Genomic DNA, 72,089 nt, shown 5'->3' on the forward strand with positions numbered 1-72,089 from the left:
CTACTGTATAGCATGGTGGCTAAGTGTGGACTCGGTTTGAGTCAGTTCTACTTCCTAGCTGTGTAACAATGTCTTTGTGTCTCAGTTATCTTATCTGTTACATCGTGGCAATAACAGTACTTACTTCATAGTGTTGTTATGAGGATTGAGTTACTATAGCAAGCACTTGGAACAGAAGCTGGGACATAGTAAACTACATGTAAGTGTTTACTAATCTTGTTGCTCTTGTCAGCACTGGGATTGGAGTATCAGATTGCTTAATTCCCTGTCCAGTGCTCATTTCTTTTCCCTAAATTCTCATCCATCAAGATCTTTGTATCTAGCTGAGCTGCATCCTGCTTTAGTCTGGTCCAGGCCCACCTTCACACATTATGATCATAGGACTCTGAGATCATACATACCTGGGATTGAATTCCAACATTACCACATACAGTTTGCCTCCTTGTACCTCTTTCTTCCTTTCTAGACTGAGGTCATAAGGGAGTACCTACCAAAGCTTCTTTTTGCACAGCAAAGGAAACAATCAACAAACTCAACAAAATAAACAGGCAGCCTATGGAATGGGAGAAAATGTTTGCAAACCACATATTGGATAAGGAGTTACCTAAAATATATAAAATATATAAACTCGTACAACTCAATAGCAAAAAAAAAAAAAATTCAATGTAAAAATGAGCAAAGGAAGAGGTGATTTTCCAAAGACATACAAATGGCCAGTACGAAAAGATGTTCATCACTAATCATCAGGGAAATGCAAATCAAAGCCACAATGTGATATCACCTCACACCTGTTAGGGTAATATATATGCTAAGTGTTGGTGTGGATGTGAAGAAAGGGGAGCTGATGGGAATGTAAATTGGTGCATTTACACAATTTACAACAAATTTGGAAAACAGTATGAAGGTTCTTCAAAAAATTAAAAATAGAAGTACTATTTTGTAACTACCAATTTTTACTTTTTAATCTCGTCACCTTTTCCAAATAGTCATGGGGATGTAAAGTACTGCATAGGGAATATAGTCAATAATCCTATATAATAAAAGCCTAATATGCAAATTGTCCCCTTGACAGAGAGTTCAACTGGGAGTTCGACCACGGGGTGGTCAAGTGAGGGCCCTTTTACTGGATGCAGACTTCATGTTCTGTCTTCACCTGGTGGAAGGGACTACGGCCCTCCGTGGTATCTATTTGATAAGAGCTCTAATAACATTCATGAGGGTTCCACCCTTATGACCTAATCACTCCCCAAAGGTCCCACCTACTAATACCATCACTTTTGGGGGATTAGGATTTGGGGGACACAAACATTCAAACAGTTCTTATAGTTAACAGTAGTGTATTGTACACTTACAAATTTGCTAAAATGGTAGATCATATGTTAAGTATTTTTATCACAGAAATACTAATTTACTATTACAAGGGTGGGAAGAAACGTTTGGAGGTGATGGATATGTTCACGGCATAGATTGTGGTGACGGTTTCACAGGCGTGCACTTATCTCCAAACTCATCAGGTGTATACTGTAAATATGTACAGCTTTTCGCATGTCAGTTATACCTCAATAAAGTGGTTTAAAAAACCCTCTTATTTGGACTGCATATAGAATTAAATGAGCAACTATCAATACAAGCACTTAGCAGAATGTCTAACACTTGTTAAGTATGTACTTAATACATGCCCATACATTATTATTACTATTGTTACAATTTCTTGTGAATTTTTCCAAGTCATAGGAGTATTTTCCTCTTTCAGATGATCTGAATAGGCTGAGCATCAATGAAAAGAGAGGCTGAACATCTCACAAATAGAACACCTGAGAGTATGAAGCCATTGTGATATTCAGGTGAGTTAGATTTATAATCCCCAAGCATCAGTCCTTGGACCAGATATTTCAGCATTCTCTAGGGAGCTTGTTAAAATATGGATTTTGGGGGTCTCATCTCATATCTGTTGAATCAGAATATCCAAAGAAAGTAGGTCCCAGGCATCTAAAACTCGCTAGGTATACTTTATGGGCTGTCAGAGTTGGAAACCATGGGATTAGGTAGCCACCTAAGTAGAATGACTTAAAGAGAGTCAAAATTTTTCTTATAGTATGATTTATTTCTCTCATGACCTTCCATTCATACACCCATTTATCCATCTGTCTATCCATCCATCAACCAAACATGTGTTAGTGTTTGCCTTATGACCTGCTACTGCGTAGTTGGTGCAAAGATGAATGATCAATGTTCTTAAAGACCTGATCATCCAAGGGAATGCATAAAATAAGTAAAATAATATATAATGGGCTATGAAGAGCTATGGGGGTTCAAAAAACATGAACACTTCTTCCAAGTTGTGGTGGAAGAATTGGAAGAAGTTTCATTGTATCTCAGGGCATCAGTGCTCTTGGGATCCTTCTGTGATTCAAGCTTTTCCTGATCCTGACTGCATTAGATACCAATCCTATGGGTCTCTATAGCTTTCTGACTTACTCTTCATGTATTACATGAGTTATGTGTTGCTTACATGCTTTATTTATGAGCTGAGAACTTGATAAAAGTGAAGACTGCATCTTAGTCATCACCTCCATTCCCCCGCCCCCCGCCCCCTGTCCCCCCAGCTAGGTGCCTGGCTCTGGCTGAGCATCTGCAGTACGTGCTCAGTAAACATGAAATGGGTTGGGTTGTTATATAAAGTAGGGGAACAGTGGGAGCAAGACTGAAGGGGCAGGGCTTGGAAAAGATCCTGGAGCACCTGGAATTTGAATCAAATTTGGCCTTTAGCTTTTAAGCAATGAGCCCGAGACCATTTTGGAAGTCATATCTTTTGTCTACAAAGAAGGTAGAAAGGGCAAGAACTAGGGTAGTATACCTCAAAGTGTGGAAAGGCACAGAGATATTTTAAGTATAATCTAGGATGAATTACATTGAATGATGAAGTGAGTCAATTATTCCCTTTTCAGCTCTATTTCAATCCATCTGATTATTTCAAGGAGACATGGGTGCTAGTATTTTAACACCTCTCTACCTCTTTCAAATGTACATTTCTAACAAAGAGAAATCACACTACAGGCTCAGAATCTTGGCAGGTATATTAGTTATCTATTTCCATATTAATGTATATAGCAGACATTCAACAATACCTCGCTGCCTTTCAACAATAAATCTTTATTTAGCTCGGAAGACTGGATTTGTTTTCAAGTTTAGCAATTAGAGTCTCAGCTGACTCTTGGCTGGGGCAACTGGGCTCTGCTTCATGCATTTCTTCTATCCTTCCATCAGGCTAGCCTGAGCACATGCCCATTGCAGAGGAGAAACCCCAGGCAAGAGCTTTTCATTCCTCTGCAAGTACCAAATCTAGTAACACAACATTGGCTAGAGCAAGTTCTGTGGCTGAATTCAGAATCAAGGGATGGAGTCTATGTAGTGAGAGGAACTCAAAGTCATGTGTCAAAGAGGCATGGATACAGGAAGGGATCATGGTCCACTCATGGTATCAGCATATCTACAACAGCAGGCAAGAGTGTTTAGGTAGCCTAGCTAGTGTGTCTCAGCATTTGGAGCATCGACCCAGGAACTAAGAGGTCTTCAGCTCAATCCCCAGAGGGGGCCATGCAGGAGGAAGCCGATCGATGACTTTCCTCTCTCATTGATGTTTCTATCTCTCTATCCCTCTCCCTTCCTCTCTCTCTAAAAATCAATAAAAATATGTATTTTTAAAAAGTGTTTAGCTAGAATTTAATAGCATGTTTTAATTTTATTTTCTTAAACTATCTCTTTGAGGCAAGTGATATAAGTTTTCAATTATGGTAGTAATATAAAATTTTCTTTTAAAATAAATTTATTTGAGACAAAATAAGTGGATGTAATGAAAAAGTCTTTTTATAAAAGTAGCCCATGGGATACACAGACATGGCACAGGTCACCAGATGAAGGAAGTGACACATTTGGAAACCTTTGAACCAAGATGATTGCAACTGGGACTGTGAACAGGGGATGCATATAAGAGAGGCTGCATATTCTGCAAAATGAGCTTAGTAAACATGGGTTCAGTTGAGTTTGATTAAATAGTCATATATCAAGTGTCAACACCTGCTTGACACAGTGACAAAAGCCATAGTCACAAAGATAAAAAAACCCTTGAGGTCCTTGTCCTAAAGCAGTTTATAATCTAGTGAATGAGAGGATGTCACAGCTAACTTGGACACGCTGGGGTAAATAGGATATGTAGTTCATGTGCCCTGGGTGCCTACAGAAAGGGCACTAAATTTCGGCTGGGGAATGGGCCCGGGAGAAGTGCTCCTAGCAAGCTTCTTGGAGGAGGGTAAGAGGCACAGAGGGGCTGAAATGAGTAGGAAGAGTCTAGATGTAAAGACAGAGAAGGGAACTTCTTTGGTTAATGCTAAGAGCTGTAAAAATGTGAATTGTGGTTGTGCCCACTTTAGAGTCCAGACTTACCGCATAAGCAACTCCCAAACCACAGAAATATCTATTTTTCCTTATAATTGGACAAAGCAATGCTGACACCCAGTGGCGGGTTCAGATTACTCACAGCTCCCAGAGGATCCCCAGGGAGTTGGAAGTCAGCGTGGCCAACCTCAGGCGTCACAGCATCCCAGGATCCTCAGCTAAAAGGGCAAGTCTAAATTTGGCTAGAAACGGCTGGCCATGTGACGTGTTTGGCACCACACAAAGGATGGTTCCGAGTGAGTGTAATGCAGACAAAGGAGCTAAATTAAACCTGCAGATGAGAACAGCATTGCATCAAAGTCAGCCCCTTCTGAAGCTGAAGCAAAAGCAATTACCCTCAGCGTTCCCCGGAGAGCTCCTATCCAAAGCACCAATACAGAGATGGGATATTTAAAGGTCAGTTTCTCAGTCAAATCAATAAATACTCTGTTTGTCTGACTGTGTCCCAGACTCACTGCTTTGGATGGAAGCAACTTAGTCCCTATTTGGACAGAGTCAGGACATGTTAGAACAATAAGGAATTTGACAGATCAGATGGGAAAACTGATCCCGGGGGGAGGGGGGTATTGGGTGAGAGGGGGTATGAAGTCTCAGAGCAAACTGATAGCAGAAAAGAAGCATCCGTGTGTTTCCTGTCTGGCCAGACTTAATGGCCGGAGCTCCTGCAGCCACCCTGGGCCATGCGGCAAGGATTGCATTCTAAAAATGGTGGAACAGAAAGATGGAAGTGGTCTGGATCATAGACAAATTCAGGGAGCTGCCATGACTATGCTGGATGGCAGACCTTCAGATTTTTAAGAATCCTCATCCATTTTTGTCTTAGTCCATTTGGGCAGCTATAACAAGAATACCATAGACGGGGTGAGTTACAAAACAAACATCTATTTCTCACAGTTCTGGAGGCTGGGAAGTCCAAGATCAAGGTGCTGGCAGAGTCAGTGTCTGGTGAGAGCCTGTTTTCTGGTTCATGGGTAGCCGTCTTCTTGCTGTGTCCTCCCATGGTGGACAGGGGTGAGAGAGCTCTTTGGGGTTTCTTTTATACGGGCCCTAATCCCATTCGTGACTGCTTATCTATGGTTGTCGACTATTTTAGCAAAAAATGAACTTTATCTGTTTGGTCCGCTATTATATCCCCAGTACTTAGACCAGTGCCTAGTACAAAGTAGATGCTCAGTAAATGCTTATTGAATAAATGAGTGTGCACAGATGTGTGTGCCTAATGGACCTCTAGTTCTTGGGCAGTGGCAGCATTAGGCAGGATACATAGGATTAGCAAGTACCTGGTCATTGCCTAAAACTCAAGTACCTGTACCTTGTAATTTTTGTACTTTACAGCCATGAAAGTCAATGTTGCCTATCTGGCAAGGACTCAAAGAGGTGGTCTGGTCTGATGGAGAAAAAAATCATTTATTTCAAACCTGGCTTCTGAAAAGGGAAGTAGGATACCTGGAGGATGTTGTCTCAGGCTAACCTGGTCTGCTACCTTCACTTTACTGCTACTTTCCTTTAAAGGCAACATTTGCTGATATTGGTTGGTTACTGGCTCATGTCATGGGTTAGCTGGTTCTGGATGGAGTCGACTTATTTACGTAAACAACAATGACCTACTCTGTAAGGTCGCTATGAGGGAAATGGATGGAAGGTTTTCTGCTTCCATTGCAGTTCATTCCTGACTGTGGGTTTGACTTTCTCATGTAACAACAAGAATGCTCTTTTCCCCTCCCTCTCTCCTCCTCCGTTCTCTTCTCTCCCTCTCCTTCCTCCCCTCCATCTCTCACTGGTTTAATACATAAGGTTTATTTTTACCCCACAACAACCCAACATTAGTGTTCCTGGTCAGCCCAAGGATGCCTAGGAGATTATTTGGAGACCCAGACACTTTCTATCTTATAACTCTGAGCTCTTTTAGGGCCTCGGGGACCTTTGGAAATGGGAAAGAATGGGAAGGATCATGCACGGGGCGGTTTTAAAAGTCAAATGCATGCTCCCTTTAGAGTGTGAAGTGTACAACATCTTGTCTTGCCTAAAACCCACTTGCCATAGAATAAATTCCGAACTCTCAGGGTGGCCTACAACACCCTACATGCTTGGACCCTGCCTACCTCTTTGATGTTATCTCTCACTGTTTCTCCCTCCTCACTCCCTCCACTCAAGGCACACAGGCTTCCCCCCCTCACTTCTGAATATACTAAGCTTTGATCTGCCCCAAGACCTCTGTGATCGTTGGCCCCTCTGTGTGGGTGCTCCAGCTCAGCACGGCTGGTTTCTCTCGGTTCAGTAACCCTCAGCCCAGAGAGGTGCTCTCCACCTGCCCTTGTTAATGCTCCCTTACCCCTTCCTCAATGATACTCGATCTTATTGCATCCTTGGTATTCTTTTACTTTCTTCCTAGCACGTATCAATGTCTGAAGTTAGATGTGCTTGTTTATTCATGGGAGCAAGTATCCATGTATTGTACATGATTGTCCATCCCTGTGGCTCAGAAGAGAGTCTAGCACCTGATCAGTACCTAGCACATGTCTATTGAGTACTTACCATGTGGCAACCACCCCTTTAAAGCATGGCACCAGGCATTAACTCACTTAACTCTCATAACACCTCTATAAGGCCACTACTGGTATAATCCTTACTTCACACACACAAAAAAGGAAGCCCATAGAGGTTAGCTAACTAGTATAGGGTTGCAGGGTAATGAATTGAAAAGCTGGCATTCTGATTCTGTGACCTTGACCACTGTATTATTATATCACCCCCGGTCAGAACCCCAGTTTTGGAACAGAATTTGGTGTCATCTGATCACCTGACCACCTTCAGAGGCATAGATAATGCTCTGTGACATCCCTTCTAGGTTTCCTAACTTTTCATGAGCAGCCTGGGGGCAGAGCTCCCACTTCCTCTTGAGTGCACCCACTTTCTATGGAATGTGAATTTCCCCCTCGTATTGAGATGCCTTCTGCTTCCCTATAGCTTCTCACTAAAAATTCATTTCCCACCTGCTCAGCCCCCTGTGCCCTAGGGAAGCTCATCAGCAGTGACAAGGTCTTCCTCCTGACACTTCTCTTCTCCCAGGGCAATAGTGCTGGGATCTCCACAGGAGTGGTTTATCTTCCTCACCTGGCAAGGAAGCACAACGTGTCTGTCCAGGCAATAGATGGGTGAGCCCATTCTTGGTGCCTATGCCTCTTTTGGGAAGCTGGGGATCAGCTATGAGTTAGTGGGGTTTGTAAACCCATCACATCTGATTTCTCTGAATCTCATCTCACAGCTGGGATGGTAACAAAAAACCACACAGCACAGAGGCAACTCCTTCCTCCCCAGGACTGTGAGCTGTTATCTGCTGCTCCTGGGATGATGCTATTAGCATTACTTACAGCTCCCATTCCTCCTTCACAGCTTGAAATCACAAGCATGGGAGAGACTGATAAAGAAACTGGCTTATATATGCTTTCCCTTTCATTGCTGATATGCTTGTCCCTTGTGGGTTTCTTGCCAAATAATGGAATTGTGAAGTGAGGAGAAAAATTATCATTGGGTTAGGGAGTATGGAGATCCATTGTGATGGACTATCTTAAGGTTACTGACTCAGGGCTGGAGGTGGGCAGCATTTATAGATAGAATAAAGCAGTTGGCAAAGAGAGGGAGAGAGGAAGGGAGAGAAAAGGGGAGGAGGGAGAGAGGCGGCAACTTGGTATAGAGGAGACTGGCTGACCTACGTAAATATACCAGCTCCATTTATTTGTTTGTGACTCAGGCAAGTTATGTTACCTCTCTGAGCCTCTTAAAAATAGGGAGACAATGCCTAGCTGACACAGCTGGGACAGGGTTTAATTACACCTTTGCGTTTTGTGTGCCAGAGGTCCTCAATACACATTCATTTAATACAATTCATTCAATTGGACTCAAGTGAGGTTTCTTTTATTTGTTAAAAGTCTATTCCAGGCATGTGCTTATTAACTAGGGTAGCACTGAGGCAAGGGAAAAGAATTTCCAATAATGACAATTTGAATATGCTGAGTGCTTTATACTTTTGCAAAAATGCTTTCCAATGTGCTGTTTCATTTACTCCTCGTGACACCCCTATGAGGTAAGGATAGGCAATGCCCTGTTACACTGTGCAGATGAGGAAACTGGGACACAGAGGCCACTGACCTGGCCCAAGATCACAATTCGTGAGTGACTGGTCACTATTGTGGCCCAGAAGACCTGGACCAGGACCTTGCTTGTGCTCAGGTCTTCTGCCTTCATTGAACATTGAGTCCCTCTCTGGCCTTGCAGAAATTAACCTTGTGCTACACATCTCTGCATCTTCCAGGTTCATGCCTGGCACACAGAAGTCATCAACTAGGTCAGTGGTCGGCAAACTGCGGCTCACGAGCCACATGCGGCTCTTTGGCCCCTTGAGTGTGGCTCTTCCACAAAATACCACGGCCTGGGCGAGTCTATTTTGAAGAAGTGGCATTAGAAGAAGTTTAAGTTTAAAAAATTTGGCTCTCAAAAGAAATTTCAATCGTTGTACTGTTGATATTTGGCTCTGTTGACTAATGAGTTTGCTGACCACTGAACTAGGTGTTTATAGCATTTTAAAAGTTTCATGCAAGTGTGGATAATCAATGAATTTTGCAAGAATGGAGCTTAATGGGCCCAGTGTACTAAATAAGACAACTTATGAATAAGCCCTTCCCCACCCATCTCAGACCCTGCAAAGGTTGTTCCTAACTCCATTTCTTAGCTAATTTGTGTCTTGGACTGGAGCAGTAAAACTACCATAAGAACAATTGTGGGGAAAATTAAAGTGGCTGGTCCACAGAATCTGTGTTTTTATAAATAAAGGGAGAGAAATGCTCTGAGGATCAGACCCTGCTTAGGGGAGCAGCATGGAGTAGTGATATGGGAGTAGGGCTGGGGCAGATTCTGACCCACGCCATATGGATCTTTATGGATTATACAGGGTATCCCAAAAATATACGTACACTTTAACAGCTGAGAGCTCAATTTTGAAAATGAAATGTATTTTAATAAACACTGCTTTTATGATTATTCAAAGTATATATATACATTTTTGGGGACAATATATAAAAATATATATACATACACAAATGTATATTTTCTCCCATGACTCTAAGGCAACCAACCCACCCCCTACACTGCATGGCTAGCACTAATGACTAGACTTCCAGTCACCCCTTAATTATCTTTCCAGACCTGTCTCTTCTTGACCTTCCTGCCCTTTCATCCTTACCTATTCCTAGCCTCCAGAGCTCCTGGCCCCTTGTCTCATCTCCCATTCGTGGTCTCCTCCTGGGGCCTGATCCTTGGTACTACTCTGGTTCTGGCTTCCCTTGTTGATTAGAATGAATTCTGGTGTGTGTGTGTGTGTGTGTTTCTGGCTGCCCTGAGAAATAGACACTCGCATGAGAGTAATGCCCTTCAATTAGCCTCATTTCTTCAAATAAGAATTGAGCCTAGAGAATCTTTAATTTCTAATGTGTAATGATTCTATTCATTTATTCCTGTATCCCTTCATTCCATCTTGGTCTGTTTGGGCTGCTATAACAGAGTACCATAGACTGGGTGGCTTATAAACAACAGAAATTTGTTTCTCACAGTTCTGGAGGCTGGAGGTCTGAGATCAGAATGCCAGGGTGGTGGGGTTCTTGGGGAGAACCCTTTTCTGGGTTGCAGACTGCTATCTTCTCAATATAAGCGTGCAAGAAAGAAGGGGGCGTCTTGGAGGGAAGGTGGGGGTGGTGTGTAGGCAGGAGGTGATCAACCAAAGAACTTGTATGGATATATGCATAACCCATGGACACAGACAATAAGGTAGTGAAGGCCTGGCCCGGGGGGAGGGGGCAGGCTGGAGGGGGTCATTGGTGGAAAAAGGGGACATATGTAATACTTTCAACAATGAATATTTTTAAAAAGGTAAATTTAAAAAATAAAATAAACTAAGAAATTGTTTACTCAGTTAAAAAAAAAAAAAAAGAAGGGGGCATGGGGGCTTTATGGAGCCCCTTTTATAAGGGTGCTAATCCCATCCCAAAGGCCTCACCCTCCTAATACCATCATCTTGGCGATTAGGATTTTCACCTATAAATTTGGGGAAGTCATAAACATTCAGTCTATGGCACTTTCCTTTAATCAACAAATACATATTGAGTATCACCTACTTGCTGGGCACACCAGTGCTAGAATACCATGTAACTAGGACTCAGTCCTTGCCCCATGGAGCCTAGCACATAGCAGGTGATATGATGTGTAGCATAGTGGGTAAGAGCATGGTAGGTAAATAACCTTTGTTACCTTGGTCAAGGTATTTAAACCTCTCTGAGCCTGTTTCTGCATTTGTAAAATGGGTGTATTACCCTGTAGAATTATTTTGCTATCAAATGAAACACATGAACACATATTAAGCTCTCAATCAATGTTGGTTATTGTTTTTATTAGTGAGGGACAGATAAATAAGATGTCCTTAGAAATATATAGTGTGATCAGTGCAGTGATAGGGAAAGTATAGGAGATCCTTCCTTATCTAGGTGTCAGGAAGCTTTCTGGAGGAAGCGACATCCCAGCTAATACCTTAAGAATGAGCATGGGCAGTGATGTTAAGCAAAATGGAACATTCCAGGGGGCAGGAAGAGCATGTGCGAAGGCCCAGAACAGAGAAACAGCATGCAATCTGCATGTAGTTCAGAATGGCATGCAATCTGCATGTAGTTCAGAATGGTTTGAGAAACATTTTGAGAATGAGTGGGGAGAGATGGGGCTGTTATCCTGCCTTATTTCTTTTTCTTGGTTCTCCTCTTCCTCTTGCCCCTTCCCAGTCTATGGCCCCATCTCTTTACCCTACTTTCTCCCCCCTCTTTGCACAGATGTGATTTGCTAGGGGCAAAGTTGTTTCCTCTCAGTGACTTACATACAGAACTGCTGATGCAGGTACCCCATGGAAAACTTGGAGCCATATTCTATTTAGAGACATTTCAGCCTTACACAGCAGATCCAGCCACTGCGGCTTGCTTCATTACCCATCACGGGGACGTTTGGATGGAAATAAATGGGTTCTTCACCTTGTTCCCCAGGCAGATCTGTCCGGCAGTGGGCAGTTTGGGGGAGTGAGCAAGAGATCACTGACATGAGCTTCTACCTGCCCCTGGTAGGGGCACCGAATATTGGGCTGGGGGACACTTTACGGATTATTTCTACTCTATTGTGACATGGAAAACTGAAAACTCCAATCCTAGACCCCAGGAATGATAGGGCGTAGGAAATGAGTGGGACTGGTAGGAAGAGAGTGATGGTGATATTGACCACGGGGAGAGTAGTTGCAAAGCTGTTGCAATTTGACTCTCTGACCTACCATCAATGGCCAATATGTGGCATGACTACCTCTACTCCTCCTTTATGTACCCATGGCAAGAGGCAGCTCTTAGTTTAATAAGTTGTTCCCAAGTGGGATACACAATCTTGGGTGGAAGGAAGTTCCCTGACAGTGGAGAAGTCCAAGCAGAAGTCAGAGTTTGTGGCGGGCATTCAGACATAAGGAAGATGTTTGTACCAGGTTATCTCCCATAGCGGTTAACTTTATGTCGAAAAATGATTTCATATAGGGATCATTATGCTGTTTTATGGCTGGAAAGCATTTTCTTATAAATTATATGATTTAATCTTCACAAAGAAAAGACTTGTACTGTTCCCATTTTACAGATGAGCAAACAGACCTCAGGAGTCCAGTCACATCTGGCTGCACTGGAACTATGATATATGGCTTATGATCTTACAAAGAATGCTCTTCCTACAGGGCTTAAACATGCTTGCAGATTCAACTTACAAATCAGAAATGATGTGTATGTGCCCTATACACCCCTGATTTCAATTTTTTGACAGAGCCACTATTGTACCAACTCTGATTTTCTGTTCTAATGCCTATGTTTCTTGCTACTTTTTGACGTTTTCTTTCGACACTTGAAATATATTACTGTATACATGTTTGTGCATGAGTATTTCCTCTTTACAGGATGCCAGGCACATTAGCTGGTTGATCTAAGAAGTAGTTTCTAAGGGGTCAAAGGTTACAGATTTATTTACATGACGCGTAGAGAATTTTATTGTGGTGATACTTCCCAAGCTGTTTCTCTAGTATCCTCTCTATCTATCCAATTTTAGTCCATTCTTCAAGGTCCAGACTAAATCTCACCTTTTCCTATAAGCCTTAGGTAATCTTCTCAGGGCATGGAGTTTCCTGCCTTAATTGATCACCTATAGCATCTACTGTGTGTTATCTTCATTTTGACTCATGTAAATTCTCCTTTAAAATTGCCTGACATTTGTAAGTCACCTGTTGCTGCTTAGACTATGAAATCCTCAGTTGTATGTGTTCCTCTTCCTTTATAGACCCCAAATCCCTTGCGTTAATGTTGGGCACCAGGAATGTTGAATAACTCCTTGATGATTTTGAATTTACCTCTGTGGACTTAATATGTTAAAACATATTTTCCATTTGCCCTAAAAAAGCAGAAGTAGAATATAGGTTTGGTCCAAGGACTCAATGACCTTGAATTTGAACCTTGGCTATGCCATTTTCTAAAAAGGTGACCTTGAGAAAGCATCTTTACCCCTCCAAGACTTACCTGTAGAGTGGGGGTCATGGCAGTACCTATATTGAAAGGACATCATGAAGGTTAAACGAAGGAGAGAGTGAGAGTTTTGAGCACAGTGCCCGGCACATCATGAAAGCACAGTGAATGCTAGCAGTTGCTGTAAGTGTTGTTCTTCTTACCACAGTATCTGTCAGAGAAAATGCCCTGGATTTGTTGAAATGATTTGGTGCCCTGACTCTAGGGATATATATACTAGTAAATCAAGAGCCCTATTTTAGATATGCATGTATACATTTGTATGCTTGCACTTATTTATTTAAACCTAGCCTTGTCCTAAACAAGGATTTAAGGCAGCTTATTAGCATGCATAGCATATAGCAAAGTAGAGTAAATCTTAAAATAAGAAAAATGATGCACAGGGAAACCCAGGGAAGAAAAGAACAAGGCTTAGAAATGAGGATAGCATATAAAATACATGCCATGAAATATTTTACCCCTGATGGAGGCCAGCTACAAATCTGATTTTACATTCCTGAGGAGCAAAAAGGAAAACAAAATCAGTTACTCAATTCGCAGGGGACAGAAGGGAAGAACAATCAAGCTGCTTATGGAAAGTGTTAGAGTTTTTCCTAGTGGGATTAGAGAAGATTCTCCTATGGCTCAGAGAGAAAGCTATGCAATATAATAAGCAACATCCTTGTGGCGGTTTTTAAGTAAGTCCACAATATTTTTTTTTTGAGACACCTCTCTTCAAAGGAGGTCCTAATTCTTTTCCTCTTAAGTGTGAGACTTCTGATGTTAGGATGTATAAGGCATTGTGGCTTTCTCCTTGCTCTCCCTCTCTCTCTCTGGGATCCCCCACTCTAGGGGAAGCCGCCTGCCATGCTGTGAGGATACTATGGAGAGGTCCTGGTGGTGAGGGATGAAGGCCTCCCGCCAATGGCCATGTGAGTGAGCCATTTTGGAAGCCTTCCATATGTGCATGGGATGACAATAGGAAGTAAAGGAACAGAAGGTCCTTCTAAGCCAGTGGTCGGCAAACTCATTAGTCAACAGAGCCAAATATCAACAGTACAACGATTGAAATTTCTTTTGAGAGCCAACTTTTTTAAACTTAAACTATATAGGTAGGTACATTGTTATTAACTTAATTAGGGTACTCCTAAGCTGGCCTTTGCTAAAAACTCAAGGGGCCAAAGAGCCGCATGTGGCTCGCGAGCCGCAGTTTGCCGACCACTGTTCTAAGCCAAGGACCAGCAATGACATGGAAGTGTTAAAATGTATGGCTTGTTCAGTGACTGGCAAGTAGTATAGATTTATTCATAAACACATTTGATATGTAAAAATCTTTCTGTCTCCCCTGATACGAATAGAGACCCATACCCCTTTAGCCAGGGAAAGGAGAATACATTGGGAGTGATAAACTATGCAGGTAATATTTCCATATGCACACAGAGTCCAACCCCAAGAGACACCACGCTCCCCTAGGAAGCCTGCCTGAAAGATGATGGGCTCAGAGAAGGGAGAGGGCAGGGAGACTCGAGTAGAATGAGGTCTGGCAGGTTTCCTTGCAGCTGGAGCAAGGCTGAATGAGCCAACGATTTTCCCCGAGGCTGTTTCATTGTGACCAAAGGGGCGTGCATTGGCTGTGGCAGCCTGGGCCGTCAGCTCTGAGGCACATGATGACAGAGTGTGGACCTGATGGGAATTTGTGTTGCGCTCTGAAGGATGGCAGCGTTGGTGATTACCAAGGCCGCTGGGAGCGAGGAGTTGTTTGGCATAATCAAAAGGTCATGGTGCCTAGGAAAGAGTACTGGGCAAGAAATCGGGAGGCCTGCTCTAGGCCATTCACCTTGTAGTGAGGTGGACCAATTACCTGAGGAAAAGACAGTCATCTGTGAGAAGACAGCGGCCTGCTCTCAGGAGGACCGCTCCCAGCTCAGTGTCTGGATAGGAGGAGACAGAAGAAGGTGTGCACTGATAAGTGTGGGGGTGTCATACCTCTCAGGAGCAGTGATCAGAGGCCGCCAGGGGAGGACATGCGCACACAACAGGGAAGATTGAGTCTAATTAAGTCACTGACCTGTCAGATAGTTTCTGACCTTGCTAAAGGAGACTTTAACCGTGACATTGACTGTACAGACACAGAGCTAGAAGAAGGGAGCGTCGGGTTATGCCACATTATTTTAAAAAGGTGAAAAAAATAAAGCCTCAGTTTGCTTTTACTTTTTATGATGATATAAAAAGATATTAACAAAGCTAGGACTTGCTCTCAGTCTTCTAACTCTGCCTTCCTTGATTTGGAAATAACTTTTCCCGCCAGGGGCTCAGATAGTACCAAGTTAATTGATACTTCCTGAACAACATGAGAAATGAAAAGGAGAGAGTGAGCTAGGCCAGGGTATAGGCTATAGGAGGTTTTCTGAGGCAGGGAGAAGGTGGAGCATGTCTGTACTTGGAAGATGCAGGTAATTCACCCCAGTAATGAGAGGCAGTGTGATCCAGGGAAAGAACACTGGGCACCATTTCCCAAAGTATTATTTATGTCAAACAAGTCATTTTGGAAATAAGTTTATCTCACTCTGGAAGATTTGCAGGGAACTTTAGCTTATTAAAGGCTCTGAGAAGTCCTGCAGTCAGGACTTAGCTATTTAATCAAGTGTTTAGCTATCAAAACTGCTTAGCTATTTAATCAAGTGTTTCCTAAACATATTTGAATTCCTTTTCCCTTTTTACTTTTCATGCATAATATCTATTAATATGCTGTAGAGAGCACAGCAGGTCCTCGAATAATCTCATTTCATTCAATGTTTTGTTATGCACATTGATGAGATGTCTAGGAACGTAACTCTTGTTTGTATCAGATAGCCTATGGTAAAACTGGTTTTGTTATACATCATGTCACTTAAAATCACAGGACCTATTGACATCAGTAAGTAAGGACTTACTGTACTTTGAAAAATCCTCCAATAGAGAAATTGAATGACTGTGGGAATTCCTCTTTTAACCTCAGTGTTTCTCTGTAAAATTATGTGATTAGATGTTTTCTCTAGTTATCTCAGAACTCCTTTGATGCTAATTATGGCACATTCGTGGGGGAATTAAAACCAAAAGCAAAGAGGCAGGGTGAGCCTCCCCAAGCTACCATCATCCCTTGCCAGACCACTGCTGTAGCCTCCTGTCTGGCCTGCCGCTTCTGATCTTGTCCCTCCCCAAACCATTCATTCCCTCCATTGTCGCCAGAAACTTTCTAAAGTTTCTAAAATGCAAATAAGATCCTATCAGATCTCTGCCTCCCAACCTTTAATGATCCCTCTAAGATTCCAGGCAGAGTCCCTAAGGCTTTGCATTGTACCAGAAAGCCTTTGCTAAATATCTCATTAACCATCAATGCACAGTGAAATCAAACATTTTTTAGGTTAAAACACACACATAACACCTCATTGTTTAATAGAAATGGAGGACGTCAGAAAGAAAGTTTCCTTAGAAAGAATGGATACCCAAAGTGCAGCTTATCGACCACATGGGGACTTTCAGAAGTGCAGGGACTCAGGCCTAGCCCAGACCTCGGAGTCAGAGTTTGCATGTTAACAGGGTGATCTGTGTGAACTCGAGAGGTACCGATAATCCAAGTCACTGTCCAAATCACTGAGGAGGCCTTAGAGGTCAGGGTTAAAGTACAGGCCTGGTTTTGAGTCCAAACTATGTTGCGACCTTGGGCACATTCCTTAGCATCGTGGAGCCTCGGTTTCTCATCTGTAAAATGGGAGGTAGTACCTAGCTCAGAAATATATTTTGAGGATTAAATGCTATAATATTAGCGACAGCCTTTATAAAGTCAGATGCCTATATTGGATTCTGATACTGTGCATGGAGGGCCTGCAGCAGTAGCGGGGGAGATAAGGCAGGAATTAAGGGTAGGATTTATGAACTCATTGTCCAAGGAGTTAGCGAGCACCCAGGATGGGCCAGGCCCTGGAAGGAGCTAGGGTTACCGTGGCGAGCGGGGCCCAGCGCCTCCCTTCACGAAGCACAGGGCCTGGTGTGGCCGGGACCCCATCAGCGGGTCTATTTGCAGCCACTGCAAATAGACGTGGCCACACCCTGTCCTTGTTCTGGCTGCTGCTGAGCTCCCATTCCAGCCGATCCTGCTCCCTGGCTCTTAATTCTCCAAGCATTTCTCCCTGGGGGATTAAAAAGGGTCTCATGTCCCCCTCTTCCTCAAGGTATTCTTTTGTCCATTTGGAAGGAAAAAAACACCCATCAGCTGTTTTAGATGGAGAATACGTGTGTTTTTTCTTATGTAAAAACCATGGCTTTCTGGGTCATGGTCACCCCAGCCTGTTCATTTACCGCTGACTCGTGGGTGACCCTTTCATTTGCCGAGCAATCTGTCCTGTTTGCACAGAGCTTGGCAGCCTCCAGGATGGTTTTTCTAATAAAGACATCTCTCTTTCCCGCTGGCAGAGCCGGAGGCCCTCCGTGGGCAAGGCCTGAGAAGGGGGAGGGAGGCAAACGTGGGGATGATCTGATTGTCCAATCTCCCCACCGCCTGTGCCCTCCAAATTACCCACCTATTGGGGCCAGTTCTGTGACTGCTCAGAAGGCACTTTTGATACAAAGAGACCATCACACTGGTATGAGGAAGGCTCAAAAAAAAATGTTGGCTGGTTTCTGTATTTTGACAAAATTTAAGCAGTAGTATTTATTGGAGTTTTCCAGCAAATAGTTTTGGAAGAATAGGGACTTATTAGTTGAAAATACTGTTTCAGGTGCCAGCTGATTCTGGTGGTTGCAAGAAACAGCTTTCTGAGAGAGCCAGGAGGAATAAAACCATTTGTCTGTGAGAAGAGCCACCCCCAGGCCAGAGAAATGGAATTTCTTAACTAGAATCCGAGGAACTCAGGTGGGGTCTTGTGATCAGGCAACATGTTCTTATTCTGACAAAACAGAAACAAAAGGCTGAGCTGAGACACGGTGGCCACTAGGACCTGGGGAGTTGGATTGCTCACTTTATTGAGATAGAAAACACAAAGTATGTGAGTGTCCTTCGGTTTCTGCCCAAATGTGTTTCTTTTCTTCTCTTCTTCCCTTTAAATGTTTTTCTTCGTTTTTAAAAATCTCTGGTTTGTCTTTTGTTTATAAATGCTAACAACACGAAGTTCTTATTTGTATGATTTGGCTGTGAGATTTGAGAACAAATGCTTAATCTTTTAAGCCTTGGTTTCTCGATCTGTAAAATGATTCATTTGGATCAGATTAAAAGCTTCTTCCAACCTAAATATCCTAGGGATTTCACAACTACTTGCAGCAGCAATTAGCAATTAGCTGGCAGCTAAAACAGAGTGTCAAGTAGAAAACATCTTAGCTGGGATCTTAAAAACGCTCCTTACCTATAGATTGCTCTGGGTATTATGAACATTTTAATGATGTTAATTCTTCCAATCCATGAACACGGTATATGCTCCCACTTATCTGTATCTTTCTCAATTTATTTCTTCAATGTCCTATAGTTTTCCAAATATAGGTCTTTTACCTCCTTGCTTAAATTTATTCCTAGGTCTTTATTATTTTTTGTTGTTGTAATAGTAAATGGGATTATTTTCTTAGTTTTTCTTTCATATATATATATATATTTTTTTTTTTTTTGACAGTATTACAGATGTCACCCAGTTTATCTCCCTTTATCCCCCCTTCCCAGTCCCTACCTCCCTAAGTTAGTTTCTTTTTATGATAGTTCATTATTGGTGTATAAAAATGCCACCGATTTCTGAATATTCATTTTGTATCCTGCTACTTTGCAAAATTTATTTATTAGAGATAATAGTTTTCTGGTGGAGTCATTACGGTTTTCTATGTACAAGTTCACATCATCTTAGAATAATGACAGTTTTACTTTTTCTTTCCAATTTGGATGCCTTTTAGTTCTTCTTGTCTGATTGCTGTGGGTAGGCCAGAGGGAAGGGGGTGGGGGGTGGGTAGAGGTGGGTAAAGGGGAGGATGGGGACATCTGTAAAAATGTCAACAATAAAAATAAAGTAAAACAACACAAAACCATGTCATTGGGCACTGTATTTTTAAAAAATGCTCCTTACCTTAATTTTTTTAAAAAAATTAAATTTGTTGGGGTGACATTGATCAACATGAACATACAGGTTTCAGGTGTGGGTTTCTATGTTATAAGATCTGTAAATTACCTTTTAAAATGATGTGAGCCTTACTGTACTTTTGTCTGGTGTGTGTGTGTGTGTGAGTATATGTATGTGTATAATGGTAGACACTAGCAAAAGTTTACATAGAGTTGGGGATGATTGCAACATGGGCAGGAGTCATTATTCCTGGCATGATGTCATTATTCCTTGTGAGCACTTCTGATGCCCAAAGGCAGACATTGATAATAGATCTTATCACTCATTTTAGTGCTCCAGGGAGCCACTAACAAAGCTGTGCTGGGTTCTATTGGTCTCCCCTAGCACAAAGCATGAAACACAACTCTGGAACTCTTTTTTCTTTATTGATTAAGGTATTACATATGTGTCCTTATCCCCCTTTTGCCCCTCCCCCACCCCTGCTCATGTGCTCCCCCCAGGTGTCTGTGTCCATTGGTTATGCTTATATGCTTGCATACAAGTCCTTTGGTTGATCTCTACCCCTTACCCCTACCCTTCCCTACCTTCCCTCTGATGTTTGATGGTCTGATCAGTGCTTCTCTGTCTCTGGATCTGTTTTGTTCATCAGTTTATGTTGTTAATTATATTCCACAAATGAGTAAGATCTTGTGATATTTATCTTTCTCTGACTGGCTTATTTCGCTCAGCATAATGCTCTCCAGGTCCATCCATGCTGTTGCAAATGGTAGGCATTCTTATCTACACTCTCTAACCATTGAGGTACTGGAGATTCTTCTCTTTTGAATATTCATTCATTCATTCCATATTTTTTAAGTTCCTACTATATGCCAAGCATAGTTGTAGGTGATGGTGATAAGCAATGAATAAAGCAGACAAAATTCCCTGCCCTCATTTAGCTTTTACTCTAGTGGGAGTAAGGAAGGAGACAGACAATACACAAATAAGTAAAACATGTAGTGTTTTATGTACAAGTCTGTTAGGTGTTGGTAAGTGCTATAAAGAATCCAGAGTAGAAAAGGGGTAAATGGAATGAATGTGCATAGACTTGGAATTGGACTACAATATTAAGTAAGATTGTCATGAAAGGCTTCATTGAGGTGGCATTTGAGGAAAGACCTGAAGAAGGTGTGAGAGGTCAGGTGAAGGTGGGAGGTCATCCAAGGCCATGTAATGTTGAGGTTGAACAGACAAGCAAAAACTATCTTATTATGAAAATATTCACTGATGAACTGGTAAAATTAGCCCCACTCGGGCATTCCTCTCTGCTTAACAATCATTTTCCCACCCACTCTACAATGTTTTTGTTGGCAAGTCTGCTGATAATTAGTAGATATTATAAATATCAAGTAATAATTCAAAGCAGTTGTAAAGTAAAATTACAAATTATCATATAGATGATTTTGTGAAGCTGTTGAAAGTTATGTTGGAAAAAAGCAAATAAGGATCTGAATTTTCACAATGAACAATTGAAAAAGAAAGAATCGCCCACCTGGCATGGCTCAGTGGTTGAGCGTCAACCTATGAACCAAGAGGTCATGGTTCGATTCCGGGTGAGGGCATGTGCCCAGGTTGTGGGCTTGATCCCCAGTGTGGAGCGTGCAGGAGGCAGCCGATCAATGATTCCCTCTTGTCATTGATGTTTCTATTTCTCTCTCCCTCTCCCTTCCTCTTTGAAATCAATAAAAATATTTAAAAAAAAGAAAAAGAGAGAATCACTGAGGAATAAATACAATAAGCTCTTTCAAAGAAAATATTTAATTGAAAGATTATGAAAGGCCTTTGGGAAAGCTTTTATTACTCTTAAACATTTTTGAAAACATAACCCTGTTAATGATCATCTGTGAACATCAACATAAAGAAGGTTGTATCTGGCTTTGTAATTCTTTTTGAAAAAGGTGTGCCCCGAACCCCACCATATGATATTTATTCTCTGTTGTTTCTTAGAATTAATATGGAGTTACAACAGTACCCTAAATATAAGCTAGAAATAACTTACTTTAACTATTTTGGTATTATTTTTAAATTGAAGTCCCAATGGTATCCCTCCTACTGTTTAGCATAACATTTTAGGATTTGTTTTAAGTGGATTCACTTTAAACTGTCTGATTTCCATTACCAGTAAAATTCCCTTGACGAGGCAAGTTAAGTTTGGAGGAACGAAGGAACTCACTCACGGTCACATGGCTAGCTGGTGGCAGAGACGAGGCAATGCTTTTCCTGTGCTTCCTGAGGGAGATGAAGTTAGATTGAGATGATCCTCTAGCAGATACATGGCTTGAGTCCACATGGGAAATCAGGGCTTCCAGAGAGTTCATCAGAAAACCAGCATGGTGATTTTTTTTTGAAAGATATTTTGTTTGTTTTTTAGATAAAAGTTTATTGGCCCCAAAGTGTGGACACGATTGTGATTTAGAAGAAATCCTTCTTAGCTTATGGCAGTCTTCAAGGAGGCAGAGTTCTCCTGCAAGGCCTAGAGGAAGAGGATGCAGTGTGCTTCTTTATCTGCAGCATCTTCTATTGAGACTGAACAACTTCTGCCCTTTGGGTATAAGGCCTCTCATTTTAATTAGAAAGCAAAGTATATACTGTATTAAATAATGAACAAGCAATTTTAGGAGTCATTTTCCCTTTTATGCATAGGACTCTTAGAGAAGAAATAGAGTCTTCCTTGAGTTTCTAGACTGTTCACTTTAGAAACACCTCGCGGTTCCTCATTTGACCCACAGCTTGAGATCCCTGTTGTTTGGAGGAGTGCTTGGGGACTTCTGAATTTGCATTTTGCTTCAATCCTCAGAAAGAGATACCTCACTTGCTATTCACTTCTAAAATAGATTGATAGATGAGTAGGTAGGATTCAGTTTCTATAAATACCTAGACACTTATAGAACTGACTTTAGAGATCATCTGATTTCCCTTTTTTATTTTAACTCAATGTTGTGCAGAAAGGCAAAGCAAGGTACGTGGGTCATACAGCAAGGCAGTGACAGACCTCCCAGCAGAATTCACATCGTGGTATCTTCAGTATAATGCTTGGCTGCTCTAATTCATCCCAGTTTGAATGTTGTTCTTATATGCACTTATGCATAAGTAGCCAGCACATTCTGTATTCAACATGTCTGCTAGAACTCTCTTTTTTCTTCAGGAATCTCAGTACCTAAAGAACAACTTAACACATTCTGCCATTGTACTCATGAATCTGATCACATGAGGTTTGGTTAAGAGTAGGTCATCTAGAGCTGTACTGAATTACCTGCCCTGAGGCTTCCGAACCAGTTTTGTGACATTGGGTAAGTTTTTAAAGTTCTCTCTGCCTCAATTTCCTCATTGGCTAAATAAAGGTAATAATACTGCCTTCTTAGGCTTATTTTGAAGATTAAGATAATTGACATAAAGCAATTAAGTACTTGAAAATGCTTGTAATAAGCAGGATAGAGCTGAATAAATGTTAGCCATTGTTGTGATCATCTTCACTGTGAACTATAGCAGCAACAGCATCTTCATCATGATTTTTATTATGTAATTGACAAGCTGAGATCAAACCAATGGATTGTTCTTGGAGAATATCCAGTCCAACCCTCGTCAGATGACTGAATTTTCTTTCTAACATGCCATGAGGCTAGCTAGTCTTTGCTTGAATACCTCCAGTGCCAGGGAACTCATTTTTTCCAAGAGTAGCCCATTCTAGTTCCAGAAAGGATTTGAAATACAACTAAATTGGGCTTTAAAGTCTCTAATGTTTAAAATAAATGGCCTGTCCTGGTATCATTACTCACATCTGAAGTGATTTATATACCAATTATGTAAGGGTTTTGTTTCTACTGTTTCTCATAAAGATTATAGATCAGTTAGGTACTTGTTTTTTCCTTGTCTAAACATGAAGATTCCAGAACAAAATTTGAAAACTGGCTGATCAGAGAAAGAGGCAGAATGCCCTAGCAGTCTCCTTTCACAACCTCACCTTCGTCACCAGTTGTCATTCTGGGTTGAGGAGCTCCTACCGGTCCCGAGGCTACTCCTTCCCTGTGCCTGTCACCTTTCTTATTTCATTTGGCTGACTGATCATTTGTGGGTGTTTGTGAATATACACTATGTGCTGGGGACTGTCTTTGATCCTAAGTATAAAATGATGGCAAGTTATATGGTCTCATAATATTTACCATCTTATAGGGGAAGCACAGCAAACACGTAAAGAAAGATGCTGATTTCAGCCCGAGGCAGTTTGGCTCAGTGGATAGAGCATTGGCCTGTATGTTTTCATACAAAATCATCTGTATGATAATTGGTAATTTTACCTTTCAGCTGCTTTGAAAGTTCCCAGGTTCGATTCCAGTAAAGGGCACATGCCTGGGTTGTGGGCTCAATCCCCAGTGGAGGGTGTGCAGGAGGCAGCCAGTCAATGATTCTCTCTCATCATTGATGTTTCCATCTCTCCCTCTTCCTTCCTCTCTGAAATCAATAAAAATATATATTAAAAAAAAAGAAAGATGATGATTTCAGTGACTGATAAGTGCTACACAAAATTAAAACTGGGCAATATAACAGAATGCCGTGTGGGGGCAGAGAGACATTTAGATTAAGCAGTCAGGTAAGAAGGTGACTGTTAAGTAGACATCTTCATTATAAAGAGGTGCCGGCCATATGGGGATCTGGAAGCACACAGTGTTCCAGGCAGAGGGAGAATCAGGCAGGAATGAACTTGGGGACTTTGATGAGCAGAGTGGGTAGCCTGGAGGGAGCTCCTGGGCACAAATCAGGTAACTAGGCCTGAAGACCAAGGACAGGAGTTAGGTTATGCTCTAATTGCATTGGATTCCAGAGGAAGGCTTTAAGAGGTAGAATGGTACTATGTGATTTACATTTTTAAAAGATCCCTTTGGCCGGTAGATGGATTGTTAAGGGGGCAAGAATAGAAGGAAGCCCGGAGGTCTAGTAGCATCTTGCAATCATCCAGGTTGCAGACAAGGTGGTTTGAAGATCTTAGCGGTGGTGATGGAGGAAGAGGACAGACTCAGAGTACTTAGGAGGTACAGCTGACAGGAGCTGCAGGGGGTGAGGCATCAAGGAGGTTCCAGGTGTTGGATTTGAGCAACTGGATGCCTGGTGGTACCATTTATTGAGCTGGGGAAGCCTGGGGGTAAACATATTTGGAGATGAAAATCAAGAGTTCTGTTATAGATATATTCCATCTGAGCTGGGCATCGGACATCTAAGAGGACAGAGGATGCTAAAGCTCAGCATACAAATCAGGGGTAAAAGTACAAATTTAGAGAGTCATCTGCCTAGGATGGCATTTAAAGCTGTAGAGCTGGGGAGAGTGCTGGCAGTGTGCTGTAGCAAAAATCCACTAAAAATGTTAGCTGCCAGCAGCCACTGGCTTAGCAAATGTGCCGTTCAGATTGTCTTACTCTGTCTTCCTCCAATTGAGAAAACATACCCAGAGGGCCTTGAGGGTACAAGATGCTGATCAGGATCAATTTACAGAGATGCTGTCTTCCTTCAGCTCAGTGAACCTGCAACCAGCGCATGAAAGAGAGAGGCGCAAGTCACTAATTACAAAGCAGAGCAGGTTGGAGTGGGCATGAAGTGAAGGTCTCAGTGGGCCCTGGGCCAGAGCAGAGGGAGGAAGAGTTAGTTTGGTGGGCACATCAGGGAAGACTTCACAGGGAAGATGCTATCTGAAGGGGAATCTGAATAAAAGGCGTTTTAGAGCTTTAAAAAGAAAAAGGCAAAAGACATTCCAGGCAGAGGGAGACTAGGTGGAGAATGGCATTGGGTGGGGAGGGCTAAAGGGGCACAGAGTAGGATTACAGAGTAGGATCACATAGTAGGACCTCAAAACAGATGAGTGGAATGGATGCCCGATATCCCACTGATGCTGTACCTGGAGCTGGCCATGGCCCTCTTGCCTGAGGCCAGCCCCGGAAATGGATTTGTCCCTGTGCTCTGAGGGGCAGATCTCACAGAGCCCGGGGAAACAAGCAGGAGCCTTTCACCTTCTGCCGAGAAACTGAAGGGCAGGGAGGAAACAAACGTCTCCCACGAGGCCAATAGCAGTGACACTAAGATTGTGGATGGCGGGCTCGTTCCAAAGGTACCATCGGTTGTGACCGCCTCGGCGGTAAATCACGCTGGCCCGGGCTTCGCAGCACATAACTGGCTGGCGCGGCGCATTGCCTCCGGGGGAGCAAGGACGGCAGATCCGGGAAGTGAAAGGCAGGTGTGCCGAGAATGCCAGATTATAACCCTGTGCTGCCCAAGCCCCTCCCTCCTGAGATGGGGAAACTGAGGCTCAGAGAGAGCCGTCACCCACCCTGCTGACATGAAATTAGTGGCAGTGCAGATACCAGAACATCACTCCTCTGATTAATTTCCGTGAATGAATTTTCTACGCTGGCTCCCACTTGTTCCCTTTCTTTGAGGTCAGAGTGTTTTGCAGCCTCAACTTGTATTCAGTTTGACTCCAAAAACTGCTATCGTGTGCCAACGTGGTGCCCTCTTCCGTACCCCTCCCCTTGCTCTCCGGAGGCCAGGTTGAACTGAATGCTGGGCAGAAGCTTGAGGGGTTCCCCTCCCTGAGGAGCCACGGCATCTTTGTAATGAAGTTGGTCTTTACAGGGAAGGGACCCTTCAGCTACGGTCATTGTTGAGCTGTCTTTAAAGTCCCTATCACTGGGCAAATCTTCTTCAAGTCAACACTGCAAGGGACTGAAGCTATTCCTGGAACTTGATTTACTTATCTGATGCCTCCCTAGGGCCACAGCATTCTTTTCCTCCCTCCAAGCTGCTGTCTGAATTGCTCCCCTTGTGATTCAGGGACAGACGGTGGCTCTGGCTCCTGCTATTTCCGTCAGCGTCCCTGGAACCTTCTTGTCTTATGGCCGGGTGGTTCTTTCTCTTGGAAATAAAAAAAGGCAGATATTTGGAGACCACAGGGAAGCTGGGGTGGGGGCCTGTGTAGGAGGAATGAAAGGGGTATGGGTGAAGGCATGTGGATAGGACCGTAGGGAGAATGGTGGCGGGGAGCTGGGTAATTAGAATGAGAGACAGGGTGAAGTTGACTGTTATAAATCGATGAGCAGCTTCCAGATGCCTGGCAGGTGATTTCTTCAGTGTAAGTGCTTTTGTAAAATGAGCCTGGATTAGGGATCCTGCAGTCTACGCCAGGAGGCCTTTTGTCTGCAGGCGAGTTACGTGTTGAGGATGAGAAAGAAGGAAAGATTTGCTACTTCTGGGAGCTTCCAGCTCCATGAGAGCTGGGATCCAAGCCATCCTGCTTACTGCTCTCTGCTCACTAAGACACTGTATGGCACATAGTAGGGGCTCCGTAAGCATTTGCTAAATGAAACAAATGACCCTTTAGAAGAAAATCAGTCCCTAAAAACTCCCCACTTTTAGGCTTATCACTAAGAAATTTCTATCAGAAGCTTCACAATAGGAACCCAATAATCATTTATGTTCACACAGCATTTAACAAGGTGTTCCACATTCATTATTCTTCTCATGCTCCTCACTGGATCGATGGCTTCTTTTTTAAATTAAATTTATTGGGGTGACCTTGGTTAATAAGATTATATAGGTTTCAAGTGTACGTTTCTGTGATACATGATCTGTACATTGCATTGTGTGCCCACCACCCAAAGTTAGATCATCTTCTGTCACCTATATTTGGCCCCCTTTACTACCCCTCACCCCCTTTCCCTCTGATAACCACCATACTGTTGTGTGTGTCTATGCGTTTCAGTTTTGTATCCCACATATGAATGAAATCATATAGTTCTTAGCTATTTCTGACTGACTTATTTCACTTAGCATAATATTCTCAAGGTCTATCCATGTCATCACAAATGGCAGTATTTCATCTTTTCTTATGGCTGAGTAGTATTCCATAGTATATATGTACTACATCTTCATTATCCAATCATCTTATCAAAGGACACTTTGGTTGTTTCCATGTCTTGGCCATTGTGAATAATGCTGCAATGAACATAGGGGTGCATATATCTTTGTGAATAAATGTTTTTGAGTCTTTTAGGTAGATACTCAGAAGAGGGATTGGTGGGTCATATGGTAGCTCTATTCTTAATTTTTGAGGAACCTTCATATTGTTTTCCAGTTAACATTCCCACCAGCAGTGATTAAGGGTTCCTTTTTATCCACAACATCTCCAACATTTGTTTTTATTTGCCTTGTTTGTAATGGCTATTCATAAATGATTATTGGGTTCCTATTGTGAATATGAGGTGGTATCTCATTGTAGTTTTGGATTGCATTTCCCTAATAGATAGTGAATTTGAGCATCTTTTCATATATCTGTTGGCCATTTGTATATCTTCTTGGGAGAAGAGTCTGTTGAGGTCCTCTGCCTATTTTTTAACTGGATTGTTTGTTGTTGAGTTGTATAAGTTTTTTATATATTTTGGATATTAACTTCCTATCTTATCCCAATCAGTTGGTTGCATTTTTGTTTTGTCAGTGGTATGTTGTTCTATGCAAAAGCTTTCTAGTTTGATATAGTCCCATTTATTTATTTTTGCTTTTACTTCCCTTGCCTTTGGGGTAAAATTCATAAAATCTTCCCTAATACCAAGGTCCATAAGTTTAGTACCCATGTCTTCTTCTATGTAATTTATTATTTCAGATCTTTTTTAAAAAACATATTTTTATTGATTTAAGAGAGAAAGGGAGAAGGAGAGAGATATAAAAACATCAATGATTAGAGAGAATCATTAATTGGATGCCTCCTGCATATCCTACACTGGGGATTGAATTGAACTGTGATTTTCTGGTTCATAGGTCGACGCTCAACCACTGAGCCATGCTGGTCAAGCTGTTTCAGATCTTTTATTTAGGTCTTTGATCCATTTTGAATTAATTTTTGCACATGGGGACAAACTATGGTCTAGTTTCATTCTTTTGCATGTGGCTTTCCAATTTTCCCAGCACCACTTATTAAAGAGGCTTTCTTTTCTCCATTGTATGTTGTCGGCTTCTTCGTCAATGAGTATTTTCCCATTTACACGTGGTTTTATTTCTGGGCTCTCAATTCTGTTTCATTGGTCTGCGTATCTTTTTTTTTTTTTTTTTTTGCCAATACCTTGCTATTTTGATTGTCATTGCTCTGTAGTACAATTTGAACCTAGGTAGTGTGATACCTCTGGTTTTGTTATTTTTTCCCTCAGGATTGTGTTGGCTGTTCAGGGTCTTTTGTGGTTCCATACAAATCTGATTATTTTTTTTGGTTCTATTTAGAAAATGTCACTGGACCCTGGCCAGTATGGCTCAGTTATTTGGGCGTCATCCTGTGCACCAAAAGGTTGCCAGTTAAATTCCTAGTCAGGGCACATACCTGTACTGTGGACTCAATCCCCAGTGGGAGGTGTGCATGAGGCAGCTGATAGTTGTATTATTTTCACATCAACTTTTTTTTCTCTCTCTCCCTCTCCCTTCCTCTCTCTCTCAAGATAAAATTTAAAAAGTCATTGGGATTTTGATGGGGATTGTATTAAATCTGTATATGGCTTTGGGTGATAGGGACATTTTAGCTATGTTGATTCTTCCAATGTGTGAACATGGAGTATCTTTCCATTTCATTGTGTCTTTTTCCATCTCTTTTAGTAATGCTTTGTAGTTAATATCAGGCATATCATCCATTTCTTATCTGTATCCCTGTATCCCCCATGGCACTAGATTGGTGACTGACATTCATTCAGAACCTGCCAGGTGTCTCAGGTGCTGAGTTATAGTTGTGAGCCAATGTGGACAATAGATACACATAAGATACCCTACCAAATAAATTGTGCCCAGTGCTAGGAAGGAAAAGAGCAGTTCTGAGAGAGAATAACAATGGATCCAGTTTAGATTGAAATGGGGTCAGAGAAGTTCTCTTAGGTCTCTGAAATTTCATTTACCTGAAATGTATATCCTGCACTCCCCTCACTCTCCTGTATTGTGCACAGCGCTGGGAGCTGAGAAGGTACACCTGAAAGGTGTTGCGAAATCGAATGAACATCTCTGATTGGCTACCTGGCTGGTTGTCTTACTTATTCCCTCCCCACCTTTCTTTCTTTTTTATTTCTTACATTTATTTGTTTACTTATTCAATTAATTAATATCTATTCAGCACCTACAACTTTCCGTGAACTGTGTTGGTGCTAGGAATAACTAATGAGCAAAACTGACTGCCCAGCTGGTGTGGCTCAGTGGTTGAGCATTGCCCTATGAACCAGGAGGTCACATTTCAATTCCCAGTCAGGGCACATATCTGGGTTGTGGGCTCGATCCCCAATAGGGGATGTGTAGGAGACAGCTGATCAATGATTCTCTCTCATCATTGATATCTCTATCTCTCTCTCCTTCTCCCTTCCTGTCTAAAATCAATAAAAAACATCTTCTATATATATAAAAGACTAATATGCCAAGTGTCCCCTCGGGAGTTTGACTGGGAGAACGGGAGTTTGACTGGGAGAACGGGAGTTCAATCGCTCGCTATGATGTGCACTGACCACCAGGGGGCAGCGTGGAACATGACAGGTGACCAGCGGGTGGCCAGCAGCGGCAGCAGGGCACTGAGGGAGCGAGGGAAGGAGGAGGTGGGGAAGCTGGGAGGCAGGGGAACCTGATTAGCCCTGATTACCAGCCAGGCCTAGGGACCCTACCCGTGCACGAATTTCATACACCAGGCCTCTAGTATATTAATTTTTAAAAAAAACAACGGACAAAGTCCCCACCTTTGTGAAACTTAGGGTCTCATAGAAGAGGCTCATTAATCAAATTATCCCCAAATGTCTTATTATGATCAGTGAAAAATATTATGAAGGCAGGTTCCATGGTTCAGTGAGTGTTTTAACGTGAAGACTTCATCTGAGCTTGGGAGGGCCTCCCCAAGGAGTGGCAGAGACTGAGGATCTGAAGGGGGATTGGGCATACACTAGACCACTAACAGGGGAGGTGGAGAGCACTGAATGTAGTGGGCCCTGAGGTCATGGTTGGGGAAATCAGTGACCTCCATGCCAGTCCCGTGACTTGGTTATAGCAATATACTTTTCTAGATGAGGAAAAAAACTGTGGTATGAAGCAGGACAGGATTGGGATTTGAGTCAAGGTATATAGGCTGAACGCTTCTCCAGCATTTTCCACACCTTCCTGGGCCACAGTCACCTGGCTATGGTTAAAGCATCTGATGTCCAGGCGACATCACCACAGGGCGAGCTTCAGGCACCTGGAACACACACTAAGTCATGTTAGAAATGATACCTTCAGGCTCCAGTACCTTTTCTCCAAATGAAGATAGAGAAATAACAGTAGTCTTGTAAGTGGGGAGTCTAGCTCCTGTCTGTTTGGTTTTCAAGTCTCTATATTAAGTCTCACGTCCAAGGTCAAAACAACAGTGGCACATTTGAGAGTCTGGGCTGCATAGAAGAACATTTCTTTTACCTGTTCTTATGTCTAGCAAACATTTGGACAAAATATAAAGACCTACTTAGTATCCTCCACTCTATCTCTATCAAGTTGGAATGATTATTTTGGGCAAGAGAAAGCCCAAATTAAATAAAAGTATCTTATTTAGTTCCTTCCATTCCTCACTCTCTCTCTCCTTCCCAGTGTTCTAAAAAGCATCATTATTATCTCCTAAAGGCTAATCTATCATTAGGGATAAACTATAGTACCTCCCAAACATGTGAAATTTTAACCCCCCACCCCACAACATCATTCTATTGGTTCCCATGAGGACCCATGGTCAGGCTGGGGGATGCAGTAGGAGTGAGGGCTTTGAAGTCACGCACAGCACCCCTAGCCTGCCAGCTCTGTGACTACAGCCTTGTCATCCTGGGCTTCGTTCCTCTCCTCTGTGAAGAAAAATGGGATGTGATCAAAGCCGGAAGACTGTGCCGAGCACATAGTTGAGTCCAGCTGGTTCACAGTTGGTCCTCACTAAACTTTGGTTTTCATATCATCATTGTCCCCTTTTACAAATGAAGAAATGCTAGGCTCAGAAAGCAAAGGGGACTGCCCTGAGGTTACACAGCTAGTTGACCCTTTGTCTGGACCGAAGCCCACATCCCTACACCCAAGATGCCCTGTGCCCTGAATTTTTACTCAACCACATATTCTTTGGGCAAAAAACAAATCTAAGATGTCTTTGGGAAAACAGGATTCATCCTGCTTCCTACTTGTGACCTGAATTCCTGGGATCTCAAATCATTATTCCTGTCTCCCCCGGGAGTTCTGCACCCGGGAGTTCTCTGGCCTGCTGCAGTGTGCAGACGTATTACTAGCGAGAACATGCCTGTCACGTTTCCACTCTTTCTCCTCTCCTCTGGGGCAGCCTGTCTTCATGAAAATAGGACAGGGAGGAGGAGGAGGGGGAGTATCGCTACGATCTTTATCATCGTTTATCTGGCACAAACTTGAATTGGTTTCTTTGGGAGGAAAACTTGCTCTGAAGACCGACAAAGCAGCTGAAGATAGTACAGGCACTCCGGCAGCCCAAGGGAGGCAGGAGATTATAAGAACTCCTTACACTACTGCCGGCTTTAAAGCACTCAAAGCTTTTCATTATTATCACCCAGTTTGATCCATTTCAGCAGTCCTGTGAGGCAGGCAGGAGAGGAGTCTTGGTCTTAGCTAGGTAAACTGAGTCACAGGGGAATTGTAAGTCATATAGCAACAAAACCATTTCTGTTTGTTCATTCAGCAAATGTTAATTGATTAGTTACTATGTGCTGAGCCTACCTTAGTCATGGGGCGATATACCAGACACTGATCTGGCCTCAAGAAATGTACGTTAGTGGGAAAGACCAGCACAAGCACATAAATGGGAAATTCCAACATCGCATGGTTAACACAGGAAATAAGCCAGGAAATTCAAGGAAGGAGAAGAGAAATACCCTGTTTAGCCTAATGGGGAGTTGTATCAGGAAGGCTTCCTAGAGGAGGTAACACGTCATATTTGAAGGTGGAAGAGATGGAATCCGGGTGAAGGGTTGGGAAGATAGCACAGGCAAAGCCATGGGCTGGAGAAATGGCTTGAGAATAAAAAACCAGGAGTGGGAAGTCAAGGAGGTTGTAGAATTTTGATTTTGAAGTATCCTGAATGCCTTGCTAAGAACCTTGGCTTTATCCTATAGTCCAGTGGTCGGCAAACTGTGGCTCGCGAGCCACATGCGGCTCTTTGGCCCTTTGAGTGTGGCTCTTCCACAAAATACCACGGCCTGGGCGAGTCTATTTTGAAGAAGTGGCGTTAGAAGAAGTTTAAGTTTAAAAAATTTGGCTCTCAAAAGAAATTTCAATCGTTGTACTGTTGATATTTGGCTCTGTTGACTAATGACTTTGCCGACCACTGCTATAGTCAGCAGGGATGGGGGTGGGGATGGGACACAAGGGCACTGAAGGTTTTAAGTAAGGGGGATACAGGCCTCGTTTCACTTGGATTAGAACTCAAATCTTTGAATTTCTGGTACCTCAATTTCATCTCTTCACAACTAGGGCTACTTGTTCAGTCATCATCACTAGGCTAAGCCTTCCTCAGGCCCCTGGGACCCACCAGCTCTCAGAGAACGTACGCTTAGCTCCTGCAGGTGACAAAGTCCCTAAAGCCATTGATCCTTCTTCTGATTTTGTGTCTTGGTTCTGCTTAGTGAGCTGTTCTCTTCTCAGGACCCACCCCTCACTCTGCTCTCAGCCCTCAACAGAGTTCTCCGGCATATCCAGGCCTCTCCATCATTCTGGCTTTGATTGACAGTTCCCATCACCTGTCCAAGGGAATGGCCCTTCCTGCTAAGAAGTTCTGCTTTGACCTCACCCTTTTCTTTAGCCCCAGGGGTCCAGGGCCTGGAGCAAGGGTGCTTGTGTCTCCCCAGCCTGGACTCTGTACCTTTTGAAGATTCCCACTTACCTAACTTTCTAGTTCATACACAAGCCCCCCACCTCTGAAGCCCCTACATTTGAGACGTGTTGTCTGTGCTCTCTTGTAAAGAATGTGAGCTGCTCATTTGGGTCCTAATGATTGCTAACTGTATGGCCTTAGGAAACCTCTGCAAGCCTCATTTCCTCATCTGTAAATTGAGGATAATATTAATAGATACACTAGGGGACTGCTGTGACATTTAAATGAGATAATGCATGTAAAGCACCTAGCAAAGTACTTAACGTGGTAAACACAATAAATTACTATGGGCTCTTTTTCATTGTTATTGTACTAATTTTATAGGGCATCTTGTTCAGATAGTGGGAAAAAAATGGAGCAGCATAATTAGACTCTCTCTTTGCAAAAAGTACAAACCCTCACCATTTACTTCATCTAACGAGGCTTTTAGGGAGGTGGAAGTGGGGAAAGCTTTGGTCACAGGCATGGAGGGTAGTTGTCAGATAACCTGGGCTCTGGTCCACCTTGGCCACTCACTTCTCTATGACCTGGGGAACGCAAAGCTCTTTCTTCCTCCTCTGTCATTTCTTTCACACATAAGCTGATGGAGTAGTTCTGGCTGAAAACTCTCAGCTCTTCTCATCCATGGCTCCACCACTGCACTCTACACTAGGTCCGTTCTCAGACTCTGCAAAGTCTAGAGACATCCAGCGCTGAGATATCCGACCAGGCCTGGGGTCTGGGCCAGAGACTGGGCTGGGATCTGCAGTGGTCACCTGCCACTTCCTGGGAGAGGAGCTCAGGGATCTATTGCCCATCAGACAGATGCAGCCCTCGCATCCCAGGTTGGCTGGGTTCCAGAGAAGGGAAATGACTGGCTCAGTGGATCAGAACCAGGGGTGGAGCCGGGCTGGAATTCAGATCTCCCACCCCCATCCGTGAGCTTTCTGCCTGCCTAGGCTGCCCCATAATCCTCCTCTGATAATCCTTCTCAAAGCCCCAAACAACTGCTCTGTTAATTAGGGGTCTGCTTGACAAATTCCAAACATCCTAGTTCTTGCATTCAAGGATGAAAAGAATATTATTTGCCTCAAAATTACTTGTCAAAATAGCTGCCTCAGAACTATATCAGCATCAGACATGGTATGAGTGTTGTGGGTTGTCCCTTGACTTTATAGAATAAGTAAATGTTGAAAAAAATGGCATATAAATCAATTTTATACAAATAAAATTCCATTTTTTCATTGACTTACTTTATCCTAAAGGCGTTTCATCTTAATTTTTGAGTTCTTTTCAGTTGGTAATTGCTCTAAGAATTCTTTTTTTTCTTTGTAAAGGAAAGAACACTAGGCTGAGAGCCTGGAACAATGGGTACCATTGTGCCACAAATTCAGTGAGATCTTGAAAAATCTTGAACCTCTTTGCTCCCAGCTTTCCCAAATGAAATGAAAAGTGGCAGAGGAAGAGAATCTCTGTGAGCCTTTTCCTCTACCTTTCATATCAGGGGCTTTGCTGATGTATGTCCTTGATCCCAATGGGCTTTCTCTCCTTTCTAACCTCATCATGGTCAAGAACACATAAATGTTAAACCAGCAATAGGAACAATTTCAACTCAAGTCCATGTCAGGATTAGAAGCCTGGAAGCAGGGAGACATGGAAAGGCTGCAGGATAGCACATGGTGATGCTGTGGACAGCTTTGAACTTGTCTGTTCAGCACCTCTTTGCAAGGAAGTCCCTCTTACTCCAGTCAGAATCATTGCCAAATGATCAATCAGCTATATTCTACTATGATCTCACCCATAAGACCCAATGACTGATTCAGGAGCAGGCAAGCACCGATGCAAAGTTGAGCTAATGGGTGTCCCATGGGGAGTTTGATTCCAGTCCTGAGAAATAGAACCCAGACTCTCTTTGGGTGTCTGTACTGGTAATAAAGTTTAAAGCTGTTAAAAGACACAGGTAGTCAAACAGAGTGGAGTGGCTCTTATATGGATTCCCATGATGGTTCATCTTTAACTACCCAAGTGCCCTTGAGCAGTTTCACACCTGGTCCTGTCTCCTCAATAAAGATAGTGTCCTTATCTAATATGCTTCCCAGAACTGTTGTGCTGAGTAAAGAAAACATACTTATGCCAGGTTTGTGTTCCCCAGGAAGTTGACTTCCAGGTGAGGGTCATGGGCTGGAAGTTCATCAGGGCCTGTTCACGGGAGCCACACCCAGGAAAGGAAAGGAAGGAGGCTACTTGGCAGGGAAGCCAGAGGCCCCGCAGGGAGCTCTGCTGCTGAGAAGTCCCATCTGAGTTGTTCTGAATCGGCCTAAGTGAGGCAGCCTTTATTCCCGTCAGTCACCAGCAGTAAACAAGGCATTTCTCCAGCTGAGGCCTTCATCCCTGGAGGGGGATCTGAGCAGCACACCTCAGTGCTAGTCAACCCCAATGTGTAACACCCTCTACTTGATAAAGGGAACTCCGCCCCCTACCCCTGGACCCTTGTCCACCTCTAGTGTTTCCTATTAGAGTGAGGGCCCCACTGTAGACTTAGGCACTCAACCAGAACCTCTGAGTCCCGTGAAATCATTTGGTTTGGCCCTGCCAAGGCATTAGGGGTAAGTTAATTAAATGTTTGATCAAATATAGCAGGCTAATTTTTAAGTTGGTAACTTTGTATGGCCTGAGAATGATGTTCTAAATATCCAAATGGCCCAGCAGAACTCATCACTGTATGTTGTGTTTGCTTCTTATTGTTAACAATTATAATTCTAATATCTAACATTTGTTGACTGCTGACTTGGTACACTATGCTATATACTTTATTAGGTTATCTCAGTTAATCCTCAGTTAATAACTTTATGGAGTTAGTACTATTATCATCTCTATTATATAGATGAACGTGTTGACCCTTGTTGGAGTAACTGCTTCAAAATCATGCAGTTAGTGCACTTGGGATTTGAAATAAAAACTGATTACAGTATTCTTGTTTCATTAATCTTTTAACTTAACTGTGCAGAATGGTGCCTAGCATGGAGAAAATAGCTTTGGAATTCAACCTGGCACAATGTCTAGGACACAGTTTGTTTTCAACAATTGATTTCCTGCACTTTGTGAAATAACTGTCAACCCACTTTAACATATATTATTATAATAGCAATAACTAGTGTTTGATATAATTTTCACCATTATAAAGGAAAGCAAGTGGAAGTCTTTAATTTGTTAATCCCAGACTCAGAGGCTCCTGGGTTCTGAACCTGGACCAGTAACCACAGAGAGGAGTGAAACCAAGATTTGACCTAAAATTTACTACATTATTTTTTCATCTCAGTAGAGGTGACATAATGTGTGTTTATTTTTCCACATGGTAAACATAGATCCTTACCTTCCTCTTAATTTTCAGATCATGTACAGTAAATATAACTTCTTCCTGAGTTGACAGGGATCCAAGGATTAAAGTAAATAGCAAACGGTTATTAAGTGTCATTTAATTCCCCTCTGTAATGTCTCCCAACTCTACAACAATAGGTTTTACCACCTCAATCATAAATTTTTGGCAACAGAGACTTGGGAAAGTAGAGTGACTTGGTCAAGGTCACACAGCTAATATGTGGAGGAGCCAGGATTCAAACTCAGGTCTGTCCAATTTCAACTCTTCTCTGTTCCACTCCATCACTCTGCAGTCTCGCCCACCCGTGTTCCGGAAAAGCCTGGCTGGTCCCCAGAGATCTGGACAGCCTCTAATGGGCGTTAACGTTCCCAGGCATCTTCAATGGCTGGTGCAATGGCTCCCCTGGGGGAGGCAGCTGACTGTTCACCTGCATCTGTGCCCTTCAATTAGGTAATTAGCAGGTAGCTCCCTGGGGAGCCAGGCAAAAATGCTGTGGCAGAAGCTTGAGCAGAAAGGGAGCTGCTGTTTTCTGAAACAACGATCTTTCAAGGGTCTTGTCCAGGAACATTTTGCAAGAGGGAACTAAGAGTGTTAGCATAAATCTATAGAGACAGAAAGTGGGTTTGTGGTTACCAGGGGCTGGGATGGAGGTACTGGGGGGCGACTGCTTAGTGGGTACTGTGGAGTCTCCTTTGGGGTGATGACAGTGTTCTAGAACCGGGTAATGGTAATAGTTGTACAACATTATAAATGTACTAAACACTGCAGAATTGTACATTTAAAAATGGTTTCATGTGTATGTTACCACAATAGAAAAAGTTTCCACCAGATTTGTGAACCATTTACAAATAGGTGCAGCTCTCCTATCTATCTCTGTGTTTACAATGGTCTCTTACAGCCCATTTGGTAGTAAAACACAACAGTGAACAGCCAGCTGTAAACTCACCTGGGTCTGGTTGCATTTACCCTTCACTCCTGCCCAATACTTATTCCATTAATCCCGGGAGATAGCAGGGCAGAGTAGAAAAAGGCAGGGGTTTTGGAGTTAAGTAGACCCACATCTGAATCCCAGCTTGCTATTTACTTACTGTGCTGTGTGAGATAGTTACTTAACTTACCACTGAGCCTTGGTTTCCTCACCCATGATAATAGCACTTTCTTTATAGAAGTTGGTGATGATCAGAATTACTCTCTGTAGAGCCTGGCATATAGAAGTGATCATAAATTGTAGCTGCTCCTTTTTCTTCTTGTTGTCTTCCTCTTCTTCTTTTTCTTTTTCCTCTAACTCGTTCTCCTCTTCTTGCTCATAATTAAACAAAGAAGAATTATTATGGCTAGGAGAAGAGAAAAGAGGACAAAAGAAAGGCTTGGAAAAAACAGAATATTTTGTAAATCATGAAATGACAGTAACAGTAACAATATTGATGGTTCTGATGCTTATAGATAGTACTGTGAACTCTTCGAATCCCTTTCTGCCCACTATCTCCTTCATTACTCACTATTCTAGAAATACTCCAAATAGACTCATTATCCCCACTTGTCAGATGGGGACACTGGGACTGAGGCTGGTCAAGTCAGTGGCTCCAGATCACACTAGAAACGGCACAGCCAGAATGGAAACAAGAGCAAGGACTTGTTCACTTATAGCTTTCGCTTTTTATAGCCACCTCTGTAGTCAGAGCTGTTGAAATAAATGTTCATAACACCTTTTGTCAAAAAGAGTCACTGAGTTGTGTCATGCCAGAAGTCTGTCTTCACGGGGTACCAAGAGATTCTGTGGGAATACCTCCCACTGTCCTGATTCCCTTCACCAGGTGGCGTAATCCGAGAAAGATCATTAGCATTGTCATCAGGAATCCCGAGTTCTAATTCTGGCTTGGCCTTGAACCCAGCCTTGTCCTGAAGCCTCCAGGAAAACTGCTTTAGTCATGGTAATGCCATTCACTACCATTCATTCATTCATTCATTCATTTTTTTACTCAACATGCTAGGTGCCAGAAATAAACACAATAATGAATAAGCAAGATATGGTTTTGCATTCTTCCCTATGGAGCTCATACTCTAGTAGCGGACACAAGCAAAAGAAAACTTTTTATGTTATTTTTGGTGGGGAGGAGAGGTGTCTATTTTCATATTGTAAGGCCCTGTCTTCCTAATGGTAACTGTGAGAAAATCACCTTCACACTGTGGCCTTAAGTTTTCTTATTCGAATAGGGAATTTGGATCATTTAGTCTAGTCATTGGGAAAGGACAAGAGGCCTGTCATTGCAGTGGTGTTTTCTGGGGCTCAAATCAATAAGAGACAAATCATAAATCCAATTGAAAGCCATATATGGAAGAGTCAATGTTTGAGAAATGGGAACCCCGAGGCCATTCCTCCTTACCTCATAGGAGTGAAGCAGAAATAGAAACTACTGTTCAAATGAGGAAATATAACTTCTAGCTTTTTGAGATGTTTTTTTTTCTTATGCAATTCAGTTTCTTTATTAAATATAAATAAACCTTAGGAGTAGAAGCATTGGAGAAGATTGAAATATGATTGCATTTTCTCTTCTTCCCCAGCTTTGAAGTTTAAAAATCATATTCAATTTCTCCTTATTTATCAAAAACTATGAACTTCCAAACCCTGTTAAAAGTAACCAGAAGTATGGATTGTGTTTAGCAAAGGGTGAGGTCTCAACACCCCCACACCTCCTTGAGGTTCCTTCCCAGTCTCCAGGCTTCCTCTTTGGGCTGCTGCGTGGGAAAGACCAAGGCAAAAAAATCTCATCCAAGCCCTCAGAACTCTGGGTTTTGCCACATCAGAGCCCAGAATGCATCCTGTCCCTGTATTAGCACAGAGTGCAGACTTCAAAGCCAAACAAACGTGGGTTCAAATTCTACTTTTCTTCTTACCATGTGGCCTTGGACAGCACACTTAGCCTCTTTGAGCCTGGGTTTCCACCTGTACAGAAGGGGTTAATAATCCTGTCTCTCAGAAGTTCAAAAGTCAAGGGCCAAATAGAGGGCTTGGCTCAGGGTAGATGGTCTGAAGGAATTACCCACACAGGCCAATCTGCTCAGACCATGACTCTGATGACCTAACTATTTCAGGCGTGAGAGGATAAACCCTAACCCTTCTCCTTTCCCATTAACTAGTGGACAGAAGCCCACGGTAGCCATGCCTTCTTGGCGGAAGGTGAATTTCTCCAGTGGGTGTCAGGCTACATTTTGTCCATCCCTGGATCACTGCCCTCCTCTCACTCCATGTGGTTTTGGTGGGGTTGCCAATCACAGGACCCTCTGAACCCCAAAAAGATGACAGGTGGCCCAAGACAGGTCAATCAGATTCTGTCTACTTCCTTAGAGATTGAATGTTGATGGAAACACGTAATAGAGGCAAGAAGCTTCTGTTGAGCCACCCTACGGCTGCATAAGCAAAACACAGTTCACGAATTCCATCCATGGAAAACCCTAGACATTTCTTCTTTCCTGACTTTACAAAACCATGACATTTATGAGATTCACTCATTCTCCTTTCATTCTGACTCCTACCCAGTGCTGCTCCACTTAGCTTCCTTTTTCTACGTAAGAGTTAATGCAATGGCTGTTGCTGAAAAATAATCTGGGTGGTCCTTTTTCTTACCAAGAGAGATGGGGGTTTAGTGTGGCCCTATTAACCCAGGGAAGAGAAGCCAAACACTGGTGAATGTATACTGAGCCCTTCCTGTGGGCCAGGCATGGGATTCCACATCATTAAAGACCCACAGTCACCTAGGAAGGAAGTATTCCCATTTTATAGATGAAGAAACAGAGGGTCAGGTCTCATTGCTAGTAAGTAGTGGAGCCATACTTTAAACCAGGGAGATTTTTAATCCTGACACCGATTCAGTATACTTTACAGCTTCCTACTCACCAAAAGAACAAGTCCGTACCACATTTTTGAAGTCTGCTAGACAGTTTCTTCTTTCTGCATATACAAATTGGGATAGAAATTCGACTTTGCAAATTTAATCATTCCTTTTTCCTCCTGAACCAACCTTTTCCAAGTGCTTAGAAAGGGCCACTCAAATCCATAGCCCAAGAAAAATGTATCTTTGTGATTAATATGTGTTAAAATGAGGAGTGACATGGTAATAAAATGGGAAAGGTTTGGGGGCCTTTGGGGAAATCCATCTGACTGTGCACTGTGGTTTCAGTAATGAGGCTGCTATTGCGCAGTCATGGAGGTAATGTTTTCTGATGCAGGTAGAATGATTAACAAGGTGAACATATCTTCCTGGAGGAAAGAGGGGTGAGAGAAATGTGGGAAAATGGCTCAGAATGGGAGGCCACATGCCTTTTCCCCTTTGTTTTCAGGAGTCATGAATATTGTAACTAAGCTCAGATGCCAGGAGTGGTTTGTTATCTCTTCTCTCTGTTGCTCTCTCTCAAATTCATTTAGTGATGTGGGAGGGGAGAGGGGGCACAAAGGATACAAGAAGAGAGGCAAGAACAATAGAGGAATGCATTTCCTTTAACCATCGTCTCCATTGTTTAGAAGTTTAAGTTCAATAATTCTTCCTCCAATTACTGTAGGCCTGGCTTGCCTGGAAAGTAAAGGGATAGCTGTTAGGGGATATTGGGGTGCCATTAAGGGGGGGTTATTGTGATTATACACTGAGTGGCAAGATTATTATTATGATCTCTGAATGCATAATAATCTGGCCACTTAGTGTATATCCTATATAATAAAAGGCTAATATGCAAATTGTCCCCTCAACCAGGAGTTTGACCAGCAGGCAGGCCGGCCAACTGCCCATGTCCCCTCCCCCTGGCCAGGCTGGCCGAACCCCACCCATGCACAAATTCATGCACCGGGCCTCATATATACATATGTGTTCAGAGATCATAATAATCTGGCCACTCAGTATATATAGCCAGAGGACCTAGGAGTACATATATCCTGAAAACATATATGCAAAATAACTCTAATATTAACTGAGCTTTTTTACCTTAAACCCCAAAGTAAGGATGGGCTGGATCAGTTGTTAGCTTCCTCTTGTTGAGGCCAGAGACTTCAGGTGGAGAGTGAAGAGTGAAGAGTGAAGCCCATATGGCCTACTCCCCGCCTCCCCCAAATTTAGGTACCTGCCAGTTCAACACTATGAAAACTAATACCACTAGGACACAGGGAAAAAAGCAGAGAGAGCAAAAAGGTTGGAAGATGGTATCCTGCTCCCACTGTCTCCTTGATAAAGCTAAGGCCTGGCCATTATTCCTGAAGAAGAGAAAACACCTAGAAATGTGTAGACGGGTGAACAGAGGTCCTCCAGGAAGTGGAATCAAGCCTGCTTGTCTCTTTGACAGTGCCACTTTTAGAAAAAGCAGGCCAATCTTTTTTTCTGGACTCTGACCAACAAAATAATCATGACTCATCTTCGTGTATGTTTGGGGGCAAAGTGGGGTCATGAAAACGACGATGGGGTTCATGTCTTATATCCCAATTCATCCTTAGGAGTGAGACAGCAGCTGTGGAGGTACCCAAAAAAGACCAAGAGGAAAAATGTTACTGCTACTCCTGGTGTTCATAGTCTTCTGCCCTAGTTACATCTTTTGGATGAAAGCAATGTTCTTTCCCATCACTCTATTTTATAGTTGTTGTGAGAATGATTCTCTTGAAGCACAGATCTTATCCTGTCTCTAAATGCTCAAAAATTTCCATGGCTCTTGCTGGTTAGAACAGCAATGGACAATTTGGCCCACCTTCTGTTTTTGTAAATAAAGTTTTATTGGAACAGCCACACTCACCATGTACATATTATCAATGGCTGCTTTCATGCTACAATGTCAGTGTTAAGTAGTTGGGACAGAGAGATTATGGCCCACAAACCCTAAAATACTTACCATCTGGCCCTTTATTTAAGAATTTTGCTATATCCTGGTCTAGATAAATGTGCCCAAACATCTATAACTAGAATTTGAGGTCCTTATCAATGTGGTCCCAACAAATTCTTCTTGTTGTATTTACCTCTATTCCTCTTCAAGCACTTCATATCTAATCCAAAGACTTTATGAATCCTGTTTAAGAAAAATTTGCCATCTTGAAAATTGTAGAAATGATTTTATAAATTTTCTTCTATATGCTTTATTATTTCTTTTTCTTCCTTTTTATATTAAATACTAGAGGCCTGGTGCATGAAATTCATGCACGGGAGGGGGTGTGTGTTCCTCAGCCTTGCCTGCACCCTTTCCAATCTGGGACCCCTCAGGGGATATCTGTCAGGTTAGGCCTGATCCTGGTAGTCAGACATCCCTCTTGCAATCCGGGACCACTGGCTCCTAACCGCTCGCCTGCCTGCCTGAACACCCCTAGCCCCTCTGTCTGTCTGCCTGATTGCCCCTAACCACCTCTGCCTGCTGGCCTGATTTCCCCCTAACTGCTCCCCTGCCGGCCTCATTGCCCCTAACTGCTCCACTCGCTGCCTGATCGCCCCTAACCACTTCTGCCTCAGCCTCCGCCATGGCAGCTTTGTGCAGAAGGACACCCAGAATGATGTCTGGAAGGTCGTTCAGCTGTCCAGTCTAATTAGCATATTACGCTTTTATTAGTATAGATACCTGGAAAAGATTGTGTGTATATGGTATGTATGAGTAGGGATCAAGATTTTCCCCCCATATGGATATCAATTGATTTACTTTTTGTTCATTAAGAAATTCTTTACCCACTAAACTGAAGCATCACCATTATCATATGTTTGCAATTTTCTTACATTAACACTATGCAAGGAAATCACTTTATATATTAAAAGAGTATATCATTTATGATAGCATCAAAATTCATCAAATTTATAGGAATAAATGTAACAATATATGTATAACCCTTTACGCTGAAAACTATAAAACAAAAAATAAAAGAAAAATAGAATCACAGTATATGTGTGCACGTGTGTGTGTGTGTGTATGTGTGTGTGTGTGTGTATTCCATAGCTTTAGTAGTTATTCTTGAAATATGATAGTGTATGTGTGAAGCTTTGTTTTTCTTCTTTAAGATTTCCTTGGCTGGTTTTGGCACTTTAAATTCTCATAAAATTCTTAGGATTAGGTAATCAACTGATATTTAAAAATCTGATGAAAAAAATCTGATGAGATTTTGAATGGGATTATGTAGAATTTGTAGGCCAATTTGGGGAGAATTTAAATGTTTACAATATACCAATATGTCTAATTCATGAACATATTTCTCTAATTACTTAGATCTCCTTTTGTCTTTCTCAATAATGTTTTATAGTCTTTAGTGTACAGATTTACACATCTTTTATATTTATTCCTAGAAGTTCAGTGTTTTTGATGATATTGTTAAGTGTTTTGTTCTTCAAATTTTTATTTTTTAAATTTCCAGTGTTATTGATAAGTGAAAATTCAACTAATCTTCATGTTGACATTCTATCCAGTAACCTTGCTTAATTTACTTATTAATTAAAATATTTTACATGTAGATTTTTTACATTTTATATGTATGTTTTTCCTATTTTTATACCTTTTCTTTCCTTGCTTTATTACAATAGCTAGCACCAATATAATGTTGTATAAAAGTGGTCATGATGTCAACCAGTTTCTTTCCAGCTTGGGGCAGTGTCACTCAAACCAACATGACTTCTTATTTTCTTAATTTGATCTCCAGAAATTACCGTAGTGAAAGAAATTAATGGGCTGGTAACTATTTGCAAAGGTCCTTTATGGCTGGGCAGAATTATTTGTTGCTTCCTCTTCCCTTACTCTATTCTTCAACTATATATAGAAGACCAAAATCTACTTATTAGATGTTCTGGGTCAAGTGAGTTTTAAAGCTCTTTTATTGGTGTACAAAACCAAGATATCATCATAACTATTATATGTTGAGTGTTGATAACTTTGTTTGCATTAATTTATTTTGTGGTAATAACAATCCTATAAGATAGCCATGATCATTTCTTTTGTACAGACAAGTAGCAGGGGGATTAGAAATGACAAATGTGACTCAGATCACTTAGTTGGAAATAGTAGAGCTGGGCTTTGAACCTAGGTAGTTGGATTCCAGAGCCCTTAACCATGGTGCAGTACTGATTTGCTCATACTGAGTTGGAATTTGCCTCCATATAATATTTTTGTGGCCATACAGAACAAGTGTGTCTTCTCTTTCCCATGAATCCCTTTTGGTTGCTTGATGGTAGCTCTTATCAGTCTTCTGAGTGTTCTTCAGATTCAACAGTCCTAGTTTTTGTCATTCCTTGCATGACAAGGTTTACAAATCTCCTTTGCTTTTCTCATTAGCAAATTCCTTCTCAAAATTCCTTTACAAGCATGGTGCTCAGAGTGGGAGTCATTGCTGTGTTTGGATGATTTGCACTGTACAGAGAAGACTTGATCCTTCTTCACTGTGAACTCTATACTCCTTGTAATGCATCATGAGATTGAAGCAACTCCGTACAGATTTCAGAGTTCAAAAATTCCATTCCAATTTTGGCAAAGCTCTTCACTAGGTGTGTGATGTTGTGCAAGTCTCTAGATCTCCCCAAGCCTCAGTTCTCTTGTCTATAAAATATGGGACCATAAATGCTACCCTGGTTACCTCCCGGAGATGGTGGGAGACTCATTTGAGATAATGAATGGGAATGTTGTTTGCAAACTGTGAAGAGCTCCATCAATGTCAGTTATTTTTAGCAGACACATCATGCTGTTGACACATACTGAGTGAGTATTTGTATAGAGTAGAGCTGAATTCAGCCATAAAGAGAGTGAACAAAAGGGAACGTAATGGCATTCAGCCAACACACAAAAAAAGCTAGTTGGGCTGTGTATGGGAGAGAAGAGGGGAGGTTGGCGTTAGCCCCAGAGAAGGAGGACAGATACAAACCAGAATATTCAGCTGAGATTCTGAAGAGGTGCCAAGGTCCACAAGGTCAGTGGGGACCAGGACATCATAATCAGATCTGGTGACCTGAGATGCTGAATTGTGTTTTTTTCCCTCCAGTGAAACTGTGAGGCAGAGCCATTCCCTGCCTCCCTTCCCCCCATCCCACCAGGCTAATTATTATAAAAATTCTCTGTCATTGCTTTGCAACGGTCCACAGCCTAACTCATTTAAAAATGCAAATGAATGCTAAATTACAGTGAGGTTCAGAGCTCGTTTCCTGCCTGTGCACCTAGCGATGGTAGCGTCATTTCTGCAGCTGGAAATCAATCTTGGGCACCCTGGGTGATTTGATAATGGCCAGTGGCATCGCTGCTGATGTCACAAGATGCTCAGTGGATGGTAGGTTTCCGCAGCACTGTGGACTATCAATCTTAGGCCTGTCTCTGCCTCCGCAGTGGCACACTGCAGCAGCATGTCCTTCCTCCTGCAAACCCAGGGGCCCTCCCCTGCCATCTGTCAACCCCACGCCAGGCCACGAGATGAGCCTGGTTCTGGTGGATGGACAGCTCTGCCTTACCACTGTCCCTCCTGGCTGTGAGCTCTGGGACTGAATGCCTATGCAATGATTATGACAATGATGACAGAAGGAGTGCACCTGTCAGCGAGTCCTGACATAGCTGTGTCTCACAGTGCATTCCTGGGACCTGGGGTGCTGTAAATGCAGATTCCGGGGCCTTACCTCAAACTCACACCGTTGAAATTTCTACAGATGGACCTCAGCAATGTATTTTTTTTTAAAAAATCAGGCTTTTTAGGTGATTCTTCTGCATATTAAAATTTGAGAATTCTGTCCCATCACTATAAAATTATGAAATGTTGGGGCTGCAAGAAGCCCTCAGGACTGCTTAGCCCAGTGATTTCCCTGCTTGGTGGCTGCACATTAGAATTATTTGGGGAGATTTAAATCTCTCAGTGCCGAGCGGGGGGGGGGAGGGGGGCGGGTTGCTCCGCACGAATGCCATCAGAATCTCTGGGGTGGTGACCAGGCCATCAGTGGGTTGTTTTTTTAATTCCTCAGGTGATTCCAACATAGAACCAAGGCTGAGAATCTCTGCTAGAGTCCTGCCCTTTGAATTTACAATGGGGGACAGTGGCCACCCACAGAGATACTGTCTCTGAGAAATAATAGGGACTCAAGAGAGTCAGTGGCCCAGACAGGATAGGAGCTCAGATTTCCTGACTCCTAATTGGTGCTGTCTCCTCCCTTGTTGCACCAATGGCAACCCTGCTCCCCTGTGTTCTATTGCATCCCCTACAGAGTAAAATAACACCTGATGGTCTGATTTCTTTCTAAGCCAGAGAGTGTTCCTATTCTCATAAGGTGAACCTCTGACTTCAGCCAGAATGATCCCTGGTTGGAACTACGACCTAAAGGTCAGCCCCAGCTGGAAACGTGCCCTCACTTCACTGTAAGTACCCAGAGGCCCCTCTGCCAACTGGAGAGCTTGTCAGGAAAACACACTTCCTGTTCTGACGTTAGCCCTGCACATCTGACTTTTGAGCAAGTAACTAAACCTCGTTGGTGCTCATTTTCTTGCTTTTTACAGAGTACACATAACCAACTAAAGTGCTTTGCTGAGAAAGGGATTGTGTTTCAATAACACAGCCTCATGCTAGACATCCAGGAACTACTTGATGAATTAAGTAATTAATTCAGCAAAGCAAGTATAAACATCACACAGTCATTTTCCCCCGCTTATCTTCTCCCCAGATGGTTTACATATTAAAGCTTATTTCAAAAGATGAGGTTGCAATGAAATTTATGTATAGTGCATCTATTCCCAGCCTTACTGAATGGTTTAATGCTACCTCATATATATCTTCCCCAGCAAAATGTTGGTGAACAAAGTAATTTGAACTATCTCTTCGAATTTTATATAATGGAATTTCCTTTAGATAGGTAGTAATCATATCTTTAAGTCCTTTTGACATTGTGTAAGAAGAATGGGAAAGAAATTTCAAGGATGAGAAATATGCCAAACAAATGAAAACATTTCTTATATTTCATTAGTACATGAGTTGACCTTCTAGATTTTTTAACTTAATAGTAATGTGTTAACTTTCATTTAGAAAGGTCATTTAATATCAATAGGACCTACACCTTGAGTTATTCTTTTGTAAGTTCTTACCTTTCACTCAATTATACCAATAAGCTTACTTGATAACTTTGAATCATATGAGCTTTCAGTTCATGACCAAGGTTAGTGGCCTGTAGCTGTGATTAGGACATGGTCTAGACATTAACTGACAAATGTTTATTGACACGAGCCAGGTGCTAAGAACACTGAGGATACATTGTGGTTCTGAAAGAGACGCACTCCCCGCCATTCTGGAACAGATGGTCTGGCAGGGGAGCCAGGCATCAATGGCTGAATTTATAGGTGGAGATAAAGGCTGTGAAAGATAAGAGATGTGGATCTGTAAGGAAGTTTAATAAAGAAACCTGGCCCAGACCGGAAGTTCAGGAAGCATCCCCAAATGATGACCAAACTGATGCTTATATGAGGACACAGGAACAGGTTCAGACAGAAGGCACAGCATGTGCAAAGGCCCTGTGGGAGGAATAAACTGAAGTTTGAGGAGCTAAAGGATTTGCAGCTAGGCAGTGCACAGGCTAAGGTGCACATAGGGTGGTAAAGAATCAACCTCTGACTGGAATCAGGAGGTCAGTGTATAATAATCTGATGAGGAGGGTCAGTCTAAAGCTGATTTGGGGGTTAAGTATGTGATCTGGATTAGGGCTTAATCAGTGCATAATGGTCAGACGATGGCCAACATCAGGAGTAAGTTCCAGACCATTCAATCATTCATTTCTTTAAAACACACACACACACACACACACACACACACACACACACACACGTATTATTTCAGAGAGGAAGGAAGAGAGAGAGAGAGTTAGAAACATCAATGATGAGAGAAAATCATTGATCGACTGTCTCCTGCAAGTCCCACTCTGGGGATGTGCCCTGACTGGGAATCGAACTGTGACCTCCTGGAACATAGGTTGATGTTCAACCATGGAGCCATTCTGGCTGGGCTATTTATTTATTTATTTACTAGAGGTCCAGTGCACAAATTCATGCATGGGTGGGGTCCCTCAGCCTGGCCGGCGATTGGGCCGATCGGGGTGGGGGGGTGGGGGTGGTGGTGGTGGCTGGCCGGGGGAAGGGACCGCAGGAGGTTGGCCGGCTGTAGGAGGTTGGCTGGCTTTGGGAGGTTGGCTTTGGGAGTGCACTGACCACCAGGGGGTAGCTCCTGTGTTGAGTGTCTTCCCCCTGGTGGTCAGTACATGTCATAGCAACCAGTCGACCAATCATTTGGTCATTCGGTTGCTTAGGCTTTTATATGTATAGATTTATTTATTTATTTAACAAACATTTCATGAGTGTTTACTATGTTCCAGGCAGGTCAGAGGTGGGCCAGGTGAATGGAGTAAAAATCAGTTTAACAGCAGTGGTTAAACATGTCAGTTGTCGACAGACAACCTTGAAATTGCATCAGGTCTACAGAATGTGGAAATTTGTTCATTCTATTTAATCTCTCTAAGTTTCCATTTTCTCACCCATTAGAGGATAAGAACAGGCTTTTCAAAGGGATTGGTCATGAGGATCAAATGAATTAGTGTGTGAAAAACAGCATAGAGCCGGACACATCATAGATCTCTAATATTAGCTACATGCACAGCTGAAAAAAATAAGGAAAGAAATTCAGTCTTTGTTTCTAAGTCTTTAGACACTGAGAACACCCCTCAGGGGATAGTTGGGGGGATGAGGGGAGGTTTCCTACTAGCTGCATCATTCACCCAAGAGACTCAGTTGGCACCTCTCCTGTCCCTTTAGACAGCTTGCTGCTGTCTGGGATGGTGGCCGTGGGCCAGTCACTGAGTTTAAATAGAATTTTCCTTGCAAATGGATACAGCAATGAAATTACCAAACTGCTTTGTTTATCTTTCCAAATAAAAGACAGATTTTAAGTACATTATACCAATGTAATTGAAAATCAAAATCAAATGAGGGTGTGTGTGCTGATCACTCTCTGGACCCCCATTTAGGTATAGCGGTGGGGGGCGGGGATGCAGATTAGGGAAGAAGGTCTGCTTGCAATATCCCTGTGCTCAGAACTGTTAAGATGAGCTGGATCCTTAGAGTGATAGCAGCTCTCTATTGGGAAACTTGAAGGCCCCAGGTTCTCTCCAGGGATGCTAATCTAGTGACTTGTATTTCAATTAAGATTCTGCTATCCCCATGATAGAGTCCTCTTAATCCTTCCTCAGAGGTGCTGCCTGAGTAATCAAACCCTTGCTGCAGGCTGCAGGTGGCTTTGTTTAACCCAAGCTTTACTGCCAAAGCTCTCACCTGCTTGGAATCCACATGTCACCTCCTGGTGTCTGCGTGTGAGGAATTGCAATGCCTCCACGTGGTGCGGGAGGCTGGCTGGGAAGTACAGAGCTGGGAGCCTCCCAGGGAGATCCCTGGCCTGACTGGCCACCTGGCTTCATGTTGTGGGTCTTTTCCTTGCCTTTGTGTTCTCTACATAACAGTGGCTCCAAGGAAGGTGGAGGCGAGCTTCCCTCTTTTCTAACACCATCAGCCCCCACTCAAGTCCTGCCAAATTAAAATGATAATATTATTTGATGTGAAAAATTGCAGATATTTTCTCAACTTCCTTGGTTCCCTCCTAAACGTGGGAATGGAACTCTGTCTGCAGTTACTGACTGTCCCCACTTCCGGGCAGAAAAGCGAGTACTGGTGACAGGAGGTTGGTAACAGTGTGCTGTCTGAAGAGAATGGAGAACAGAATTTTGCTTGAAGCATGTTGGCAGCAGTCTTATTTGCAGAGTATTGATAGTCCAGTGATGTTATAGCGGCTCTCTTGGTGGAAGAGTTCAGAGAGTTCTCATCCTGGGCTTTCTGTGTGGCACTTGCAGTTGAGTGAATTCTTAGGCCAGAGTCATTGATGGCAGCTGAAGTGGCTGACTTAGGATGCATTTGGATTTCTCTACCATTTCCACCTTGAGTTGAAATTCTCCTCCCTGATGTCCTCACTTAATGAGGACCTCGGGGTGACCTAGAGAATCAAGCGTGTCAGTTTTTACTGGGGAACATGTAGCAGCAGTGAGGTAATAGTCAAGATAAGACACGGCTCTCTCTGCAAAGTGTCTGTGGTATTGAAAGAAGTCAAATGACATGGGTGTTATTATCCGTGACACGGGCCGGATGCCCTAGGCACAGAAAGATGGGAGATGACATTTCCTTTTTCCTTCTGTGAAAAGCACTGGTAATAAAACCTGGGCTGGTCTTTGTTCTGAGCACTCCTGAGCTGGGTGACCTTCTCCCTCTGTGCCCCAGTTTGCTCAAGTATAAATGAGGTGTTGGACCAGATGGTGTCTAAGATTCAAATGCCATGGAGCGAGGCCTGGGTGTCAGTCCCACATTAAGTACTGACTGGGCAGGTTAATTCTCTTCTCTGGGCCTCAGTTTCCTATAAGACAGGGAGTTAGGACGAGAGGTCTTTAAGATCCCTCCCCATTCGGAAGAGCCGATGGCCCACCACTCTAGCAGTAGGCAATGATCAGATACGGGCCCCTGAAACACCCACCTGCAGGCTGCATTGTGCTGAGAACCTAATAGTACAGAGTGAACTTAGAAAGGATGGCTCTTCTGTTCCCCAGGAGGCACTACCCTCCATCTCCTTGGGCCACGTTGAGCATCCTCACAGGCTCAGGCCATGCTCACTGCTCAGCTCGGCAGAGCAAATGCAGACAAAAGGGATGGCATCGGGAATGCCATTTCTATCTGCACTGGAAGATGCTTTGAAATTACCATGTGCTGCAGGAGATGAAGGGAAAGTGTACAGAAGGGAGATGTGATAAAGGCAACTTAGTTTGATAGTAGTTGAAATGAAAAAGTTTTGGGCTGGGGTAGCAAGTTCATATAAATGCATTATGGCAATAGTGAATGGGGTCTCAGCTAGATTCCCCTATGCCAATGGGGGAAGGGATGGTTACAGCTCCTTGTAGGAGGGAGGGGGTGCCTAAGTCCAGTCAGATGCCCCTGGAGATGGGATTCAGTTCTGTTTGGAAGGGGAGTATTGATATAGGGCACATCTAGGAAGAGAGAGAAGAAAGGAGATGGGTAAAAAACACAGGTTCTATGAAGAATGGTTGATCCTGGATGAGGGTGGTAAGCTGAAAGTGGTAGGGGAAGAACCCATGATGAGGAGGGATATGTGATTGGTGAGAAGGGAGAAAATTGTCCTTCAGATAAAACAATAGTTGGTTGAAGGAGGCAAAAATACTTTCTCAGGGTAAGGAAAAACATTCAGAATTTTACAGTAGTAGAAGGGGTTTTTGCATTGAGCACTGGAGCTCCTTATCACTGAGGGGGCAGGGTGGGGTTGAGGGGTGCTCAAGCAGAGGCTGGAGGGGTCTACCTTCAGAGATGCTGTGTTGGATTGGAAGTTTACCAAGGAAACTCATTTCCAATTCTGTTATTTTATGGTGTATATATCATTATGACTGAGCCTTGAAGTTCTAGTTGGGGTGCTTATACTAACTGGCTATGTGACCTTGACCAGATCATTTAACCTTTCTGGACCTCAATTTACTCATCTTCAAAATGGAGACAATAACGCCTCTCTGACAATGCAACAGTAATGCTACGGAGGCTTGCAAGGATAAAATCCTGCATATGAAAGTGCTTTAAACAGGACCCGAGGTGTGAATGATACATTGATGATGCCACAATTCACAATTCTCCAGCTGTTGTTTAGGAGACTCGTGGTTAGACTGCCTGGGTTGGAATCCTGGCCCTGCCTCTTGCTGGATATGTGGTCTTTGGTAAGTTATTTAACTTGTTGAGTCTGTTTCCTGGTCTAAATAATAGGGCTGGTAAGGATAATATTGATGTCAGGGGGTCAATGTGAGGATTAGGGACACAATACATGGGAAGTGATTTTCATGGAGTCTAGCACAGAGTATGCCACCCACAAGGCTTTGTGCTTCTTACCATTACTATTGGCCTCAGGCAGTGCTCACATCTGTTGTGGTGGGTTGTGCCACCAGCTGGCTGAGTTGTTGGGGTATAATCCAGACACCATCTGGAGGCACTTGAACCCATCTTTGAATGTCCAAGGCAGCAGGGAATGTCCATCAAGGGAGATAGAAATACAGCTACCAAAGTTTGTCAATTCAGCGACCCCAAATGTTTTCCTTTTTTTGAAAGCTAATAATATTCCATCATAAATGTTTCATAATTGTCTCATGAATTATTCACCTGCAACTTAATAACCTTAAATTTTATGGGATTATGGTTTTATGGGAGAAAAACATTGCCAACCTGGGACCCAGCTGTGAAGAGAAAGTGCTGATGTTACCAGTTTGTTTTCACTATGCAGTGGAAGATTTTTTTGTAACTATGAAATATAGAATATTAATAAAAGAGCAAGTAAAAAAAGCTAAAAGAGGAGGAAAAAAATCCTTGCATTGCTTTTCAAAAAATTTTAATCTCAGAGCTGTGTTTGCAAGGTTTTAACCTTTTGCCAAGAAACTAATCCACTTCCATTGGTGTAGGTGTCATTTTCAAAGAAAAACCACTCTTCCTTTCCCTTCTTTACTTACCTGGCCTTTGGCCTTCTTACACATTTTCCCATTACTCAATGATGTTTTTAGTCTGTATTCCTTAGTAATTTTTAAATTAGTATCACTGTCTCACTGTCCTAGATTGTTAGGAGTGTTAGTTTTGGAAGGTCTTAGGTGTTGTCTAAGCAGAGTATAGTAGTATAGTGGAAAGAGCAGTGATTGGGAGGTGTGAGTGTGGTTGGGAGATTTTAGTCTTGAGTCTAGACTACCATTTAATCGATGTATAACCTTAGCAATTCAAGTAAGTTTCCTCAGTCTTGAGTTTCTTATAGATAAAATGGGGATAATAATGCCCATTCTACTTACCTCAAAGAAATCTTGAGAAAGTCCAGTAGATGAAACAGCCTTTTAAAAGCAAAGTACTATATGCATATAAGGAACTGGCCCAGTAACACAGGTGAGGGAAGGCTGGGGTGTAGATATGACTGAACCTAGTGGAAAGATGAGCAGAAAGATCCAAAGAGAAAGCTAGGTCCTATCAAATAGTTGGTAAAGTAGCTGACTCCTTCATTCAGGCTTGAATTTTCATTGGGAGCAGAAAAGAACAAAGCAAGACCATCCTGTCCTCTAATGATAGGTAGGGGTGCTTATTCACCAGGTGTTATTCAAACCCTTTTAATGCAAATCATGAGGTATGCATGTACTTTTTAGAATCAAAGACTAGTAGAAAGGCAATAGGGATAATGAAAGAACCATTTCAGTGTCTCCATTTTACAGATGAGAAATCCGAGACTTAGTGAAGAGGGTAGATTTTTGACCCAAAGTTCCATGATGAATAAGAGGCAGAAGCAGGGACCAAAAGCTTGGCCTTTGATTTCTAACACTGGGCTCTGGTCTGCCATAGAAAGTGCCAAGAGTGTGCTGTAAGTAGGGGCCCTTGGAGTGGAGGGCAAGAGGCTACTCATGAAAGTGGGATGGGGGCAGGTATTGGGCAAGGTGCAGGCTGAAGGGAGGGAGCTAAGAAATGTGATTCTGTGTAGGCAAACGGGCCTCGCAAGCACAGCCTAGAAATCAGTGGGGCATCTTTTTGGACTGGCCAGACCTGAGTCATCCAATTAAAACAGGAACAGGTGCCCCAAGGCTGCAGCTCTTTCTCTTCCCCACAGTTTGCGCTGACTTCTAATAACATTTTATTAAAATTCTCTGGGTTCTGATTAATTTTCCTGGCTGCTTTCTTTCTTATTACTCTCCTGGCCACAAGATAAGAGCAGTAAGTGCTCTAGCGAATGGAGTGAACAGTTGGGCTCAACTCATTGGTCTAAATGGCTCTCTGTCCTCTGTAATGAAGCTTTGGGGATTTCTCCTGGTGCATTTTGCGGGGGGGGGGGGGGGGGAGGTGGAGGGGTTGGGGGGATGATGGGAGATGACACCTGCTGGTGTCTGAGAAGATAGGCATTACCAAACTTACCCTCTGGGGTATCACCTAGAAGAAGATGGTTGATTTGGTTACTTGAGGGTGTGGCTGTTGGCTAAGGGAGGGAGAGAAGTCACATTTGCTGAGTGCCCACTGAATGCTTAGCATTTGTCTGTGTCCCTTCCCTGGGTTCCTAGAGCATCCCATGCCTGTACACCCTTCTAACACAGGTTGTAAAGATCTGTTTTCCCAAAAGCACGGTGAGCAATGTGAGGGCAGGCACTATCTCTTGCTCACAGTGAATTCTCAGTCTCATTACGGAGCCCAGCTCATAGCAAGTTCTCAATAAATAGGTGTTTGATTAATGAATGACTGTTGGGTGATAAACATAGGCAGTCTAGTTTAGTGCTCACCACCACCCTTACTCCAATTATTATTTCCATTTTACAGGTCATTAAGGCAAGGCTCAGAGGGGCTTGACCAGGGTCACTCATATAATATGTACGGGTCTGCATGACATAAAAAGGACCATGATCTTTCTACTGATTTAACATGCTGTTCACTTCTAGGGACAGTGTCTTATCGCTAGGGACTTGCTGAATTTCAGCCTTACATCCCAATGAAGTGTTGCCTTTGCAAGTTATATATTTTGGACTTATCCTCATGGCAGACAATATGCTAAGGTATCAAGCTTGGCCTGTACTGAAAGTATTTTTATGGAACAAGAGGTGGCTTCAGAAATGGCAAAAGTGGATGTAGTGGCATGTGAACTGGAGTCTAAGGAACTGTGGTTATTAGGAGGGAATGTAATTTAGGAATTATCTTCTCTGTACAGTATTATAATTATCGCTAACCCTGTCAATGTATACTTGAAATTAGAGGCTGAATAATTATATAATTATTATTATTCTTAGTGGTTGTGGGAGTTGCCATTGGATGACAGAGCTATGTTAGTTAATGAGGCAGGCAAGAAGGGGAGAGTTGAAAACACTTGCATGTAGAACGAATCAGAGAAAACAGGGAGGAAACAGAAAAGGAGCAGGAAGAGGTAAGGCTCTGGGAGCTAAACCAAGGGTGGAAACACTTAAATGGAAGGCATTTAAAAAGAGAATTTTGGTCTGGTGAGCATGGCCCAGGGATAGGCTTCAGGGGGTCAAGGTACTTTCTTGAAAATGTATGTAAAATTTGCATATGTTTATTTCACCGGAAAGAGGATACATAGCTTTCACCTTCCAAAGGATTCAGAAACCTTTCCAAGGATTTATGAACCAGTGGTTGGGGCTAAATAAAAGCAAGTCAAGGAGTCCTAGGACCAGTGCTCCAGAATGGGAGGAGGGAGCCCAACAAGTTCCCCAAATTGCATTTGGAAGATGGATGTATGGGCAGGCTGTCATGGTTAACATTTACTGAGTGTATGATATCTTCATAATGTTGCTTTAAGTCCCCTTTGAGACCTTTTTCAATATTATTTTGTTGAATCCTCACCAAAGTGCTTTGAAGGGGGAACCCCTTATAATCCCCAGTTTGCAGAGGCGAAAATCTAGGCACATAGAGCTTATGTCAGTTACCCAGAGTCACATCATTCACACAGGACAAAGCTGTGATGGGTCTGAGCAATCTAATTCCTGAACTTGTCATCCTGATTATACCCTGCATGGCCTCTCTGGAGGAATACAGGAGAATGTCCGTCTGGGATGGTAGAAGACTGCATTTATGTGTGCCTTCTGAGGTCACCTGACTGTGTGTCTCCAGGAATGCAGTTTCCCCAAATGGCCTCAAGTTGGGTGGTTGAGCGAACTGTGTGGGAAGAGCCCTAGTGGATGAGGGCAAGGATGGTGATAGTCCCAGAGAACCGCCATGGGAAAGTCACCCCACGGTGGCAGCATCAGCAGAAAGGTCTGGAAATTGGGAGACTGGGGGAACCTTCTGTTCATGAAGAGGCTTCCTGGAGCAGGCTGCTGGAAAGATGGTGAGAGTTGAGGCTCCACTTTAGAATTTACCCCAAAGTTTCATGGGGGCTCCTTTCTACCCTAACATTGACCCGAGTGGCCTTCCCTGGATGTTTCTCTGTTGTTTAAGCAACAGAGAACAAAAGTGGAAAGAGGGGGGACTTTAGAGCCACGAAGGCATTGGGCTCTGCTCTCAGCTCCTGTCCCTCCTGCCTTATATCCTTGGGCAAGTTTCTTAGTATCATAGAGCCCCCTTTCTCTCCTCCGTGGACCTGCAGTTAGTACCACCTAGTGCCACCTACCTCAGAGTGCTATTGGGAGTATTAAATGAAAGAAGGAAGATAAAGCTGCTAATAAGCACTCACATATGGGAGCTGTTGATTTCCCTCTTACCCCAAGGAAGATCCATGTCCACTATTTGTGGAAATATCACTTGACCAAAACAGATTCCCTTTTTTTTTTTTTTTTTGCCAGCCGTTCTTAAATTCCCTATGAACTTCTCTGCTGTCACAGAATATGAACTTTGCTTTTCCCAATTCTACATAAATTCTACCCCTTCAAGGAACCAGGGAGACATCTGTTAGCCATCTCTAATCAGAGTAAGAGACAGAGATAGAGGGAGAGAGAGAGAAGGGGGGAGAGAGAGAAAGAAGAAGAAGAAAGAGGAGGAGGAGAACTTTAATGTAGTGGGATGCTGTAGCTGGCTTATATCATCTCGTGAAAGCTGGTTGTTAAAGTTTGTTTGTCATGTGCTGTTCTAAGAACTTTACATGTACTAACTTAATCCTCACAAGAGCCTTTTGAGGTTACCATTATTATCCCCATTTTACAGACTAGGGAATAGAGAAAGTGAGTTGCCAAAGGTCATGTGGCTTGCTAGTGACAGAATTGGGATGCAAACTAGGGCAGACTGGCCCCAGAGCCTGCATTCGTAGTCAGCTACAATGCCTCCTGAGGGTTTTTGGGAGGATTCAGTGACTTATGTAAAGGGCTTGGCCCAGTGACAGGTACTTAGTAATTGCTTGATAAATATTAGCTGTTATTATTTTTATCAGGGAATTTTAAGTTTTTTTGAGGTCCTGAAAATTTGATGAAAGCTGTGGATCCTTTTCTGCTAAAATATGTACAATATGTACAGCACACACACACACACACACACACACACACACACACACACTGTGAGGGTGTGAGGATACAATATTGGGGGACTCATGGACTCTGCAGTACTCACTGATTCTGGGTCTACCTTCTCGGGCACATACCATAAATCAGCCAGCTGCTCCTCGTTCCCCACACAGCCTTTGAGCCATTGATCCAAAGATGGGGAGTGGATTTCCTTTGTTCCTCCTTTCCAGCGGATCACCCACATTTCTTCAACTCCTCACGGGAGGGACTGTTTGTGTCCTCCTCCCCAGCCACTCACCTCCCCTGTGGATGTGCTCTGATTTGCTTTATGTTTCTCAGTGTGAGGTCCAGAATTGGGTCCTGTTACAATCTTCCTCGTTTTTCCTGATCTCTCTGCCAACTGATATTTTTTTCTAGTTTCATTTTGCTTCTGTTGTATGCCTCCAGGGGGATGTGCAAGTTCCCTGGCATCTGGGATATAAAGCTGAGCTATAGTGTTAACATTGCTAACTTCATACTGCACACACCTACAAACACACAACAGGACAAGAATACGTGAACCCGCATCTCAAAGTGTCTTCACTTGTTTCATCCCAACTTCAGTGACCTGGAGGCATCTACTTTGGCTTCTGCCTGCCTTTTAAACCCTCCTTGTACCTATGTCTTCTTTCTTAACTTCCCAAACCCCCTGCCAGAATGCCTTCTCTCCAGGCCTTGAGTCTAACTCTTACAAAAGAAGAATAGCAACTAATAAAAATTACCTAGCCTTTCTATATGTGTGAAATTTTGTATGTATTATCTCATTTAACTAAACCTGTTCAAGAGAAACCAAAGCTCAGAGAGGTTAAGTAACTTGCCTAAGGCTTCACAGCTAATTACTGGCTATGCTAGAACCATGTTTATAAGACTTAAAGGGATTTCAGTCACCGGGAGCTGGGGAAATTCTTGCAGATGGAGGATTTTCCCAGATTTCTCTTTCCGCACTAGCCTAGTGGCTCACTGCCTAGGTAAGTACAGGCTGTGGCCCATATTCCCTTCCCTCCAACCTCTGGAGGAAATGGGGCTGGGAACTCCCTTGGAGAAAATAAAGCCAGCCTTCTTTGTGAAAGTCCCTGAGCTGGATTTCTGGTAGTCCAGAAAGCACTTAAGAAACACAGTGGTGAATGCCTGACAGGTTAGGCATCTTTCCAGCTTCTGTGGCTTACCAACGGCCCCTAGTGGCCAGTGGCTCCAACTGCCACAAGCTGTGAGCCTTAACCTTCCATGCTGTCTCCTAGCTCCACGCCCTACAGAGTTTTAAAACACTATGTTAATTCCCGCTCAACGTGTTTTGCAGTATTAGGACAGAAAAAAAAAAAAATGGCAGAGTCATAAACTCTGGGCAAAGAGGGTTTTACAATGGGTGATCTAATCGATAATATCAGGGGCCCAGGCTGTCACTTAAAGCCTTCCCCACCCTTTACTTTAAACCTCACCCGAGGACATGCTGACAGAGAGTGAGGAAGAGAGCAAGAAACATTGATTGGTTGCCTTTTGTATACTCTCCGACTGGGGATCAAACCTGCAACCTTTTGGTGCACAGAATGACGCTCAACCAACTGAGCCGCTCCAGCTGGGCAAAGCCTTTTCCCCTTTTTAACATTCCTATTCACAAACCTGGGAGGGAGACAATACCATTATCCCGGTTTAGTTGCTGGGTAAACTGAGTTCAGAAAGGTTAAGTAACTAGGCCACACACTGGTTAACAAGAAAAAAACACACCCAGGTTTGTGCAGACACAGGTCTGTGTAAATACAGGCTCTGACCTTTGCCAGGACGTGTGAGGTTCGTTGGCATGGCGGTGGTCTCGTCTTTGGAATAATAAGGAAAACTAGCACTAAAGAATTCATTCTGTGCCAGGCACATACTAAGTGCTCTTATGTGGAATACCCCATGGTTCTTCCCAGCCACCATGTAAAATAAACATCTTGAGCTGACAGATGATAATGTGGATTGTTAGCAAGGTCAATACCGCCAGAGGTCATACAGTTTAGCTGGGAATTAGGGCCTAGGTTGTTGGAATCGAAACCAATTACTTTAATTTATATGAAAGCATTGTGTGTGTGTTCTCCTGTAGCAAATCCAGGTTGTGGGTCCTTAGTACTCACTCCCCTGAAACCTTCCCTTCTGTGTCACTCAGAACATAGACTTTGTAGTTGGGGGGAAGTCTGCTCTTCTTTGTGTGTGTCTGATGCTCTCAGGTATCCTCTCTGACTATTAGTCAGTAATGTCCTAGTCTTGCAGGATCTCAGGGAGGCAATGGCAAGAGTAGAGTAGAATGGTCATGAGTCAGGAGACACTGCAACAGCTACAAAACCATTCAGGACTCAGTTTCCTCATCCACTAACTGGACACAATCGTGCCTACCTCAGGGCTGTTGCAGGAATGAAATAAGACAAATATATAAGATATTCACAATACAGGGTAAGTCTCACTACTGTGTTGATGAGTGAGGGAACACACAGTGACTAGCTATGGTTCCTTAGGAAGGTTCCCTTAGTCCTGGCCCCTTGTTTCATGGTAGCAGGTGAAATTAGGTTGTTTCCCTTGCAGCATAAAGCAATAGACTTAAGGGTTGAAGCAAGAACAATATGCTGATGGAAGACAGCCAAAGCAAAGAGGCACCCCGCCCATAGGGATAGGATGGGTGGGAGGAGATGGTGAGAAAGCCTTTCTCCGGGGCCATGCCACCCAAATCCCGTGCCAGGAGAGAATTGAGTCTTGGAAGCAATAAGGGACATCCATGAAGGAATTAATTTGCCTGGAAAGGAATGGCGGTGACTTAATGGCTTTATTAAATTCTTAGTCCATTGATTTCCGTTTACTTTAATTCAGGGCTATGCGGGAGCTGTGCATTACTTTACCTGGCCATATCGATTAGCCAGTATCTCTGCTCCTCTGGCCTAGCATCTGTCCTTCTTCACACATGTCACCATTTTTTTCTGTCCTCGTTTTCCCATCCCAGTGACTGGGTCAGGCACATGTACATGGTCCAAGCCAATCCTCTGGATTCCTTGCTAATTGGAATAATGGTGTTGGGTGGATCAATGAAGCCACCTCATTCTCGGGCTCTTTGTTCTGGTTATAACTATACCCTGGATTAGGGTTTTGTTTCAAATCAAGCTTTGAAAAATGCTTTTAATTTTGGGGTACTTTTAGATGATTATCCTGTTTAGCCATACCAGGCGTTTTCCCAGGAATGTTTTCAAACTTCATTCTATGTGCACCAGAATCATCTGGGATCTTGTGTAAAAGGACACATCTGGGCCCAAATATTTTGAGTCGGTAGGTTGTTGCTCCCTTCACCCCTTTTTTAAATTGCGGTAAACTTCACATGAGTTAAGCTTAACCATCCTGAACAATAGAGTGGCATTTAGTACATTCACAGTGTTGCACAATCATTACCTCTATCTAGTTCCAGAACATTTTCCTCAGCCACAAAAGAGACCCCATATCCATTAAGTAGCCCCTGTCCATTCCCCACTCCTCCTAGCCCTTGGCGATCAATAATCTGCTTCCTGTCTTTGCTGAAATATCTACTCCGGCTATTTCATATGGATGGAATGGTCTAGTATTTGTCCTTTTGCATCTGGCTTCTTTCACTTTGCATAATGTGTTGTTGTTTTTTGTTTATAATTTATTATTATTTTTATTGATTAAGGTATTACATATGTGTCCTCATCCCCCCATTGCCCCCACTCCCCCAATCATGCCCTCACCCTCACCCCTTGTTGGTTATGCTCATATGCATGCATACAAGTCCTTTGGTTGATCTCTCCCCCTTATCTCCACCCTCCCATACCTTCCCTCTGAGGTTTGAGCACCTGATTGATGTTTCTCTGTCTCTGGATCTGTTTTTTGTTCCTCAGTTTATGTTGTTCATTATAATCCACAAATAAGTGAGATCATGTGATATTTATCTTTCTCTGACTGACTTACTTCGCTTAGCATAATGCTCTCCAGCTCCATCCATGCTGTTGCAAATGGTAGGAATTCCTTCCTTTTTACGGCAGCATAGCATTCCATTGTGTAGATGTACCACAGTTTTTTAATCCACTCATCTGCTGATGGGCACTTAGGCTGTGTCCAAATCTTAGCTATTGTAAATTGTGCTGCTATGAACATAAGGGTGCATATATCCTTTCTGATTGGTGTTTCTAGTTTCTTGGGATATATTCCTAGAAGTGGGATCACTAGGTCAAATGGAAGTTCCATTTTCTGTTTTTTGAGGAAACTCCATACTGTTCTCCACAGTGGCTGCACCAGTCTGCATTTCCACCAGCAGTGCAGGAGGGTTCCTTTTTCTCCGCATCCTGGCCAGAAATTGTCATTTGTTGATTTGTTGATGATAGCCATTCTGACAGGTATGAGAAGGTACCTCATTGTAGTTTTGATTTGCATCTCTAGCCTGATTAGTGACTTTGAGCATGTTTTCATGGGCCTTCCTTATGTCCTCTTTCGAAAAGTATCTATTTAGGTCCATTGCCCATTTTTTTTATTGGGTTGTTTATCTTCCTTTTGTTAATTTGTATGAGTTCCCTATAAATGTTGGAGATTAAATCCTTATCAGAAATAACATTGGCAAATATGTTCTCCCATGCAGTGGGCTTTCTTGTTGTTTTGTTGATGGTTTCTTTTGCTGTGCAGAAGCTTTTTATTTTGATGTAGTCCCATTTGTTTATTTTCTCTTTAGTTTCCATTGCCTTAGGAGTTGTATCAGTGAAGATATTGCTTTGGCAAATATCTGAGATTTTGCTGCCTGTGGATTTCTCTATGCATATGTTTTGAGGTTTTCATCCATGTGTAGCATGTCTCAGTACTTCATTCCTTTTTGATGGCTGAATAATATTCCATTGCATGCATATACCAAATTTTCTTTATTCATTTAAACAAGAACCTTTCTTTGTTCTGCAGCAGGTGACCTTTGGTCCACACTTTGGGAATCACTGGCAGGGATTTCCCCGGGCAGCTTGATAGTTCATTGGAGTGGAGTTTGGAGAGTGCCAGGCCCCAGCTGCCCATTGGGTATGACAGACTTTTGAAATGGATTTCACAGCAGGTGACCAGAGGATGTCCAGCCAGGGAGGACAAAGCATTGCATCAGGGTATAGAGAGAGTCCAGGTAAACAGTACAGTGAAATGTGGGTAAGAGAGAATTGTGTTTACATCCCAACCCTGCTGATCTCTGATCATCCTATTCCTCATTTGTAACATAGAACATCAGTCTCATAGCATTGTTGTTTGGATTAAATGGGATCATTTATATTAAGTGCCTGGTATAAGACCTGGCACTGAGTGAGTAACGTGCAGCCCAAAGTGGCTGTGATTTGTATGACTTTTCCAGAAAGGGAGTAATGTGCAGCTGGAGTCTGCCATGGGTCACTTGCGCAGACAGAGGGAAGTGCTCTCGGCAGGGCTGGCTGCTGTTCCAGAATCCCGTAGCCTCTCCAAGAGAACTCATGAGAGCCAGACATGGCTCCTGGGGTGGGAGAATCAGGAGACCAATCGCCAGCCTTGGACGCTTAGTCTCAGCCGTAAGGTAGGGTTTTGTTTTTGAAATGAGACATACTGTCAGAATGAAATAATAACAAGGCTATGCTGATCCATGTTATCATTGCCGGTCTGATTTCCCTATCAGCCTGTGGGTGCGCGGAGGGCAGGGTTTATGACTGTCTTTTTCACTATTCTGTTTCTAGCTCACCTATAGAGTCTGCAGTCAATATTTGTTGCATGGATGCATGGGTGGATGGGTGGATGGGTGGATGGGTGGATGGGTGGATGGGTGGATGGGTGGATGGATGGATGCTGTGTTGCCTCCCCAGTAGCTCAGTACTCTTTAAATACTTCAGAACCAGTCTCATATTCTGTTGGAGGAATACACTTAGCCTGAGGTACCCTTCTATTAGTCTATTTGGATATCTGCTCCACAATTCTTAAAAATATGCACATTTTTTGACCCAGAATTTCCACTTCTACGTATTTAACCTAAGGAAATCCTTAGAGACTCAAAAAGATTATGGCTCAAGAACATTAATTATGAGATTACTTAGAATAGCAAAAGCAGTAGAAGTAATTTGCTATCCCACAAAAGGGCGATTGGTTAAGTACAGAGTGTTTCAAAGCCATAAAAATAATGAAGAAGATTGTTAAATAACACGAGAAAATGCCCAAATTATGTAATTAGTGAAAAAAGCAAGTCACATGACAATATTTTGATACAATATGCTGTGTGTGACTATAACACTGGAAGGATATATACTAAAATATTACCTTTTACTCTGAGTGATTAGAAATCATTTTATTTTTGAGCTGTTTGAGCTTTTCTGTAATTTCCAGTGTTTTTATATTAAACATGATAAAAGTACTAATAATGGGTGCTATTAAGGATTATTTCTGATGAGAATTGGGTCTTAGATCTCTGCATGTGGTATTGAATGGTTCCATGAATCAGGATTAGAAAGGGGCTGGGACAAGGCTTCAGGAAAGGCTTCTGCAATGTTCTGAGAGTAGGGCATGTTCTTGATTTGCTGGGAGAGAGGATGCTCTGCATCCCCTTTCATGCCTTGCACTCTAGCTTCTTGCACTTGTTAACTTCAAACACACCCGACTATCGTAACTTTTTGGTCTACACAGAGACTGGATCTGTGTTGTGGGCTCCTAACTACTGGGATAATCAGACACCCACTACTTCCAAGAAGATAAATTTAAACCTTGCATGTGCTGAATTGGCCATGCAAATGAATTCTGTCCTGTGTTCCAGAAAATTAAAAGAACGTCTGGTCTGAGAAAGCACAAGTGGACTAAGTACTTGGATGGAAAGAGCAACAAGATGACACCTCTTAAGCACTGGCCTTTTAGATTTCCAGTGAACTGATTACAAGTAACTAACCAGCTTTGAAGCTTTATTCCTGGGTCAAGCAGGTCTGTCTGACCTCATCTTCTTTGATGTTAGGTTCTGCCCAGAAGCTCCTGGGCTCTTTACACCAAGATGTGTCCTCTGGTTGCTCCTATGGGATTCTTCAATGTGTTGGCATCCTAGATAGGCACATGATTTGGACTCATGCTGGGACCTCTATAGAATTTACAAATCAACAGTCATGCTACATTGTGGAGTCCGCCTTAAGGGAGAAGGAGAGGTGCTAAAGGGAACATGCAGGGAGGAGCATCTAAAGTGACATGAAATGCAGTTAGGCAGATGGACAGGAGTTCTTCAGGCCAAAGAGGACATACCATCAGAGGCAGAGGATGAGGCTCTGAAAATCCACCGAGGCAGGAGGGAGCCCAGTGTGTGACAGGAAAAGTCCATATCCCCACTTGAGGAAATTCACCGAAGGCAAATCTTTTTATTTGAAATATAGAGGGTATGCAAAGATGTTGCAGAGACTAGATAATAAAGGGTCTTGTAGTCCATACTCAGGAGTTGTACATTTTTTCTTATAGCTCATAGGTTGTCATTGAAGGATTTTAAGCAAGAGAAAATACTTAGTAATACGTACACCTTACCTTTCTGTTAATCTGTGAGTTCCCTGAGGGCAAAGGTTTGATTCTGAGTCATGTCAGTGGTTGCCAATATTGATCATAATATCCTAATATATAAAAACCCTGGGTCGTAATGACCAGTAACGACCAAAGGCTGACCAACTGGAAGTCAGTGCTGGCCCTGCCCCCAAGCAAGCGGTAAGGGGCAATCAGGCAGGCAGGCAAAGGGGTTATGGGTGATCAGGTAGGCAGACCAGCGCTTACAGGTGAACAGGTAGGCAGACCAGTGGTTAGGGGTGACCAGGTAGGTAGGTGAGCAGTTAGGGGTGATCAGGTAGGCAGATGGCCCCTCGCAGGGCTGGCCCCACCCCCCAGCAAAGAAAGAGGGAGGCCCAGGCCAGCCAAGACATTGCACCCCAGCTTGTCACCTGCAGAGGGAGGCCACCAGTGGCAGGGGAGGGGGGCAGCGCTGCATAGATGGCAAGCAGTGGCAGTAGTGGGGGTGGGGCCAGCTGCCTGCAGCCCGAGGAAGGAAAGCCCCGATAGGCCCTGATCTCAGGCCAGGCCTGGGGACCCTACCCAAGGGGTCCCGGATTGTGAGAGGGCTGAGGGACCCCCCCCCCCCTGAGTGCATGAATTTTCATGCACTGGGCCTCTAGTTTATAATAATAGCTATTTTTATATTTATCAGAATAGCTAACCTTTCACCAAGTGCTTATTATGAGTCTTATACTAATTGCTTTATATGATATATTAGTTAGGATTCTCCAGAGAAACAGAACCAGTAGGCAATCTCTCTCTCTCTCTCTCTCTCTTTCTCTCTCTCTATCTCTCTCGATATTTATTATAAGGAATTGGATCATGCAATTACTGAGGCTGAGAAGTTCCAAGATCTGTAATCAGTAGGCTGTAAGCCCAGGAGAGCCAATGTCTGAAAGTCTGAGAACCAGGCAAGCTGATGGTGTAAGTTTAGTCTGAAAACTAGCAGCCTTGAGAACTAAGAAGATCTGATGTTTTGGTCTAAGTTTGGAGGCCATAAAAGATCAATATTCCAGCTTACACAGGGTTTTTTACAGGTAGGAGGGATTGCCTCTTATTTGAGGGAGGGTCAGTCTTTCTTCAGGCCTTCAGCTGATGAGATGAGAGCCCCCATATTAAGGAGGGCAATCTGCTCTTCTCAGTCTACTGAATCAATTATTAATCTCATCCAAAGCACACTCCTAGACACACCCAAACAGTTTTATCTGGGCACCCTTCCACCTGCCCTTACCACCATGGCCCAGTCAAATTGACACACAAAATGAACCATCACACATGGATTGTATCATTTAATTAATACAATAATCTTACAAGGTTATTTCTATTTTTATTTTAAAGATGAGGAAACTAAACCTTGGAAGGTTTAAGTCATGTCCATGAATAACAATGGCTGGTAAACAATAAGGCTAGGATTTCAAACTAAACAACTGAGTCCTACAGTCACAGGCTTAACCATTATGCTATAATAAAATTTTTAAAATTGATTATTTATAGGCTTCATATATAGAAATTAAACAAAAATATAATCACTAATAATTGAGTAATTATATTAGAAACCATTAATTTTCATAGAATGAGTAAATAAATGCACTGTTAACATCTGTCTTTCAATGAATCCCTGTGTTAAAATTTTTTTTTCTGATTATAGAGAAGAAAACCAAGATATAGTGAGTAGAGGGTTGCTCAGCAAACACTGGTGAATCTGCTAGAGAATTCAGTTTCTCTTTCACAATGAGTGTCCTAGTCATACCATTTGCATTTCAGGGAAAAAAAAATCAGTACATTCAGATGTGGAGGCAGCCAGGACTCTCAGTATTAAGATATCTGTGTTATGAAGAGAGGAGACAAATGTAACTAGCTCACAGTAAGACTTGATTCTTGGAATGAATAATGCTGTGAAATCATTTCCTGGGGATTGTCTTGAGTGTGTTTGAATGAGGTTAGAGTCAGCTAAGCTCATTCCAGAGTCCCAGGAGTTATAGGCTCTGTGGGTTGATTATCCCTAATAAAGTGGCATATCCAAAAAATGTACCTTGCAAATCAAATCTTACTTTCCTATTGATTGCCATGCTTCACTAAGATATCCTTTCGTGAGCATCACTATATTTTTTCCCTCTCTCATTCAGTTTTATGGGTACTTTTTAATCTTTGAAGTACATGACTACATGTAGGAGAGTGCTCTGAATTTGAAGAGTTGCTTTGGAAAAGCAAATTTGCCCTCATCATTTATTTATTACTAGAGGCCTGGTGCATGAAATTCATGCACTCGGTGGTGGTGGTGGCGGCGGTGGGGGGGGGGGGGGTCCCTCAGCCCGGCCTGTGCCCTCTCACAGTCCAGGAACCCTCGCAGGGAGCAGGCCTAAGCCTGCAGTCAGACATCCTTAGTGCTGCCGCGAAGGTGGGAGAGGCTCCTGCCACCGCCGTTGCACTCGCCAGCCGTGAGCCTGGCTTCTAGCTGAGCGGCACACCCCCTGTGGGAGCACACTGACCACCATGGGGCAGCTCCTATGTTGAGCATCTGCCCCCTGGTGGTCAGTGCACATCATAATGAGTGGTTGAGTGGCCTTAGCACATCATTAGCATATTACGCTTTGATTGGTTGAATGGACCCCTGGACGACTGGACACTTAGCATATTAGGCTTTTATTACATAGGATTATTATTTTATTTCTTTATTTTTTTTTACCCTCATCATTTATTACAAGTTGCCATGTTTTTTGTTATAAATTTCCTCAAATCAGGGAGCACCTGGATTTATAAGAAAACATAGAGAAAACTTCTTAATTAACGTGCTAGGATTGATTCATTTACTATCCTATTTATCCAATGATTTAATATCTTGACAAATAGATATTGAATGATTGAAATATTATACATACAGTGAATACTAAACAGATCCAGAGACAGAGAAACATCGATCAGACCATCAAACATTAGAGGGAAGGTAGGGGAGGGTGGGGGTAAGGGGGAGAGATCAACCAAAGGACTTGTATGCATGCATATAAGCCTAACCAATGGACACAGACAACAGGAGGGTGAGGGCATGAGTGGGAGGGTGGGGGGTAATGGGGGGATAAGGACACATATGTAATACATTAATCAATAAAGAAATTAAATAAATAAATAAATAAAAAGAAGGAAGTTCTGCCACTTGTGACAACATGGATAAGCCTGAAAGACATTATATTTATATATAAATGAAATAAACCAGACAGAAAGACAGAGAAAGGCAAATGCTTTATGGTATCACTTATTTGTGGTAGAACAAAAAGTAGAACTCAAGGAAAGCAGAGAGTAGAATGGTGGTTGGCAGGAGGCTGGAGGTTGTGGGAAATGAGGAATAAACTTTCAGTTACAAGATGAATAAGGTCTGAGGATCTAATGTACTACATGGTGACTATCCTATCTAATAAAGAGGGAATATGGAAATTGACCATCACACCATCACAAAGATGACGATGCCCATAGCCACAAGATGGTGGCACCCAGGCCCCTCAGCCCTGCCGGAGTCCCCCAGTCCTTTCAGCCCAGCTGGGGGTGGGTGGGTGGCAGGCGCATGGTGCGGTAGGACCTACCCTCAGCCCCCTAGCCACCCAGGGCCACCTGAGGCTCAGGTAACCAGGGCCAGCTGAGGCTTGCACTGCTGGCAGTGGCAGCAGCAGAGGTGTGATGGGGGCATCACCTTGCCTGATCACTGGGTTGCCTCCCACCCCTGAGGGCTACCGGACTGGGCTGAGGGTAGGCTGGGCTGAGGGACCCCCCTCCAGTACATGAATTTTTATGCACCAGGCCTCTAGTTGATAATACTTTATCCTATAATTGAAATTTGCTAAGAGAGTAGAACATAAATGTTTGCATCAAGAAAAAGTAAATATGTTAGGCGATGGATGTATTAATTAGCTAGATGGTGTGAATCCTTTCATCATATTTACATTTATCAAATCATCATATTATAAACTTTAAGTTTTATCATTTTATTTGTCAATTATACCTCAATAAAGCTGGAGAAAATAGAAATATTTGCATAATTAAGATTGACTGAGCTGATTGGAATGTTGGGACTTTAGTGACCCAGGCTCCTCAGAAAGGATGGCCTAAGATTGGGTAATTGTCTAACTTGTTATACCCAAGAGGCAGCTGCAGGCTAGAATAAGACCAATGTTCACCACTTCAGAGAATTCACCACAGGCAAATCTTTTTATTTGCAAAGAACCGAACCCATACAAGCTGGTTCAAGTAAGGGAACATTTTGAAAGTTTATAGGGGCATTTCACAAAAATGAAGCACAACTAAATATGTTGCTTCAGAAAGGCATATGCTTTGCTGAAAAGGTCCTTAAGCTTGAGTTTTTTCCTTTGTCTGTATTTCTCTCTTTCTGGTTGTTTTAAAAAATGTTGATTGGTGTCTCTGTAATACAGCTTTCTAAGACAACTTGTCAGTAAGAACATGAATGAAAATGAGTCCATCCATGACCTTAACAGTGTTTGATTATAGAATTTTCTTTTCTTTGTTCAAATTCTCAAGAAGAGCACTAGTTATGTTCTAGCCAATTAGTGGCTTGGCTTTCCTTGTGTTGCCTTTTTGTGTGTGTTAAGTTGTATAATTGGCTATGGCTTGCAGGGGATCGCATACTAAAACACACCCACCTTCATTCACCCCTTCAACAGAGGTTGGGGAGGAATTTCTCTGAGAAGGAGATGTGGGCTTATCTATATCCCAACTTTATATTCCACAATAAGTCCCAGGAGGGCCTCTTTTTTAAGCAGTGACATTGCCTTGGACCACAGAGGTGTCATGCGTCTGACCTCTGTCATCTATGTTACGTAGTACTCAAAGCAGGCTGAGAGTTTGGGTGTCAGAATTTAGTTACAGAACAAAGGTGTGTGGTCAAGACTCCAGTCCAGCAGGCTTAGGTTCAGAATGGAATCCCAATCTCAGAATTTAGTCAGGCACCGAGGTAGAGGCTCTGTCAAACAGATGGGCCAATATGATATGCGTTATGAGAAGGCTTATGACTTAGAGCAATGACTGCAAAATCTACATGATGCATTAAAATCTCCTGGCCACCCACCCAGATCTAGTCATCTGCTGAGAGAATTCTTTTGACAAGATCAGGTGGTGAAGTGAATGGAGGGTCAAGTTCGAAAACCTCTGACTTACTAAGCCCTTAGTTCCTGTATACACTGGATTCTAAGCCAGCCTACAGCACCCAGAGCCTAGGTCCTCTATCTTCCAGTCTAGGGCTCTGACTTTATATCCTCCTGCTGTCTTTATAGTTAAAGAAAGATATCACAGCATTCTTTACTATCAGAGAAGTAGGGTTTGTCTTGGTGTGACGATTAGCTTTTATGCCAGATGGACAGGCTAGGTAGGATCAGGTTGATATCTTGAGAGACTGACTTTTGGATCTATGTGTCCATAATAATTGGGCTCTATCAATAAAAAAGATTAGGTTTTAATAAAGTTTTTTTCCCAATGGCATACAACAACAAAAGTTTGTTTATTGCTGATGTTACATATCAATGGTGGATCTTCTGGGCCCTTCTATGAGCTTCTCTCATTCCAGGACAAAGGCTGGCTGCTGAGGCAGAGGGAAAGGAGAGCAAGGCAAACCTACCTTGGCTTTTAAAGCTTCCACAACAAAGCAACACACATCAGTACAGTTTCTATTTCATTGGCCAAATCAAGCCTTTACTTCATTTAGCGAAAATGTATTCCTACTGTGGACTGGAGAGAAGAGACCCATACATAAAGCCCAACACAGGACATGTGATTCATTTTCGATGACATCCCCAACATTTAGAGCAATGACTGCCACATGATAGGTGCTTAAAAATATGTGTTGCATAAACAAAGGAAGGAATAAATATATGGAAATGAAATAATTCATATCGCCCGGGGTTAATGTTGGTTCCTGGACACAGTTTTGAAATTATCTTTGTTAGAACATTTTAGGAAATAACCCCTGAAAGGAGTTGGGGGACAATTGTCTTCAATATAGATTATTTACAATTGGAAATCCCTGGGCTTGAGGAGGATCTGGGCTGTGTGAGTCCCTAGCTGCATTTTATATTGGTATAGGGGGTCATTTTTTCATGTTTCTACAAAGGGGATTTAGCAGGTCAGTTTGAATAGTTGTCCGATTCTCAGGATATTAAAAGTGTGGGAGGTAGAATATGGGGGTCGGTCATGGATTTCATAATAGAGCTGAGAGTAAAATAATATTGACAATTAACTTTGCAGAAGGATATCATGGGGGGTCCCCTTTTAACCAAAATTATTGCTTCTCTTGGGGTTAACACTGGTTCTTACATGAAATGGCCAGATGACTGCACTTAAGTGAGTATCTTGGGAGACCTGGCTCCCAAATCTAAGGCGCATTAAGATTAATGGCTACTTCCAGCTCCCTGCTTTGTCCTCAGTAAGCACGGGTCCTCAGAGCCGCTTTATGCCAAGAGAACAAATGTTTGCAAGTGTCTCTTCCATTTCTGGGAAATCTAAAACCTGCCCATAATTTGGCTAATTCATAGTTGATCATGGGGAAGATAATGAGTAGGGAAAATTGAGGGAGCAGGGGACAGAGTTGCTAGGAAACAGATTTACTTCTAACATCCAGACAAATAAACTAAAGAAATGGTGTTAATGAAGTCTAGTTACTGACAGTTTCAGTTCCAAGGAAACAAATACAGCAGTAGCGTTACGAAGAAAAAGCAGCAGACAGAGGCAGGGGCTGGGGGAAGAGTGAGCGCCGTGGCTCAGTGCGTGATGGCTCTTCTTAGAGCAGATTTGCACAGTATCTGCATAGAGAAGGTGGTTAGTAAACACTAGTCAAAATAATTACTAGTGTTATAAATATATATGTGTAAATAATAAGTTACTGCTAGTGTCATCTTCTTATGGGTTCTAGTTCTTCCACTAACTGCAAACGTGACTTTTACTAGTTAAACAGTTTCTGAGTCTGTCTCCTCATTCTTGCTCCTTTACATGGATTGTTGTAAGGATCAGCGAGGGCAGAGGTGGGAAAGCAACTTATAAACTTCACTGACTGTTATGCCTACAATGGACATAAGTTGTCCTCATCATTATTGCTAACAGCCATTCCCAGGACCCAGTCATGAACTCTGA

Source organism: Cnephaeus nilssonii (genome assembly GCF_951640355.1).
Source record: "Cnephaeus nilssonii genome assembly, chromosome: 5".
Taxonomy (NCBI): Eukaryota; Metazoa; Chordata; class Mammalia; order Chiroptera; family Vespertilionidae; genus Cnephaeus; species Cnephaeus nilssonii.